Source organism: Ixodes scapularis, unplaced genomic scaffold (genome assembly GCF_016920785.2).
Source record: "Ixodes scapularis isolate PalLabHiFi unplaced genomic scaffold, ASM1692078v2 PGA_scaffold0__279_contigs__length_252992795, whole genome shotgun sequence".
Lineage (NCBI taxonomy): Eukaryota > Metazoa > Arthropoda > Arachnida > Ixodida > Ixodidae > Ixodes > Ixodes scapularis.
In genome coordinates, this window is record NW_024609835.1 from 82,474,229 (window position 1) to 82,546,317 (window position 72,089).

At 45.8% G+C, this 72,089-nt stretch overlaps 1 protein-coding gene, 1 long non-coding RNA gene and 1 pseudogene across 2 annotated transcripts; 1 reads left to right on the plus strand and 2 right to left on the minus strand.

Moving 5' to 3' along the window:
• Positions 1-10,271: 10,271 nt before the first annotated feature.
• Positions 10,272-12,520, plus strand: LOC120846397 (annotated as a pseudogene).
• Positions 12,521-27,328: 14,808 nt separating this feature from the next.
• LOC115310315 lies at positions 27,329-31,815 on the minus strand. The gene is made up of 6 exons (XM_040218133.3): positions 31,768-31,815; positions 31,007-31,193; positions 28,712-28,951; positions 28,470-28,641; positions 28,268-28,413; positions 27,329-27,619 (listed from the first exon to the last, which is right to left on the minus strand). The coding sequence occupies exons 1-6, from the start codon at positions 31,813-31,815 to the stop codon at positions 27,447-27,449; spliced, it is 966 nt and encodes a 321-aa protein (XP_040074067.1). The 3' UTR covers positions 27,329-27,446.
• A 2,376-nt stretch (positions 31,816-34,191) lies between these two features.
• Positions 34,192-34,890, minus strand: LOC120846411. Its single transcript, XR_005717014.3, has 3 exons — positions 34,860-34,890; positions 34,579-34,675; positions 34,192-34,266 (listed from the first exon to the last, which is right to left on the minus strand). It is a non-coding gene; the product is annotated as an uncharacterized LOC120846411 (long non-coding RNA).
• Positions 34,891-72,089: the final 37,199 nt, after the last annotated feature.

The window sequence follows — 72,089 nt, forward strand, 5'->3', positions numbered from 1 at the left end:
AGTGCTGCGCGTCTTGGTAGTCTCGGTTCTTTGTTGGTCTATACCAAAATGTAATCGACAAAAAAAAAAAAAAAAGCTGCTTGAAGCTTTGTACTTTTTTCACCTATTACGTCCAAGCTGATTATACTTTTTGTGATTATATTTTTATTGCGTTACTAGAGCCTCGCTCGCTAACTCCCGAGTGTGCGATGCAAAATTAAAATGAGATGCCTAGAAACCCGTTGCAGGTGCCCTGAAGTCGCTGACGCAAATTTTGAGGAATGCATTTGTAAAGTATTTGGAGGAGACCAAATACATTTGGTTGTATTTGTATCTTGTACTCAAAATGTTTTTTTGGAAATGTAATTAGATTTGTAATTAAATACATTTTTGACGAAGTATTTTGTATTTGTATTTCGATACATATTTGCATGTATTTTGTCCATCCCTGTTTAAAAGTATTCTACAGGTGAGAGGAGTCAACCTATATGCGTCACAGTAGTGGCCTGATTACAACAGCCACTAATGGGTCATGTGCTTACGAGGAACAATACTTTCCTTGGTTATTTCACTTAGTAAAAGAGTAAAGAGCGTATAAACTCGCTTTCAAACAATGTTGCAGTATGTTAATGCCTGTTTACTTCGGGAAGTGAACAAAAAGAATACAGAGTTTTTCAACGGTGTACATACCGCGACACACTCTCCACGAACAAATCAGGCACACCGAGTGGTCACACCAGTAACCATGCATTTAAACGCATAATCACTGTTCGCACCGCGCAGGCACTTCCTAGGTTATTTGCTTACTTGCTGTTTTGTTTTGTGCAGGGTCGAATCACTAAGCTTCTTTTTTGGTGCTTAACAATGATGTTTTGGACGTATCGACAGCCTTGGGCACATGTATGGTAACTCAGCTGGTTAGATTGTCGCTGGTGTCAGATGTCAATATGGTCCTCTGGAATACTAGGGAGGCGATAAAAATATTTTCTTCTTCGTTAAAATTACTTGCGCCGTCTTAATGGCTGTTGCATAGGGTTGAGTGCACCTCTGATAAAGTGGTTTCTCTCCAATGACGAGTACCCCATAACATACAGAGGTTTCCACAAACCTTTGAAATTCAAAATGTACTTTATTATTTCACATCCGCCCTTGCTTCGTCTATCTAAAAAAAAAAAAAAATTGTAGAACTTAATGTTCCCCCCTTCGGTCTGTTCTGATTACTCCTTTCCCAATTGTTTTTTCAATAGCTCAATTTGAAGTTCAGCCTGCAAAATTTGTAGCTTTAGCATTTCAGTGTGACACTGTTTAGCAGCATCTGCTGCCGCGATTTGCGCATTGGAGGCATCTGTGGCTTTTTGTTGCCTCCCTTTCCAACAGGCGGTTCTCCGTCTCCATCCGCTGCTGCTCCTCAGCTTGCTGCTGATACCTCTGCGCAGCTTCCCGGCACCAACGTCTCGTCTGCAAGACACGGGGAGCTGCTGCCCACTCTTCTGGTGTTGCCACCCTTTCGCCGCTTCCTGACGCCCGAGGCTGCGGCGCTGCCGTTTGCCTCAAACTATCGATGTGACAAATTGATATGCAGAAAGTCATTTGCTGTAGTTACTAGAAGTGTGCAGGCAACATACGTAGAACATACAGTGTTTCTAACCCCGGCATATTGCTGGCATTTTGCCACAGTGTACACAACTGTATAGCAGAAACTCTCTAATACTTCAAGCATCTCCGAGTGGACCACACACATGGTGCTTGCGCAGAAGTCCATGCTCACTGTAATATCCCGAGAAATTGCCCACCCAAAACTGAGAGCACATTAGGTAAAAATAAGGGGTAGGCTAACATTCGGTAGTTCAACTTGAGCCATTGAAAAATAGAAAGTCCTGCTACAAATCAGGATTGGCTATCTTTTTGGGATGGGTCGTCTCTCGGGATATTACGGTAATATTCGTTGTACCGGTTGCAACTTTCAGTATTTCATTACCTTTAGCTTTCTTATAAATTTCTTAACCTTGCCGCTTATTTGACCTAAGGATGTCGTGAAACCAAACATTCTAGTCTGGTTGTTTACAAAATCCACGATGCTACAAAAGACTCTTCGCTTGTCTATGTATCGAGTCAATCTCGCTATGGCTTTCGATCCTGCTGCTAAACCGATAACTGATGCCAGCAACGCTACCTCTTTCCTTTTTGCGTTCCGCACAAGTTCGTCTCAGCATAAACGATGAGTTTGTTGACTCATTAAACGACCCATCAAATATCATGCGTAACAACAGGGTTATACCTTTTTTTTTAAAGAAGCATATTTTCTTATATGTTGCACCTGTTAGTTAAGAGGTCAGAACTAAATATCACCACCTTGCATTCCTTCAACCATCAAAAAGTGTACTACAACTCTTCTTTGTTCGGATATCTGCCTTTGGTACAATGGTAGTTCTGTTGTCTGGATGTTAGTTAGGTTAGTCATAAACACATTTTGCTACATATTTTTCTTTGTCTGTGTTTTTTTGCAGGTTGTTTGTAGAGCAACTATGCAGCCGTATCAGTAAAATGAAGAGAAATTCATAATTACATGCTTGTCATAAGTGACCCAAAGGCAGTGCAGTACGTCCGCTAGCATGGGCTCCCTATCCCTAACTTGCATCACGCAATAGTGCGCTAATTTCCAGTTAAATATTCTGTGTATGGCACTATAACAATTTTTCCAATCTCCCTGTTCTCACATCAGTTTCTTAGGGTCCCGCCATTAATAACAGAGCTGTTCTGCATGCCCGGCACCCAGTGCTGTTGACTTGTCATACAGACTGATGTAGACGTAATCCACTAGCTCTTCCGTGTCGCCCTCAATGACGTCGAGCCCACACATGTTCGGCGAGTCGACGCCGATCACGTTAAGAACTGCCTGAATTAGGGGCGTCAGTTTTTTTGGCGTTTCGGGCGGGCACCTACCAAATGAATGCACGTTATTTTCATTCCGTTGTCATCCGGGCTCTAGAGGCATTGCAGGGTGGGGGGGTGGGCGGGGGGGGGGGGGGGGGGTATCAATAACTAACTACCAAACTAGAATATAAACATCAGAAATCCAACAAAGTAATGAAACATCAATTGAGAGCATAGTAATTTATACTGTGTGACACACATGTAACTTCTTAACATTGCAGCGGAGTGATCTCGCAACATTGACCTTCCAACATGCACTTGGCTGCGTGCAATTGTGCTGCAGTCAACTTCGTACATAGTGCTTTCTGTGTGCCTTGAGGATGCAGTAGTGTAGGGTATTCAGCAAAGTGTTCGATAAACAACTGTGCCCTTAGTTTCAGGACGTGTTTTGTGTTGAAAACAACAGAAAAGGCACAGTTCAGGTGCTGTGCTTTCAACATTTTGCTCTCCTCTGTCTCAGGTCTACCACACTTTGCGGTTTCATGTGTGTCTCGGATACTTCTAAAACACACTTAAAGCAAATTTCAATAAATTGTTTTGAGATGTTGCCTCATTTGCTTTTATTACTGTTTTAGCACAGGGGAGAAACGTAGTGGAAAGTTACACGTCAACACTCTCTTTTACATCTGTCATCAGTCATGCCATAAAAAAAAATTAAATGCTAACACGGCGTTATATTGCATGGCAGAAAAGGTTCTGTTTTTTTTCTGTGTACCTGTCCCCCCCCTCCCCCTCCTCTTTAAAGCAAACAATTGAAAACCAGTTTGTTTTCCGAAATATGTAAATTCCTCTGACTAACCTGTGCGTCCTTCATGCTTCTTATAGGCGCTGTACACTTTTCTACATTTTTTAAGGATGTTCTGCCACGCCTCCTTCAGTTGAACGGTCCTTTGAGCTCCCTGCTCATTCATTGCATCACTAATGTCGAGCCACGCCTGTTCTCCTCGGTGTGCAGCAACTGCAGGACCGAATTTTCCCATAATTTGTTCCCTTCTTGGCCGAAATTCCCGAATTAACTTCTACCTCTCGTTTAATGTCATACTTTTTTCCTCTGTTCGCCAACGCCCGATGCTGACGCTTGGTCCATTTTTAATCGACGTTTGCGGACAGGACACTATCGTCTGCTACCTTGGCTTCTCTACCTGCACACCTGTGTTTTGCTACATATCGCAATAAGACGCAAGATAATCGTAATATCACTTTTAAAAACGAAAAAAAAAAGCGAAAGGATGATCTCGTCAACTTTCTTTGTGGTAAGTATTTGTTTATTTCTCGTTTCTGCGACTTCTGCAGATGAGATCGGCAGGGTTGATTTGTATACCGCGCTTGTACCTTTCCCATTGGTGGATGCCTCAACCGACCGTCGTGGTCAGAACCAGACGCAGCGGCACTGCTTCAGCGTAAAGCTAAGCTTCTCGTCACCGTTGAATGGCTGGCCACCAGGGATATGTAGAAACCTCGATGCTGTCGGCATACTGTCGGCGCACTGCGAACAAAGACGAAGACTTTATCAAAGATAACCCGCCTTCTCCGCAAAGTAATCGCTGCTCACGAGTTGGCGTGCATAGTGCAACAAGTTAAACGTATTAGTATAAATATATACCACCATTTGTTCGCAAAACAATTTTTCACTCACCATAAAAACACTTGCAAGGCTTATGTACCGTGGTATGTCTTGGATCCCGGACTGCTGAAGAGTGATGCGTTCACGGAATGCTGCCGTCGGTTAGCTTAGTAGTCTCTCTGAACTACCGCTTTGCTCGACGTGCTACTAGGTTGATGGTGCGTCATTAATTTAACAGCCGGATCGAAAAAATATACAGCAGAACCAAGCAGAACTATTAGCCCTCATTAAGCGACGTCGCGGCCATTTTTCTTGTAGGCACTGCTCCTCCCTCAGCGCTCCTGCTCTCCCCCAGTCACATGACCTAGAATTCCCCCTTCTAGGGACAGTAGTTAACTTTGTGGGAACCGCTTCGCGTTCCTCACGGCCCTCTCCAGTCCTCCCTCCCCCGCCGCGCGGAATCCCCCTCGCTGCCACGACACGGCCTTGGGGCAAGTTGCAAAGCGAACACCCGAGTTGGCGACGGTGGCGCTGGGGAGAGAGGAGGGTCAGGACAAAGCGCGGACGGGACAGGTTTCGGGGGGCAAAGTGCGGGGACTCTGGAAGGACTGAGTAATAGGCGTCCCCGCTGACGCCGGCGATGCCGGCCGCGCGCTTGGGGCCCGACTCCCGACGTCCCGGATCGGGTGAGGGGCCACGGGGACGACGCCTCGCCTTGGCGGACGGATCACCTGAGCCATGGGGGAGCACGACCGGCCGCGTGGGTATCGGCGGCGCGGACCGCCACCAGCGACCCTACGGACCAGCCCGGGAGCGGCAACATCGGGGCAAGCTAACGCCAGCCGCAGCTCAGCGATTGATAGCATTCCCCGCATGGACGTGAGCTTCAAATAAACAGTTGCACCGAGAGTTGTGTAGCCTGGTCCATACGGAGACAGACGGCCGGGAATGGGAAACAACCCCAGAACTTTAACTAGGCATGCCGCGAACCACCCTAGGTTCGGATTCGAAAGGTGTCAATATTTTCGAACCGAACTGATGTCGATTTCAAGAAGTTTCGATATTTGCGACCGTAGGGAGGTTCAAATTCGAAAAATTCGCAACTTTCCAAAATTGTGGGGTTTCGAATTCCAAAAGGTCGAAGCTTTCACGGTTTTTAGAAGTTCGGGAGTCGATTATTTCGAATATTTCTTTACTTGCGGTTCGATAAATTCGAAGATTTCGAACTTTCCTGATTTGCAAATCGGCAGATTCGAATGTTTCGAATTTCTTTGGATCTAAAATGCGAACGTTTCGAATTTTTAAAGACGTAAAGTTCGATAAATTCGAAGATTTTGAATTTCTTTTTACATAAAGTTCGAAGGTTTCGATTCCCTTTCAAAACTAAATAAAAAAAAAACTTTGAAGGTTTATGATTTTTTTTTTTTAACTCCGAGTGCACAAAGTTCAAAGTCCGGTTTTCATGTTCCGCCACAGTTTCAGTTTCAAATAACGTTTTCACGCCTTACTGGTTTTCACGAAATCAGGCTTAGAAAAGTTCGGGTGTGATATTTAGACTGCGGGAAGTTGGTCAGGCAATTAAATGAGACGAAGAGTGCCCCGGATGTGCTGGAATATTTGCCAGTGCAGTGACGTGTACCAATAGATCAGTAACTGTGACCTCCAGCCCGGGGTGGTCAGTAACGTGTATTTTGAAGTAGTGTTCCTACGAACGCACCGTTTAACGATACTCATCCAGTTCGAAACGGTCAGGGGCAGGCAGGTGGTTGAGGTTCAGAAAAGGGTCATTCCACGTGAAACGTCCCAGACGTTGCGCTCGACCACCTCCGATTTCTAAAAAAATAAAATTCATGGGCTTCGGCCACAATGTCCTACTACCATACTTTAAAATAGTTTTGACGAAACAAAATTTGTGATGACGCGAGCGCGATTTTAATTTTTGAAAACAGCGTGAAACTAGGCATCATTCAATAATTCACGAAAAATCTGCTTTTTTATGAAACACCCAACAATATTTTTTTCTTAAATTTGCACGGTTGTCGGCTTATATTGTGGTTGAGTTTGCGCAGTTTTGTTTAATTTAAATATTTTTTTTATTAAATACATCATTTTATTCAAAAATAATTATTTTTGTCATTTTATTAAAAAATATATATTTGTTCCCGGGACCTAATATAACTTTTTACTGGTTGCCCTCTAGGTGTATAACCTATAAAAATATTTTAAACCGCTCAATTAAACATCTTGCAGTAAAAAAAAAAATATCCTGAATTTGCCAAAAAGCGCGTTTTGACGCATAAACAGCCGTTTATTCCACCCTGAGGTGGTCCAAGTGAAAATGCAAAATATGGTGGGTTTGGAAGAACAATTGATCGTCTTTTGATTCTGAAAGTTTAATCAGATTAATTTTTCTTAAAAGCGAGAAAACAATTTTTGAAGTTGAACTCTCGCACCACTACACGGCGTCGCTTCTTAACGCCTCTTCGCCGCACAGCACGCCACCTGCGAGAATAGCCGACGCGATTAGGTCCAAAGAAACAACGAAGTTTGCTGGCCGCTTCCCCTCGTGCCTCTTTTTTGGCTGTGAGGGAAGAAACGGCGGGTATCGTGTACTAATCGGGGGTGCCGCCAGCGCGTCGCCATAGCAGGCCCGTTGTGCCGATTGTACCCGAGGGCGGCTCCTCATACTCCTAAACGCGATGCCTAATCGAAGGGCGGCATCAGCTGACGTGGACTTCTTCATACCATGCCAAAGGTCCCACGGCGACCTCCGATTTCTAAAATAAAATCAATGGTTCTTCACCATAATGTTTGTGGTACTTCTCTCAAATATTTTTTGACGAGAAACAAATTTCATAGGGTGATGGCGGTTTGAACTCGAAAAAAGGAGTGAAACTATGAGTCATTTATTAACTGATGAAAATGAAGATATTTTTATAGAACAGTGGACTATTTTTTCCTAAAAACCACAGGGTATTTTGATTGTTGTGTAATAAGGATCATAGATATTCGCTTGAAGCAATTTAAAAAAAAGTGATATATGAGAATTTTAGCCTTTTTGATAGTTTGGTTACAAACTATTTCGTTGCTGCAGGTCATTAAAATTCTTATTGGAAACCCTGTGAATATACTGCACAAAAAAAGTTTCGGGCCGTACAACTAAATATCTTGCAGAAAAAACAACTTAATTTGTGCAAAATTTCGTGTTGCCGTTTAAAGAGCCGTCAATTCTGCCTTGAGGTGGTCGAAACAAAAATGCGAAACATGGTGACTATTACAGAAGAGTTTATTGCCTTTTGTTCTTGTAAGTTTAATTAAAATAATTTTGTTCTAAATACAAAAAAAACATTTTGAAGTTGAGCTTTTACGTCGCAACCTGGTGTCGTTTCTTGTGCCTCTTCTCTGCACAGCACGGCACCGTCGAGCCCGGCGAAGCGTGCGACTGTGTAACGGTGGGCCCACGCAGGTAGGGAGCAGGACCTTGAGCTGTCGGGTGCATTTCGGTTGAAAGGGGCTGTTTTTCGCTCTTGTTGCTTTATGACTTTTCCCATTTCGACCGTTTTACGCGGCGATGTCCTCCTGTGATCTTCCAGTGTCTTGATGTCAGGAGATGCTTAGCGCTGCCGGTTCAGAGCATCCATTAGTAAGCTAGCTGTTTCCTACATACAGAACCCGATCACTCTCTCTTGTTAACGTCAGGACAGATGTAAACAGCAGCACAAAAGACCCGTGAACGGGCAATCTCGAACGACGAGGTGATGTGGTGTTGACGAATGCGCGCCGTTGAAGGCTCACGCGTCGTTTGTGTTCAAATCGGCTTTGAAATGATAAATTCTTGCGTCGCAGAATAGGACGTAAGTCCAGCACGTAGCGTAGATGGTGACGCAGGCTTAAAGTGATGGTAATTTCTTGTCCCTTTGACGGGGACCCCTGAGTTAAATCTTGGATCGAGTTGAGCTCGTTTTTCTTCAACCATTTCTTTCGGCACCCAAAGTATTGTTATGCCCCCGATGTTATTTTTGGCCCAGGTAAAGAGCTGCTGGGGGGTCATGATTTGGTTCTCGAAGAACTTCGAAGACTGACCCTTGCTGCCAGACGCTTCACTGTACCCCCGACTCCGCCACAAGAACTCTTGCCGTGGGACGTTGCGAAAAAAATTCCATTCAGCGAAAATGCCGAAATCATTTTCGTGGTGACAGAGGTTTGCAAAGTTTTTTTTTATTCTTGTACTGAGAGGACGCACCATCTGAAAAGTAGTGAATTTTTCACATTTGCGGAAGGTCTCGCTTCAATAGCTTAATTACTTCACTCTGAAATACAGAAACAGCCACCGTGTCGTGTTCTAGGCAGTCAGAAATAAAACTGAATGATTTTATAGAAATCTCTGGGGTGGTGGCTTCTTGTTTGCGAAAGTAAATAACAACGGGGTGTGCCTGAGTATTCACCCAGTGATAGGACTGCGGGGCGTCCTGCACGATGAAACTATGATTTTCAGCGAAGTCCATGAGTACTATTGCCTCGTGTTTTCCTATGTTTGCTTTACGCTCCCGCAAGTATCGTGCCTGTTGTTTGCTCACAAAGTGGTGAGCCTTCAGTGCCTTCAGCATATCTAAGAATTTTTTGCGGAACTCGTCTGGTGTCAGAACAATGGTTTCCAGTTGGCAACGCATTCCGCTAACCCACTGTTGCACATGGACGTAATCCGTTTCTTCCGAGTCAAGAAGTGGAGCGCTGCAGAGCAAAGTATCAGCAAAATCTGTACTTGGGCATTTCGCACACCTGTCAAGCATGCACTCTTCATTGTGTAGATCACATACTGTAGTGGATAGAAGTTCTTCGGTGCTTTCGTCTAATCCTGTAGCGTGAAGCATGAGCTTAAAATTTTGGTGTTGCATGCACACGCAAACTGTGTGAGTGCCGCTCCCCCCTGCTAGGACACAATGTGAAGGCTGCAGACTTGCCAATGTTGAAAAACCGCACCTGAAATCGCAGCTTTTTTTCCATTCCTCGTGCATCTCTTTCAAGTTGAGCAACAACCGACGCTTTTGGCGACCACGTAGCACGTCCTTTTTTTACCGGTAGGCAGTACGAGACAGCGTCGTCCTGATAGAACTCCATGATGGAGGCCTTAAAGGGATACGGAATCGAAACTTGAAATATAGAGAAAACATCAAGAAATGAGTTCAATATGATCAGCTAAGCCTGTAATGAATAATCGCCCGGTCGTATTTTGAGCAGATGGCTATATTTTTGGCTCTAAATGCCGCGATTTTGGCGAGCGCTTCAAAATCAGCCATGGAGGAGCGCGATACATCTCGGCAGATCCGGCAGACGTCTTGACGTCATCATGCCTCGGACGACCAAGCGTACCGTAGTGACGAGTTTTGCCACTTGGAGGCGTCAACGCGTTACAATCTCGCTTTTTCGAAGTACCCAAGGGCTGTAGATATCGCGGGGCCAGCAGAGGCAGCAGAGGCGCGGAGGTGTCAGAGCTGCTTCAACTGCCTTGAGTGTACGATGGCGGGTCTACATGACGAGAGTGGTGGCAGCGGCAGTGGGTACGATGACATTAGCGAAGACGAAGACGTCAACAGATCGCTGATGGCTATGGTGGGCGAAAAGCGATTCGGCTAGGAGCCATATCTGTACGATCCTTCGGCATCGTCGTCCGCAACAGACGAGGAGTCGTCCGACTCTCCGGAAACGCCAGGCTGACCAGGCAGCCCACATCCACCAGCAGCCCGGCGCGTCGGCACGGCGAATTGGTGGGCCTAGTCACAGAAGAGTCCGCGAATGCATTCGCGCGCGCACGTGTAATAAAGCAGCGAGACGATTTAATGACAGCGCGCTAGCCGCGCTGTCATGAATGATGAAAGTACGCTGTCTAAACCAGGTCGTTGTATTAGCGTGTAACTTCTGTTGGTAAGCTTGCGAAACGTGGTTTTGTCGAAGGAGCGCTCGCGTTAACAAAGATCAGTAGCTAAAGTACGCTTGCAACGGCGGCTATCCAAAAGTGTACGTACGCACGAACACGGCAATGAATGTGCCGCGAAACGCTTTTATGGAAGGACTGAAAGATGTATAAAAACACAAGTTTCAAACAAAAAAGCGCCTGTGGCCTTCGAAAGAGCTTTCCCCGCGCGAGGCCTGGATCGTTCAGGCAACATCTTTAGCGAAATAATTTGTTGGCCTAGTTGGGTAAACATTACGAAAATAAAAAAGCGCGAAAGACAAGGAGAAGTGGAAGACTAGACAGGACAAACCCTTGTCCTGTGTAGTCTTCCACTTGTCCTCGTCTTTCGCGCTTTTTATTTTCGTGATGTAGCAACACAATCTGCCCGGGTGCTCCGTCGCAAGTGCGTACGTAACCAGTGCTACCATGCTACAAGCCCGAGGTGGTTTTGCACGACGTTTCCCCTTCGCGCGTGCGCAGCGGTCCCGCTCAAAGCATCGCGCTCGCTCTGGTAGCATCTTCGCTCACACTTATCGCTGAAGACTGCCTGCCGTAGTGCAGCAACAGTGCTTCACACTGTAGCCGAGACATTGCGTCAGTGCAATATGTCATGTAGTAACGGTACACGGCGGTACGATGCTCATCGAGATAGAACAGGAGAGGGATGGATGGACAGAGCCCAGCATCCCCAGCTGGTTCGGCGATTTCATGTTCCGTTCAACATGCTCGGCTACTAATCTTCCCTGAAGGAATGTAATCTACTGTGAGTGCTTGCAAACCAAAGATGTAAAGAACACACGTTGTGAAGGTTGTGCGAATTTAATACTTTTTCACGAACATATTTGTACATACCACACACTTTGTAGGTCTCGAGAATATTAAGGGTGAATAAATAGAAAAACAAATCTCTTTGTACTAACAGGTGCTCCTGTGGCAGCGTCTGCAGACCAATGCAGACAGTCGAGGAGTCGGTGTGCTGCAGGGAGTTGCACAATGTGTTGCGTATTGCAGTGACCAGGGTGTGCCTTGTGTAACAAAGCACCCCTTGTTCGAGCTGTATTGCCTAAACACCGACATCTTGGACCTAGAGTACCTCAAGCTCCGGTACTTTGCCCTCTTGATGCAGGAGACAGGGGCCCACAAGAGTATGTATATTGTATTTCTAACGGAAGTCATGATGTAAGCAAGATGATTTTCTCACTTGATACTGCCTCTCCTTCAGAAATCAACATTCCATGATTCCAGTTTTCTTATGCTCCATTTTTTTCTGGATTTGTAAGACAAAAGGATAAACCACCATAGAAGAGTTCTGTAACTTGTATTGCCTGCACTGTACTCGGCATCACCTGTTTTGTGCTGCATTGTCGAGGCAAATGTAGCTTCCACCGTGCTTCAGCTACGCACTGCTGCAAAAGCACATGGCTTTGTGTTCATTCTCAATCAAATGCTATCGCACGACTAGCTTTGACAGTTGAAGCACTATCGCAGCTACGCTGTCTTTTGCAACATGGCAGAAAATAGTTGTCACCAAATAAAGCACATGTGTAAACATGCACAATCTATGAAGAGTTTACTATTCAATAAAATTTGCTTTCAAGCTCGTCCATCGCTTTATTCATAGCATTTCAGATAATACAGATAGCAACTGGTACATATACAGGTCATCATTGCAGCATGTTTGGGTGCGATATCTCACCCAACCAAAAAAAAATAACAAAATTGCGTAACGAGAAGTAAATTTTTATAAATGCCAATGACTGATTGACCTCGGTGATGACAAGTAATAAAAAATACAAAGGTATGCTTCTTCCTGCATTATCGAAATCGCTACCATGTAACTAGATATTGAGAAAATTTTTGTAAACTGCAGTTAGGTTCTATTATATTCTCTTGAACTGGTAACTGACTGGTACTTCATGCAATCATCTCATTTTAGGAGGCACCGCTACACTGCCTACCGGCAATTCACTTGGTGGGTTCACCATAAGCTGGGGCGCGGTAACCGGGTGCCACTGCCCAGCTGCGCCGTGCAACGAATTCAACGGGAGTTCCCATTCACCGATGGAAGTTTTGTAGGTTTCAAGAAATAAAAGGTATCTGCCATATGAAGAACTCCTTTACATCATGCTATAACTGATGTGGCTAGACAAAAACGGCCTGGAATCAACACACATTTATTATGCAACACAAAACCGGAACAGGGTGATGTAGGTCGAATATACAAGATGGTCCGTTTCCATATTGTACTGAAAAATATACTTCTTGCAACACGTCTTGACCTTTCTCACTGAGTCTGGTTCTGCTGCAAGTCCTTCCATTAACTCGGTTCAAATGCGCTTCCCATGTCTGTTATCAACAAATACTTGATCACCAATTGTTGCAGAATTACTAATTGTCACGTTTTGCTCAGTCAGGAACAGAAAGGCACCTGGAAACACATTTGTACTAACTTCATGAAACGATTCACAGCAAAACTAAACTTTCTAAGAAAAAAATCATCACATGTGATAAGACCTCGATTTTCTAGTACAGTCTGGATACCGGACAACTTATGCACTGGAAGACTCCCATGTCACCGATAAGAAAAATGGCAATGCAGAATCTGCAGAAAAGGTAAAGGAAAAAACGACATCTCTGCTAGAGGGGTTGGCACATGGTAACCTGCAGCACTATTCTCAACAGGGGGAAAGTTGCATGTCACATTGTAATGATAGGGGGGGGGGCATGTTAAAGAGGGTAGTAGTGAAATTGCCAGACTAATAAATCATGCTTTTGTCACCAATCAATATTTAATATCCACAACTGGTAAAACTACCAGATGAGAAAGGTTTTCATAAAACCCTATACCGGGTGTTTTTGCAAAGACTCAAAAATCCTAAAAATTATAGGCATTTGAAAAAAAAAGACTGTTTTCGGGAACCAACTACCAGCCACGGTGCACGTCAGGAATTGCCAAAATCATACTAATTAGCCAACTAAGTAATTAAGATTTGTTAATTAACTTTTTAATTAGTGGAAATAGACGTAGGGTTTTAATTGGAAAGTTGCTGAGCGTTATCGAAAACCATTTAATCAGTCATTTTCACAAAGACTGAACGTGCGAGAACAAAAGTTGCCACTCATGGAGCAGGTACAAGGCTAGCGGTTGCGGTAAGCCGCCCAAACAATTTTTCCGCCTCTTATCTAGCCCCAGCCATGTACCTGCTCCACGAGTGGTAACTTTAGTGCGCTACTGCTCTTCTCACGCGCTCAGTCTTTCCGAAAATGGCTGATTTAGTGGTCTTCGATGACGCTCAGCCACTTTCTAATTGGAACCATATGTCTAATTCCACTAATTAAAAAGTTAATTAACAAATTTTTATTAGCTGGCTAATTAGTATGTTTTTGGCAATTCGCAACGTCCGCCGTGGCTGGTAGTTTGTTCTTGAAGACAGTTTATTTTATTTTTATTTTTTCAAACGCCCCATTTTTTAGGATTTTTGAAAGTCGTTGCAAAAACACCCTGTATATTACCACCCTATATGCTACACCACTTGTCATGATACGAGCACATCGACCTACAGACCCAGCCTACTCTTTAAACATGTGATGAGCTGCTGCAGCAAAATTTGTTTGCAGAAAGGCCACATTCCCAGCAGCCTTCGACATTGCATTCAAGGGCTGAAAGAGTGTCTAAACAACATAAAACCACGGACAAAGCGGAACTGTAAATCAACAAGAAACAAACCCTCGACACGCAAGGAAGCAACGTCACTAGCCTTGTACAGCGTAGTATAATCCGTAAGAGTACCATTTCTAAGACTGACTGAGCACACCCCAAGTGTAGACATACTTGCTTATATTGAAAGAATGAAGCCAAATAAACAACAGCAAATGTACAAATGTTCTTGATACCAAAGAATTGTTTTTTCGGACTGCGTAAATCAACTGCACCGCAGGAAGCTAAAACTGTGAGAATGCGACGTTAACGACTGGGCTAGAATGTGACGTTACTTGGATCCAAAGATTAAAAGTGAAAAACCAAATTGTTTTATGAGCTGCTGTTTACCTAAACCTAATATTGTGTGAACAAGAACTTGCACTGTCGACGGATGTGGGATTGATATCGGTGAGAAACACTTGACACTAAGAAACTTTTTCTTTGTTGCTGCCAAGAGTTTCTAACAATATAAATGTCAGTTCTTATTTTTACCATATGAGGCTTAGATGGATGCCTGCTTGGTTTTTCTTTTCCTTAATTTATTCAAGTAACGTCATGTTCTCAAACTTGCGTTCTACCCCAACCACTGTAGTTTCACTCTCCTGCGACGTGTAGCTTTTTAGCAGAGGTAAAAAGACTGTTCCTTTTTTTCTGAGGAACATTTGGTAGAATTTTGCTTAACCCAATTCTGGATGCTCGTTTCAAAGGCCTTTTCGCCCACCCTCGCATAGGTGCTGCCATCTTGGAATCGCATGATGCGGCCGCCATTAGGTTGCTTCAACTTGTCGCTCTGCTCTCCCCTCCGCACCTTGGCGGATGCATTGTATTGACGTTTTTCGTTGCATTTCACCGGATATTATTTTTTTACTTCGGAAATTGTCATTCAATATTTATATGTTACTACTCAATTGCATTACCACATTACACAGCCAAGTTCTGTAGCACGTTTTGACTATTTTCACCGTCTGACTCCCGGATACCTGTGAGGAGGCCAAATGAGGCACGGGAATCAACATTAGCACTGACGCACATTGAGTATATATATGATTCTAAGATAGCACAAAGGTTCAAAAGCCAACGTAACTCAGGTTTGCTTACTGATAGCGGCGCAACATTCACAATAAGACGCAAAAAAGGTGACAGAAACAATTAGCATAAACAGCCCTGTTTCATGACAGCATCATCATTTTCATTCATAACAGTTGCTTTACATTATAGCCTCCTATCTTTTCCAAGAGTCTTCCACTTGTGGAAAAGATAGGTAACAAACGTTTAATGTGCATCTTATCTGAATCTAGGCATCGCGGTGCGTCAGGATCAAGCAATTTGTTTCGTCACATTATTACACCTACATGTTTGATGTTCTTAATTGCATTTGCAACATAAACTAGCTTTATCAACTTAGAAAAAACTACACCGTGCTTTGTTCATATCTGAAGTTTTTTTAGTGCTCTATGATTTGCTTAAATGAGCCAGTTCAATTTAATTAATTTAAATATAAAACTTGGGACTTCACGCACAAAAAATTCACAGAAAGCGTGAGAGTGCCTAGGGGCCCGTAATATGCAACGCTGAGAAAAAAATGTCGGCTTGAAAATCGCCCGAACGTGACGCTGCCGATGGTGAAGAGATTTATTTTCAGTGGCTAGCATTGTGCTCAATGAGAAGTGCACTCGATGACCCACCGCAATAATGCAAGCCGAACTGTCCTGACAATCTGATTTCATTATTCGTGCTTGACTTTTTTTTAATGTTTTGAGGGGGCTAAACTTTAGACTAAAGAAAGAATATTTGCATATATCAAGCAGATTTATAAATTCCCTCGATTACGATAGCTGGGCGTCTTTTTTGATTAAGCTTTATGCCAAATCTGTCACAAGGTGGAAAGTTGGGCGAGTTGGTTGATGGTCATATTGAATGGGTTAAAACACCCATTCAATATGACACAGGAAATACGACACAGGAAATAAAAGGAAATACACAGACACAGCGCCGTGTCTGTGTTTCCTTTTACTGGTCCTTCGTCTTTTTTGCGCTGTTTTAACCCATTCAATATGGCCAAATCTGTCATTTCAAATCGAAGTAAAAGGCTTGGAGAGACTATTCAATATTCAATTAGAAAATCTTGAGTCAAAAACACTTTTCCCTTTGAACTTCACCAATGATTTATGTGCAGCTGCTTATAAGTAGGCCTGTGTATAGGAAAGTAAAAAAAAAATCTGCTTGGTATGTGCAGCTATTCCTATAACAAACTGCTACTTTGCCGCATCATATTTCGATGAATTTCTGATAATTTAGACTTCTGATATTTCAAACAGATCTGTGGCTTCCTGGAGTTTGATTTAATGATAGTTGACTGCATCAAGCACGTCTGTTCAAACAAGTGAACATTGATCTACACAGGTTCATGAAGTGGCATGTTGCCTTGTGTTCGACATTTGCCAAACTTTCTGATGTCTCTTCTATTGTGCCTTTTAATTTTATTTTACGGAAGCCAGCTATCAGGTATAACTTGACGAGTCTTTCACTTATATCATACCTCGAGTACACCCTAACCGAATTTGTATTTCCTAAGGCCAATATCCTGATATGCTGTTAATGAGTACTTTAGCAGGGCTGACAATGAAAGAAATGTCCGAAACAGACAGAAACAATATCACTTCCTTCTATAGATTACCTGCGTCACTATACGAGACTTTCCAGTCTGCGAAGTTTACAAACAGTTGATGTCCACGAAAACTAAATAGTGAGCAGTGAACTTGCAAGTGCGTCTGTTCTTCACAATTCAGTATATTGTTAAATGGGTTGTGGGCCTGCTTCTTCACTATGCAATGATGCATTGTTCTCTTCAGTAGTTCATTTTTCTGCAAGCTAGTGTCATTGAATACGACCATAGACTTGAATCCTCACTGTGCATCAGTTCAGTCGCTTCGCCACCGAACCTAGCCAAAATTAATGATGGAGATAATCAGATGTGTCAAAGGTGTTAGTAAAAATGCCTGCAATTGAGGCTAAAAACCACTTAGTGGTTGTCAAAGTGGCTCAGTACCACTGTTTCATTGGTTGTGGGCTGCAAGGGACAGATTTGTATCACAAAATTAAGAGAAAATGACATAAACAGAAACAAAATCACATGGAAACCGAAATCACACAGCCGCATGCACAGTGAAACCGAAATCAAACAAATTGAAGCAACCTAATTGCAACGAGTGCATCAACACCTTCTATCTGCCGGTTAGACTATCTGCCGGTCAGACAACTACCGAGATGAAAAGGTCTGTTAGACTAACAAACTAATGGCGACCAAACGTCCCAGTCTCAAAAAGCAATGTCTAATTGGTGGTAGGCTGCCACAGTTGGTGCTACCTGATGCTTACCTATTAGTCAGAAAACCCTTAGTAAAGCCTGGCACTGTAATTCCAATGCGGACTTTTGGTCAACGGCAGTTTGTGCGAGAGCCTGAATCAACATATATAAGCTAACCAAAATGATAGTGCATGCCAGGGTACAGAGACGCCTTGAAAGACAACGGCACTTTCCAATACTAAAGGCAAAAATGCATTCGACTGCCTTTTTGCCTTTTTCACAGCAATGGCGACGACTATTCTTGGGTCTACTTGGTTCTGTTTCTCCAACACGTCCGTGTGTCCGTGTAAACCGTTAGGAAGCTACCCTATGCCCCCAGGTGGGCCCTAAGGCCAGTCCGACTGTAGTGGAAAATGCAGTCGTCTTCAAGGCATCTCTACCCTGCCCTGATGTGACCTACGAGTGGGCGAAGTTCAACAGCCGAAAACAAGAGGCACGTGAAACCGTAACAAAGGCATTGCCTTTGTTACGGATCTCTATAAGATGGATGAAACGTGCGAATACGGGGAACTGAAAAAAGAATTGGTCAGGGATTGACTCGTCATTGGACTCATCGACGTCAAGCTGAGCGAAATACTTTAGCTGACCTCGGAACTGACATTAGAACCGCCATCTTGACGGGGCATAATTCCAAGGTGGTCAAGCAGCAACAAAAAGAGATACGCAGAAGCGAACAAGCGCCCCGGCGGCCGATGAAGTCAGGAAGAATGGACTTCTTCCAAAACCGACACGCCCCATCGCGGCGAAATACCACGCAGTGCACTCTGGGAACTAGTTGGCCACTCAGTTTCGATTTCGACTGAGCAGCTTCATCTCATGCTATCACGCCGGCACCAAACGCACTGCTTACGTTTTCGATTATCTGACTTTTCACGAACGTACAATACACTCATTCTCGAGCGATACAAAACGAAGACCGGGGCACTTTTCTTGGTTCCCGAAACACCAGATATTATGAGTGCGTATGCAAACGTATAGTAAGACGTGGCTTAGTCACCTCACCCCACGAGTGCATCTTTGAGTTCGATTTCAATAATCCCGTCTAGTACCAGTAAACTAGAACTGAAATTTGTTCATCTGGAGCCTTTCACCTATTTTGTTTGCCAAACGTCCGCTTCTTGTTACTTCACTAGGCAAAAAGCAAGCCGCATTCTCACAGGAGTATCAAAGTTGAGCCCAGCGTTGACGCACGAACTTTTAAGGAAACGCAATAAATTCGACCTCACTACTGTACGAAAGTTACTATGGTGTCTTACCCGTGTCATCATATATCTCCCACTCAAATTTTATGCTGATAGAAGATTAAGTTTTCGCAAACGCTGAGATCGGCTAGCTACGACGGAGGCCCCAACAAGCGACCCCTACTCCTCGCTAAGCCTTTTTGGACGAGCTTTTACTGACGCCCAAGATCTGTGCCTGAACGATGTTTCTGAAATTATCTCGACATACTCAGGCAGGAAGAAAGCAAACACATAACAAATATTATGGCCCTTAGCAATCGTCAAACGCGCTTTGAATAATTTCGCTCGTGTGGCGCACCGCATAGGGGTTCATGCCTGTCCGGCGCACTGCCGGCGAATGGTGCGACATTCTTCACACAAGTGCTCGACTTTTGCTTTCTAAAAACGGTCTGTATGTGCAAATGTGCCTATATGATTGGCAGAATAACTTTATGCGCATACGCCATGTTGAACATTAGTGGAATGCAAGCGGGTGGGGACCTCACTTCGTGCAATGCTGCGGGTCGGTACAGATAAGAGATAAGTGTGTTAAAATTGAGCTTTTCAATGGCGCCTCCGAGTTTTACCTCGCGTACTCAGGCGTATTAAGAAAAACAGTAATTGCAAAAAGGGATATTTCGTCTATGGACGCACGAAACAAACAAACTTCCTGATCAACAACACTAATGTAGAGGCGAGAGCTCGATGTACGCATACTTATTGGTTGCTAGAACTTGTTGATTCGTAAACAAGCAAGATCCCTGAGCTTCGCAGCGTCGAGATTTCCAGCAGTGGCTCGTCCACATACCTCGATTGGAACGCTAACAGAAAGGCTCAAGTACAAAAATACAACAAGCATAAGTTAAGACAAGCTATACGTCTCGGACTTGTCTAAAGCTTCGAGGTCTGGCCATTTAGATTAGTTTAGACACCACAAATGACGCTCTCGGGACCAGAAAACATGAGATAACGGCCGTTAATAGTCCACGCTCTGTGTATAATCTCTTGTCGACGTGTCGATCGAAACCGAAACCATGCCACCCTCCTCCTTGGCTGACCAACTAGTTCCCAGAGTGCAACGCGCGCCGTGTTGCATGTAGGGCTTTATGGAAGTAGTCTATTGCCACAAGCAAGAAAACCGCCCATGCGAGCATTACACCAGCACAAGAACAAGACCGAAGCAGGACACTGCAGGTGGTGCGGCGGCGCACGCGACCACACGATAGCGCATTGCCCGACTTCGAACAAGACATGCAACCACTGCAGGAAAACGGACCACTTCGCATCAGTGTGCCTGTCACAAAAAGGCTGGCATGAAACATCGACACGCTTCTCAGAGCGCAGCAAGGGTGTTGAGGAAGTTTACCTCGGTGAGGTCAAAACCAGGGACTCAAACCGAAAAATATAACGTTCCGGTTACGGTTACGGTTACCGCTTCCTGTTGATAACGGTTTCGTTTCGGTTTTTTACGGTTTTAATTTTTACGGTTTCGGTTACCAGTTACACGTTCATAAAAACCGGTTTATTTCGGTTTTTCCAATTATTTGTCTAATTGAAATGCTAGACAGCCATTTTAGAAAAAACTGTTTAAAGTAGTCTCAGATATCCAATAACGTGAAATACAAGGAACCTAGAAGCGTCTTAATACTTCTAATTGGTCAGAAGTTGCACACGTTCCCAGCTCCAACTCTTGTTCACTACATCTACTTACATTATTTAGTTTGATGCCCGAGCATACATGTTACTTCTAGTACTCGGGGATCATCGCGTTCTATATAATAAAAATTAAAATAAACACTGCTACTCTGTTGTTTGGCACCATTTATAAACAATTACCCTAAGAAAGTTCCCACTAGATGCTGGAAGAACCATTCGCACTTTCTCGTCGCTACAGTTGATTTCAACCTCATACATGCAGGCGAGTCTTCACTTCACTGAAGGAAGGAACAAAACTACAGCCATCCACTAGTAAAATACTGCTAAGTGGAATGAAGTAATAAAATTGAGAGCTGGGCTGGGCGGGCCGTGAGGCAAGAAGCCTTCGTGCAGCGAATGGAAAGTCCGCCGTAGTCGGGAGGCCCGTGAAAACTACTTGCCTCACTAAACACTGCCCAGTCGACTTCAGGTGCCTGCTGGGTCGAGTGGACTGGCGGTGTAGGTCCCGTCGCTTTTGACTTGTAGGCAGTGCTACCCAGGTCCGACTGAGAGTCTTCGACGACGCTTTGTTTGTCTGTAGTGTGTTCCTTTGTGTTGGTGTGGTTTTCCTCCTTGCCATCGTACATGTCGAAGGAGCCATCATCGGCGTGGGGCTCAATGACTGTCGGTCCTGCTGAGCCACTCCAGGATTCGTTCGGTGGCGGTGGTTGTCGAGTCGGGATCCATTGGGTCGTTTTCTTCGATCCAAGATCCAGCTCGGGCACGGTCGGCAGAGACGCCAGCCTCGCAAAGAGCATGGGCGAGAATGTCCTCAACAGGAAAAACGCACAGGAGCGTCGAGGAGACGACTGTGCCGTCGATGACGGCACTGGTGGGTTTCGAAGACTCAGCGTAGCTGCCGGACTCACGATTACGGGGCCTCTTCGACTTGGTGTCTGGGCGGTAGCTGGTGTGCGCGGGAGCACGAGGCGTGTGGCGTCCGCGTCGAGGCTGGTTGGGTAGCTGGTCGGGGAGCTCTCTGAAAACCTCGGACTCGAATCCTCGACGTCTGGGATAGGAGTGCCGTCCTACAGTTCCCTCTCGCGACTACGTGGAAGACTTCCAGTTTATCGAAAATGAGGTGCTGGTGTTCGGGGAGCATGTCATCCCAGTAGAACCGATGGCGGGGGAGATGCCTGATCTCATGGACATCTCTCGTGGAGAAACTTATGGTGTCCTGGACGAGGTCGCTCAGAATGTCGTAGGCATGACGGACCCTCGCTCCGGCATGGGTGGTGGGGGCTCTATCAGAGGTAGTTGGATTGCGCTGGTGGCTATGGTAGAAATGATTCTCGTAGAAGCCATACCTCCGGCGGTGGCAGGGGGAGGCCTCCGGCGATGCTGGAAGCGATCTCTCGGCGCGTCTGTGGATGTTCGAGCTTACCGTGCCGACGTTCGAACAGTTCGCGTTCACAGTTTTGCGAGAGAGACTGTTGAGACTGCTGGCCGTGTGGGGCGAGATTGGCCAGGCCATCGACGATTGGAAGCAGGGCAGCTCCCAAGGTTCAGGCGAAGGAGGCAGAAATTGCATCCCATGTCTGTTGGACGAGGGTGGCGCGTTGGCGCGTTTGACGAGGAGGCATCCTTCTCCCTGGCTTTTTCTTTTGTCATGTTGAGAAGCTGAGAGGCGTGGCAGTGCCGGCGACGGTAAAGCCCCTCTATCCTGGGAAAAGTGGCGCCGTTCATTGTTGTTAAATGCTCGAGGCACGTGCGACGCGCTACTTCTGGGAAATTCATGCCGTCTGGAATAGCTAAGTGTTGCGCTGTGCCGCCATGATCTTCCCAAGGGCTGCACGTTGCACGTGCCTTGTGCATCGACGAATATTGCGCTACTTTTGAAACATGAAGGGGCTTTAGGCGGCGGGTGCCACTCGGTTTGAAGAAGGGTCTCGGCGCGGGAAGGAAAAGAAAAAAACTCGGACACCCTTCTGACGTTTCCTCGCTCCTTCCACCACTCTCAGCCCGAGCATATATATATATATATATATATATATTGCATATATAATACAAAACGCCAATGTCAAACCCCTGACTTTTTTTTTTCTTTCTGTGTTGTTTCAAAATCGTCACTCGCGACACGTTTCACACTAAATGAACAACATAAACATTATTAATGAACAGCAGGGCCCATTAAAGCCCCTTCATGTTTCAAAAGTAGCGCAAAGTGCGTCGATGCACGAGGCACGTGCAACGTGCATCCCTTGGGAAGGTCAGGGCGGCACAGCGCAGCACTGAGCTAGATTTCAGACGCCATGTTCTTTCCAGAAGTGGCGCGCTGAACGTGTCTCGCGCGTTTCCACAACAATGAAGGCGCCACTTTTCCCAGGATACAGGGGCTTTAGGGCCCGTTTGCTCGAAGCGCTAACCGCGGCTAAAGTTAGCCGCAGTACCTAGGAGAGGGATTCTGAGATCATGTGACAGGGATCGGCAGGGATGCGGGAAAACATGGCGGTGCCCCGCAAAGTGAGCGCCGCTCGCTTCGGAACTAACATGTCGTTGTAGCTGCAATATCGCGCGCGTTAGTCAGTAACTAATGGTGCAGGAGGCTTTCGCTTTGCCTTACCTCACTTAAATCGCAAAGCATGAGCAATGACCTCGCCGCATTTTTTAGATAGTATTTCGATTCTGGCCATTCTTAAGCCTAAATGAACACGATAATTGTCAGCATGCATGGAAACGTCTTTGGAAAGTGGATTGCCTTGACTCAATCGGCCTTGTATTGATAGCACACGAATTTCCCAAGCACCGAGGTGCATGCTACGAGTGTAGTTGCAGGCATTGCGCGTGCTGGCGTATGCAGTAGTAATATACCCGTTGCTCTGGGCAGGGGGCGCGAGCGCGTCCGGAAGACTTACGCAAGACGCGACCAAGTTTTGCTGGCTGCATCATCCGTGTGGCGCTGTAACGTTCGATTTTGCACGTGCCACGTTCGAATACAAGCCGCTGTCAGCATCTGTAGATGTGCGGTAACAAAACGTCTAAAAAAAGTAAAAAAAAAGAACAGAATTATGCTGCTTGCGGCCGCAGCGTTCCATTAAACATTCCTTTCATATTTGCTTTCTTTCACAGCTTCCGCGAGCACGTATATTTCACTTTACGTGATAGTGAAGCCGAAGCTACTCGGAAAAGCGCGTCATCCTGAACGATGCTCGCACTGCACGAGCGCGCGTGCTTGGCAGGGACGCGGAAAGCTCGCAGCTCGCTCTTGTAGCCTCTGCTACGCTGGAATTTAGAATGGAACTGAGTAGAAAAAACTCTAGTGGGGAAGCGTATTGATGCATGTTCGAAACGCGAGCTAAATATTCTATTTTGCTCGCCTGCAGCGCTGCTCAAAACTTGTGAGCTACGGGCCTATTGTTCTAAAGGAAAAAGTCTAAAACAAATTTTGCCTTGCACGCACGTTCGTCCAAGTCTTATAATGATTATTTACTTCGAATCGTTTATAAGAGGAAGGACAGCGAGCGCGGACCATAGAATTACGCTTCCAACGTTCTTCTCGATGCTTGGGTAATTTAGAAAAAGGTCTGTTGGGGCGGGACGCTGGTCTTCTTTTGTGTACTATTAATATCCGGTCGATTGAGTCAAGGCAATCCGCTTTCCAAAGACGTTGCCATGCCGACAATTATCGCGTTCAATTAGGCTTAGAAAGGCCAGAATCAAAAGACTATGCAACAAATGCCGCGAAGTCATTGCTCGTGCTTTGCGATTTAAGCGAGGTAAGACAAAGCGAAAGCCTCCTGCACCATTCGTTGCTGACTAACGCGCCCGATAGTGCAGCTACAACGACATATTAGTTACAAAGCGAGCGGCGCTCACGCACCGGGGCGCCGCCATGCTTCCCGGCATCCCAGCCCCCAGTCACGTGATTTCAAACTCCCTCTCCTAGGTACTGCTGCTAACTTTAGCCGCGGTTAGCGCTTCGAGCAAACGGGCCCAGGTTTTCTTTTCCGCCAGCTCTGCATGATGGCCAATTTACCTCGTTTCTTTATACTGGCTACTGCATGTCAGGAACATCGGTGGTTTTGATAGAACCGAGTTGGATGGACATCTGAGAATTCGAACTTATTAGTTAATTCACTGAAAGCGACACGTACTGAATACATGTAGCGATGTAGGAGTGTGGCAGATTTAGAAATATAGAATTTTTTTAATTATAAGCTCGACCACTAATTCAATCTGAGTATTCTTATTCCTAAAGTCAGATTGAATGGAAATATGTAACCAGATACACCACTCGCTGACAGTAACTCTGTCAAATGGCCACAACAATTTAAGATCCCTCCTCCAGGTCATACTTCAGAAAAGCTAATAGTTTATTTTTCGGTTAATATTGGTTAAAACCGGTTACCGGTGAATAATTTACGGTTCCGGTTACGGTTACGGTTTTTATAAATATCAAATAACGGTTTCGTTCCGGTTACGGTTACAGAAAAAATTTCGTTCCTAAACGGTTTTCGTTTTCGGTTACAGTTACGGTTTGAGTCCCTGGTCAAAACCCGGTCAACCGCGGAACCATGGGGAGTCACTGTCGATGTCAACGGCTCGCCTGCACAAATCAAGGTCAACACCAGTGCAGACGTAACTGCCATTGCACTTCACGACTACAACAAGGAGACCATGGGACCCCTAAACACCTCAACACTGACACTGGCTGGCCAAACGCCAAAGGCGACAGTGGGGTACTTCAAAGCCACAATTGACCGGCGTGGTGCAAGCACACACGACAATGTCATCAAAGGCTGGAGAGAGGCATTGCTAAGCCGACCAGCAGTGGAGTCTCTTGGCATTATGCAGTGCCCACTCGAGCTTGGGGAGACGTGCGTGATCAAGCGATATCTCCGATCTTCTGGATCAGTATGCTAGGTTGACATCCGGACTCGGACTTATGAAGACTGAATACCGCATCAAAGTGAAGAACGATGCCAAGCCCTACGGCGTCGCATATCCAAGGCAAGTTCCTCTTCCACTGCTCCCACATGTAGAGAAGGAATTGGAAAGGATGCAAGACATAGGGGTCATCCAGAAGGTGGAAAAACCAACAGGGTGGTGCCTTTCTATAGTCCCCCTCCCCTCCCCAAGAAAAAGAGCAGTGAGCTGAGAGTTTGTGTCAACTATGGTCAACTGAACCAACAGGCGGTTCGTGAAGGAATGCTGATGCCAACAGTCGACAAGTGCCTCGCCAAACTAGCCGGTGCAAGTGTTCAGCTGCCTAGATGCTCGAGCCGGGTACTGGCAGGTGCCCCTCGCTGAACAATCTCGCAAGTACGCAACCTTTATCCAGAGACTGCCTTTCGGAATATCGACAGCACCAGAGCTGCACCAATGAGAGACGCTTCGAGTGCTCGAAGGACAGGACGGTCTGGCATGTTTACAAGCTGACGTCATCGTTTCCTGCGAACGATGGAGGAAGACAAGAATCTATATAAGGTGTTGAGCCAGCTGGAAGCAGCAGGAGTGACCCTCAACATCAACAAATGCACCTTTCGTCAAAGCAGGGTCAAGTTCCTAGGACATGTGGTATCTGCAGAAGGTTTCTGTGCTGATCCTAGCAAGGTGGAAGCCATCACTCAACTCGACCCACCATCAGACTTGTTCGAAGTGAGGTCCTCACTGGGCTCGACAAATCACCTAGCAAAGTTCCTTCCAGGTCTGGCGGACATGACAAAACCGCTGATGGACCTGATGCACCAAGATGCAGAGTGGCTTTGGGATCCAGCTCAGCAACAAAGCTTCAACTGGATCAAGCAGGCACTGAACGCAACACCAGTTCTCGTCCACTACGACTCCCAGCAGCCGCTTACTGTCTCAGTCGGTGCTTCATCTTACGTGCTAGGAGCTGTTCTGCTGCAGCAGGCAGGGACAGGCTGTCACCAGTGGCGTATGCATCACGTTCACTCTCCAAAACAGAACGATATGCCCAAATCGAAAAGGAGGTGTTAGCCATCACATGCACATGTGAACACCTCCGCAAGTTCCTCCTTGGATTCCATGTAGAAACGGATCGCAAGCCCCTCGTGCACGCTGCCCACGATCAAGCGGCTAGATGAGCCGAGTCCCCGGCTTCAACGCTTTCGGATGCGCATACGACTACCCTATGTCACACACTCCAGGAAACGAGTTGTACACTGCTGATTTGCTGTCCCGAAAGCCACAAAAAATCCAGTCAAGGATGACGGAAGAGACCTTGAGTGCGCAGTATAAAACTACAAGGAGTTGACACTTCAACAGCTGCCGGCGTAAGACCAAATGCTGGACAGAATCAGGGCAGGCATCCAAGCAGACCTAACACTTGCCAGAGTGGCTACCTTGTGCACCTCGTCATGGCCGACCTGAACTAAGGTGCTTCGCAGAGATTGCGAGTGAACTTTCCATGGTCGACGGTCTTCTCTTCAAGGGCGACAGACTTGACATCTCACCAAACCTGAGGCTTGAGGTGTTAGAAAGACTACATGCTGGCCACACCTTCATGGGGCACAAGCCGATGTCTCGCAAGAGCAAGACCATTGGTGTGGTAGCCCAGCATTGGAGCACTGGTACAAGACTTCGTTGAAAGATGCTGTGTCTGCCAATAACATCGAAAACCACCAATTGAGCCCCTGCTGTTGATGCCTTTGCCTGAAAACCCATGAGACACTATTGGCATCAACCCCTTCAAACTGGAAGGGAGAGACTACACAGTAGTTGTGGACTACTACTCCAGGTTCTTGAGGTGGAGCAACTAAAGGCCACTACAACAAAAGACATCGCTCAGGTCTTCGAACCAATCTTTGCACGGTTCGGAGTGCCAAGAACCGTACGCATGGACAACGGTCCTCAGTTTGCCTCAGCCAAATTCAAGCATCTAGTGGAATGTTTGGAAGCAAACCACATAACCTCAAGTCCGTACTACGCTCAGAGCAATGGCATGACACAGCATGCAGTCCAGAGAGCGAAACGACTCCTGAAGAACTCGAGGGACATAAACCTGGCTCTCCTATCACACAGAGCCACACCGAGAGTCAAGGGTTTTTCATCCACGGCTACGACACCAACCACCTAGGAATTGAACCTCGAATAGTGGTTCTCTGCCAGTGCTCGTTTGTCCGCACGCTCATAGGCACTGGAGAGAAAGGGAGGAGCGTCCCGGCAGTAGTGAGCTGCAGCGGCCTTGTACGAGGGCATGACGGTGGAGATGTCAAGCACAGCATCCATCAGCTCCCCCACATACTCTGCAATGAGATACCCAAAGATGTAAGATTTCGCACTAGTAATAAACAAATACATTGATCAGCAAAACATTTTGACCACCCTTACACTGTGTGACTGATTGTGCCTTGCTGAAGTGGCATCCGCATTATCTACCACCTGCTGACGCAGATGGTAGTTAATGGGTGCAGAGAGATATAGAGGGATAATTTTGGTGACAATGCGTGTATGTATAACGAAATGCTGCTGATGTAGCTTACTTCGACAAAGGGCAGATCGTGATGGTCTGGAAGCTTGGAACAAGTATCTCGGAAACTGCAAAAATCACCGCGTGTTCGCGAGCTGCTGCGGTTACTACAGATCAAGAGTGGAAGGTAAAACTGTTAGTAGATGCCAAGGCATTGCCTGTCCATGCATCACAAAATGTGGACGGTGAATACTATTTCCGCTTGTTGAACCAAAATAGGCCGTTACCTGTGGGTCTGCTGACAGCTAGATATGATGCAGGTCACAATGCAAGTGCTTCTGAGCCCAGTTTATCAGAATGTTCGATATGGGTGTCCGCCGCAGGCGATCCTTGCAACTATTTTGCATCCAAATGTGAATCAACACAGTTTTTGGTAGGTGGTCACAACGTTTTGACTGATCAGTGTATGAGCACTGCTATATACCATAGGTGCAGGGTCCCTTGAGCTTAGCAGCAACGGCCTCCTTCCTTGCTTTCGGATACTTCACCGCCCATCTTTTTTCGTCTTCTTTCGTTGTCGCCTGAAGCCTCGCTGCATTTTCATTGTAGTGCAAGGCTGCCAGGTAGGTCCTGGCAAGTAGATGCATTTAAGAAACCAAGAGAAAATGACTGACCTCCCTACACACCTTGCCGTCGTGCTCCGGAACCCAAAGTGCACCAGCTTTCGTGCGAAGTTCAACAAAGTGCTATGAAAGCACTCCGTGGCAAACGTTTGTGCTGATGGTGAGAGGCTGGGAATGTCCCGCAGAAGGTGCTTTGACAACACAATCTCCTTAAGTTTCTGGTGTGCGGGAGAACCTACAACAAAAATATGAGGCATGGTAATATGGGGCCACTGTATTATGAAGACTCACAAATATGTCCTTACCTTCCAGTAGCCACTTCTTGTTGAGCTCTTTGTGCTGGCACTCCGGAAAGAGAGGGTCCAGGTGTGTGTGGACATTTGCCACATGAGCCACCAGGGAGCACCACTTGGGCAGGATCAGGTCTTGGTCCTTAGCACTTGAGCCTGCAGACCAGTACAGGTGGTTCACCACCGACTTGGTCCAGCTGCTGAGGTCCTCGGAATGCCGCGACTTCCCAGCTGCAACCAGCTTCTTCTTGATGGCTGAAATTGGTCATTGTACACACAATAAAAATAAGTGTTCAGACTGACTATGAAAGAGCTGGTATGCTTTTTTCAAAAGCCAGTACCAGATGGCACCTGTCACACATATTTTAAGGTATTCTGTAATACAGTCGCTGATCAATTTTCAGACGCCGATAATTCGGACCTAAAGGAGGAACCATGGCCTACCCGATAGAAATAGAGCATGCTCATGATCAGTGTTTCGGACAGCTTGAAGTCCAAAAGTTATCATTGTGAGCGATCAGCGGGAAACACCACCTAGCAAAGTTTAGATTCTATGTTGGCTGTACATGGATTGGCTTTGGTTTGGCAGCACTACTTGAGTACTGCTAAGTCCTACCGCTAGGTGATGCTATACAACTTTTTTTTTCTCTAGCTGTGCTTCATTGTCATCATCATGGTTACCATTTCGCTTTGTTCGTTCGCCATTGCAGTCGTGGATTTACGCCTCTCATCTCGTCTCGGTGAATCATGCTTTTGGACTACGCTGGCTTGGACATCGTGGCCCCATCTGTTCTTTCGCCGCCGCAAAGTGTCGTTAAGAAGCGCGGAAAGTGTTCGACTATAATGCTAGAAAAGAAGGCAGCAATTCTCAAGCTAAAAGAAAGTGGCCGAAAGCAAACGCATAAACTGAGCAAGGCATGCTGGCGTAACCTGAAGCAAAGCATTCTTTATGGCTTTTTTTAACCAGCATAGACGTAACAAAGGCAAGATTTTTAATCTGCTGATTATTCAAACTGCTCTATTATTGGAACACTTTTTCGGTCCCTGAAAAGTCCGAAAAATCGGTCAGTGACTGTAATGACAGAAATATGCCATGAATGTGTCAAGGGTTGCATTGAAAATAGGGTCGGTCATTTGGAGTGAGTCATAAAAGCAAGCACGAGATCCGGCCAACTCGTTGACAACCAATTCATCAAATAGGCCAATTTGTAAGAGGGCAATTCTTCGAATGGGTCGAATGACCACCCGAAGTAAAAGTTTGTAGTTTCTATCTTTTTACCTCCATTCTTAGGGTACAAGACCGCAAAAAAGTCACAAGAAGGCAAAGACAGGACAGTACCTTGAGACAAGTTGAGAAATGTTCATTTTGGGGTCATATTTTTGTTACTTTTCTTTAATATTTTCGTAATGAACCGACGCAGACTGTCGCTGTGCGAACAGGTGAGCCGGGTAGGTTAACACCTGCCCCAGTGAGGCACGCGCGACGTGGTGATCGTCCTCCGCTGCACCATGAAAGCGGTAAGTTATCTTAAACGGGAAAGAGCACACTAATAGTCAAATTACCGTGCGGCGATGTTACGGACTGCTGTAGGGCAGGATTCGTTTTCAAATTTCAGGACATAATTTATATATTTTGCCTTTGAAACATTGCAAACCGGTTGGTCTCTTCAACGAGTTGCCCTATGACGAATTGGCCTCTTTGACGAATGGGCCGCCGACGAGTTGGCCTAGACCACCAAGCACTTCTGGCCATTACGACAACCGGAGCTTTTCAACACACATGCTTTCTCCAAACCAATTGGGCATTTGATTTCTTTTCTTCTCTACAGAGCTTTTGAACTGCCTCACATTCTAAACATCCTCAGCTGCCCCACCCCACCCTTCCCCCTAAAGACAATCTGTTGCATTCCCTGGAGTTTGAGAACTGCTGCGCAACCTTGTTTCATGGGATTCATAACAGGAGCCAGCTCCTTTGCAAAATACCTAACCATTCAAAGAAACAGGTTAGTAAGGGGTTTAACCAAGAGATCTAAGAAGCAGAAACTAACATCTATACTCTGTTTCATACTTAGCGTGCAACGCTGTTAAAGCTACTGGCGCGAGCGCGTGGCTTCATCTATGGTTTTGTTTGCGCGAGATCGCGTGCAAATGATTAACGATATCAAGCCCCACACTCGCGCCAGTAGCTTTGAAAGCGTTGCACGCTAAGTATGAAACAGACTATAGTGTTGATGGACATACTCATTCGCAGTGCAGGTATTCTAGTTTGCAATCCAAAGAAGCAGGAAGGTGTAACTTTTATAAAACTACCTTTTGTAACGAGCCAGCAGTCAAAGAGGTGGCAGATGTCCGGGTGATCCCTTTCCAAGCAAGCACTCAGCTGGGGGTGCCTGTCTGTCACAAGCACTGCCACTACGAGAGAGTGGGCCTCGAAAATGTCTAGAGACCTTCTAAGGCCCTCCAACTCCATGTGGTAGCTGCCACCCGTTTCATTGCTCTGAAAAGAAACGGGGAGAACATTATAATGTACAAATGAAGTAAACATGAGACTCATGTTAGTATAAAAAGTTAACTTTTGGGCTAGCTGGATAAACATCGCCAGAACAATTAGAAAAAGGACAAGACAAAAATATGAACAGGACGAAAGCTTGTGCTGTTCTTATCTTCGTCTTGTCCTTAGTGCAATATTTTTTTATGAAGTTGATATATTGAAATTATTTGTGCATCCCTCTAGAAGCAGGGATGGGCACGACACCTTTCTTCATTAGGCAGCAAAAATGTGCTTCAGGAACGGCAATATGATCTCGCACAGAGGCGTTCAGGATGCAGTAGTCTGAATGCATGCTGAGGCACTTCACGCAGCATTTTACCCCCTTTGGCTGGCAGTAAGCTGTGCCAGCTCATATTGCCGCCAAAAGTGCACACTGGAGCTTGAATTTGTTGGTGCAACGATTACGACAAAATATGCAAATAAATCTCACACTGCATGTTAATTAAGCAGCCCTGCATTACTTTATTAAGCGGCAAACACTACAGTGTGTGCTTCAGGCACTCAGGATTTCAGTACAAACCTGGACGGTTTCAACATGGAGAACCTTGTTGTCCTCGACGTCAAGCATTGTGTATGTACCATACTTGGCGGAGTGGCCAGGCGAGTCCGCTCTCTCATCCCCAGCGATGACCAGCTGACTTCCTGCTGCGGCCGAGACCAGCTCCAGCTGGTGCTTGTTACACACCTGGTTATGTAAAATGAAGGATTCCTACAATGAAACTGGGTTGGCAAAAAAGGCATGAAGACATAAACCAATGTCTTTTTTTGTCCCATTTGTTGGCACGACCGCAATTTTGAATTATGGCCAGGTTATTTTCGTTGCTGTACCCAAACAAACACAGATGAACAGTACAAATGCAATTTCTGTTAATACTTGCTCTACAAGAGGGGTCAAATGAAATGAAATAGACATTTGATTAATCACTCAGCTCTTCACATTTTGAGCATGCCACTAAAATACCCCAAAGAAGAAAAGAGGGCCACCCTACCGACTGCCCTCGTGATTGAAAAGGATCAGCATATAAAGGCAGCCTAGTTTGGAAATGACACTTTCCACAGCTGTTTGAGCGAAGGTATTGACTCTTTTTTTCTGATATAAATAAATTCTCAGTTCTAAAGTACATACTGCCGTCATAATATTTTGTGTTGTGTTTTAGCTTTATAGCTCTGCATGGCCTGAATACTCTTCCTTAATTATACCTTCTCGATTGCCGGGAGCAGAAAGGCCTTCTGAATAATAAAGAAGGTCTTGTAGCAGAAACAGGCGATGCCCATGCTACAGAGCATCCGCAGGGCCTTCTTGATACTGCAGCCCGTGAAGAGAATTGCAGCAGCCACCAGGATGTTGCCAACTGGCTTCCGCCTGATGACAGGTTGGCTGCACCACGTCTCTGTATGGCCGCTCCGACAGAGCGTAGACACCTGAAGGCTTGAGCCCTGGACGGTCTTGTCGATGTGAGTGTTGGGGGCAGCACAGGAGCGACATGTCTCCAGTAGCTGGTCCAGGCATGACTCGAAGACGATGAACTTCCGCTCATGCACCAAAGACGGAGCTTCATTCTCGGGGCTATGTTGCAAAAACAAACATCATCTCAACAAGTGGCTCAGTCAAGAATGAAGATGCGGTCAGTTATAGCTCAAGAGCATACAAACCTAGCAAAGCTGTCCTCTGACAGACAGTAGCTGGAATCCGCTTCTGCTCTTGGTGGACACAGATCTGAGAGATCCAGATCAGTGTCGAGCGCATCGTCTCCGTGAGACGGTGAAGAACACCAGACCATCGTCCCCAAAACATCCGTCTGCACGAACCGGGTCCTTGACGGCGGTTTGATGCATGCCTGGGTAACTGGTGAACAGTGTGCAGCTCTAGAAACATGCCTTTACACTTTAAAATGCACATATTTGAATTTAATATTGGATTGGCGGCTACTTGGAACACTTCAGAAATTGTGCCAAAGCTTCTAATAAAGAAACCCTCATGACATCCCATGAATTCTAGAAGTACATCTCTAGAATTGCTCAAGTAATATCTTCATGTATAAGTCAACAGGTATCTTGGCTTCCGCCAATCTATATAACTTTCATGGTAAATATTTTTTGATATGCATTTAAAAATCATCTGGCTTAGACATTCCATCAAAAGCAGTAAGGGTGTGACAACACTTGACGGAGTGTTTAACAAACAGCACTTTCTATCTGAAGTTTGTGAAAAAAATAAACTCGGTAAATTGTGACCGTCGCACTGAGGCGTCACATGACACCATGTTGTCATGTGAAAATGATGTCACGTGGCATTCTGACATCATGCAATGCCATAAACACAAACATAAGGTTCCCATATAAAGTAATCTCCTTTAAGGCATTCTCATACCAACCAAAACAAGTTCCAGCATATGACCCCACCTTTATCTTTGTAGATGCCCGTCGTCTGTGTCAGTGCACACCGTGTCTTGCAACACGCTGCTGCTGATGCCAAAGACGGCCTTGTGCTAGTTGCCGCACTGGAGTTCCCTAAAGAGAAAAGAAAGAAGGAACTATAAAATCACCTGGGAACCGTTAATACCATCAAAGCATTGTATGGGTGTTCACGGTGGCATCAAGGCACGCAATTTGGGCACATGTTTAAACAGTTGTTCTAGGACAGATATTGCAATATGGCAGAGGTTCAGTTAGTGGCCCATACATACCGGAGGGCGTACGGGGGCTGTCGGTCAGGGCCGTAGCGTTCAGGGACCCCACGGCAGCAAGCTGTCCTCTGGCCGAGGCAGCTGAAGGAAGGTGAGAGAACGGAGAAGAATGCTATTGCTGAAGAAACTATGAAGATTAAAAGAAAAAACACCAATGGTCCATGCACACCTAGCACGCAGTTCATGATCCCATTAGATTCCCTCACTCATTATATGGCACTCGATTTGTGGCCCATACATACCGGAGGGCGTGTGAGGGCTGTCGGTCAGGGCCGTAGCGGCTGGGGACGCTGCGGCAGCCAGCTGTCCACCAGCTGCAGCATCCAGGGTAACTGCAGTGGTTAGGGAGAGAGCAGAGAGCAAAAGTACTCAGGAAATATGCTTCGACTTTTGTTCCAAATATTGTGTGCTAACAATACTGGTGTGCAGGCATGTAGTCAGGATTTTGATTCAGGGGGGGAGGGGCGATGACAAAATGCTCTAGGGGGGGGGGGGGGCACAGCAAAATGGTAGATTTCGGGGGGGGGGGGGGAGAGGGGGGGGGGAAGAGGCCGGGCCCCATGCCCTCCCGCCTTGATATGTGCCTGTTGGTGTGGCATGAACAGGTGTTTATCGAAAGACAAGAAATTTCTGCGAATTCCTACCTGATTTAGCAGATGACTGCTCCACCACTTCGAACTCAGTATTTCCCCAGGTATCATCCTCCTCTTCCAGGCTGCGAGCGGCATCGCACGGAGGCGTCTGATGCAAATAATAGTATATCAAATGACGACTCGTTACTTCATTTCACATTAGCAAAACTACAAGCAATGTTTAGTCGCACGCGAATAAATCATGCGTAAAATTAATTAATACCCCCAACACTTCTGAATAAAACTACGATTCGCAAACACGGGGATGTTTTATAAAGAGAATTCTCACTTACCACTTTGCGTCGCTTCTCGATGTGTTCGGCGAGGTCTTCCGGTTTGCGCTTTTTCGAAAACACACTCGGAAGAGCTCCTGGATTCAACCGATTCTGTTTGGTCGGCAAATGCACACTCTTCAGTGCACTGGGGCTCCTGATGTAGTCCTCATCCCGAAAATGCTCGCTGCATAGACGATCACTTTTCGAGGGAAACCACGTTGGAAATGACGGGCGAGCGAGACGACTCCACAGGTAACAGAGCTTCTCGTCCTTTGGAAACGTGTGTGCCGACGTCTCACAACCAACACTGTTCCCACAACCCTCTGCCGCACAATATTTTGGCATCCCGTCGTAAAGTCGCCGAAAAACCTCGCAGAAGAATGATGCGTGTTAAACTTCACGACAAAGACACGCGCACCAAACCTGAGAACAACCGAAGCACGCGTTTGCACGTCGCGCGAGAGCTGAAACCAAGGTGGCTCACTTCGTTTTGGCTCTTTCCACCAAGACGCCTCGGTATTGCGTTCAGGCCTAGGCAATCTATACCAGTGAGCGGACATACCGCTGTGGCGCTGCTTTCAGAGGCATGTTGTCGTCACGACATTCCATTGAAGCTTCATAACCAACTACCAGGTGGTTTTTGATTATCGTTTAATTCACTTTAAAATATGTTTTCTTGCGTTTTATAGCGCAATATTTATGTTTCTGTGGTTGTGCTGCTACCTGCGTCGTGTTGAAACAAAGAAATGAGCTCCAGAATTTGGTTTCCGTACCCCTTTAACTTCTTCGCTGACCGGGCGGCCTCTTCTTTTTGGCACGGTGCCCAATATTCCTGATTCTGACCTGACCTTTACGGCTTGACGCGCTTGTCGTTCTGAGGCTCCAAGGAAGTTCATAATCTTTGCGCGAGACCAAGAGGGTGGGGCCAATGTTAGAAGTTGTAATTTTTTCTCTCTATTTTTCTCCAGATCAAACTTGTTTTTTACATCTTGCATGAGTGACACGTAGTCACTCAAGACAAAATCTTCATCCTGGTTCGGATGAGAAGTTCGTTTCTGCTGTACACCCAAAGATGTATAAATTCTTCTTTCGGCAGAGATTTTAAGTTGTCTAACCTTCTTTTGGGCGTATGTCTAGCGGCTTATTCGCCCTCGTTTTCGTTGGAGGGCTCTCTCCAACGGCTGCGAGGGCCTCGTTCACGCTCTCAAGTGCTACCTCGGGGTCATCATGCTCAGAAGGGGCATCACGAGCCGGAGGTGGTGCTGGTGCTTGAAAAGTAGGTCTCTTCTTCAATTCGAAACAATTTCGCCGGCATGCTTGACAAACTCGGTTTCCAGGAATAAGGTTTAAATTGGGGTGCGCATCAGCCAAGGCTATTGTAACGACAGCTCATCCACGGCGGTTTTTGACGTGTTCATAGAAAGGGTTAGAACACCACTTGGATGCAATCAGTGATGTGTACTTTTTAAGGTATACTTGATAATGATGTGAACACACTGTACGGATGTCACCTTGTGGGCGCCCGGAACGGAGCGAAAGGAGCCGCCGATCCGTGTGCGTCAGGTCTTGAGCGTCGATGAGGGACCGCGTCTTGGTCTGTCTGGTCACATGGCAACCCCTTGCACCCAGGGAGCACGGAGGAAGTTCGGCTTTTGCAATGAAAAAGAAATTTAAATGCAACATGACTGCTCCTTCATTCATGTGAGCCATATCTGCGTGCTGCGTATAAATGACATCTCGGGCACATATGCGCCTTACGTGCAGAAGCTAGCCTTGCACGCAAAATGCCATTCGGCTTTGAACTTTTATAACGCACATTGGTTTGTGACAGGTATAAGGCGAACCATGTGTATTTAATATAAGCCAACGCATCCTTCCCTAAAGCTTGGGCTTGTACATGTCTAACGTAACACATACTAGATGTACGACAAACGGCCAGCTTTAAAAAAAATAGCAAGTCCATCTGGTTTGAAAAAGTCATGAATTGAGCGGCCCCAACTATACATATACTGTGATAGGGTAGGCACGAGTAAACACGAAACAACTATCATTGTATTGTAGAAAATAAAGCCGGCTTTCCTACGTACCCCGATCAGCTTCCACAGGAACCGTAGATTGACTTCTTTCTCCAGAGGGACCAGCTTCATCCATCGTTACACCACCGTACAACGTACTTGACGAAAAATGAAGTTCTTTCTTCGACAGATTTCTGATTTCAAATGGTCGTTCAAAAGCCAACTTCTCGCTTGTCAGCCCTTTCTTAGCTTACTAGCGCAGAAGCGGGTTCCTCAAAAGGCAAGGAATGAGACTCGATACCCAGTGTCAATAGTGCGGACACGTGCCTTCGTTTATTCAATATTTCCAATGGGTCATGTAAAGGTTCCCGCACTGATAATATGAACCGAAAATAATGCTAGAAGCGCACTTTTGGCTTGTGACGATGCTTCAAGCGTCCGAGTTAACATACTGAATCAGCGCGTTTCAGACTTTGATCACGCGCCTGTAGCCTTCACTGTGCTCCAACTAAGCGCGAACCGGATCATAGTTCCGCTTTTCACCGCAGCATGCGTGACGGCTAGATTTCGCAGCGATATTATCGCGTTTCAGACGTCCAAGTCAGCTGATGCCGCCCGTCGATTAGGCATAGGGTTTCGGAGTGTGAGGAGCCGCCCTCGGGTACAAAGGGCAAAGCCGGCCTGTTATGGCGACGCGCTGGCGGCACCCGATACCCGCCGTTTCTTCCCTTGCAGCCAGAAAAGAGGTACGAGGGGAAGCGGGCAGCAAACTCCGTTGTTTCTTTGGACCTAATCGCTTCGGCTATCGTCGCAGGTGGCGTGCTGTGTGGCGAAGAGGCGTTAAGAAGCGACGCCGGGTAGTGGTGCGAGAGTTCAACTTCAAAAACTGTTTTCTCGCGTTAAACAAAAATTAATCTGATTAAACTTTCAGAATCAAAACACGATCAATCGTTCTTCCAAACCCACCATATTTTGTATTTTTACTTGGACCACCTCAGGGTGGAATGAACGGCTCTTTATGCGTCAAAACGCACTTTTTGGCAACTTTTTTTTTTACTGCAAGATGTTTAATTGAGCGGTTTAAAATATTTTTATAGGTTATATACATAAAGGGCAGCCAGTAAAAGGTTATTTTGGGTCCCGGGAGCAATTATATTTTTTTTAATAAATTGACAAATATGTTTATTTTTGAGTAAAATTATGTATTTGTAAAAAATATTTAAATTAAACAAAACTGCACAAACTGAACCACATTATAAGCCGACAACCGTGCAAATTGAAGAAAAAATATTGTTGGGTGTTTCATAAAAAAGCTGATTTTTCGTAAATTATTGACTGATGCCTAGTTTCACGCTGTTTTCAAAACTAAAATCGCGCTCACGTAATCAAAATATTTTTTTCGTCAAAACTATTTTAGGGTATGGCTACTGACATTGTGGCCGAAGCTCATGAATATTTTTTTTAGAAATCGGAGGTGGTTGAGCGCAACGTCTGGGACGTTTCAGATGGAATGACCCAAAAACCTTTAAGTGATCTGGCAAACTGCCCCCCTACCCCCTTGCATGCTGGTAGGAATCCGATCGAACGCCGCCCGAGTGACCCTGGCAAATAGTAAGTTTAGTTTGTACATGATGCAAAATCCTGAGACTGGGAATGATATTTGAAAAAAAAAAGTGTAAGAAACAGAAAAAAAAAGGACAGGACAACGTCTCGAACTCAACTCAGCTGAAAACTCAGCTCAGGACAACGTCTCAAACTCAACTCAGCTGAGTTTGAGACGTTGTCCTGTCCCCTTTTTCCTTTCCTCTTACACTATTTCTTGCGAATTTCATTCCCAGTCTCGGGATTTCGCATCATGATCAACATACACCAGCTCGCCTGCACCTTGATAATTTTTTTTGTTTGTAATTGCTGTGGAGGTTTATTTTTTGGGGCGGAAGAAACGCCGAGCAAAAAGCAAAGAAGCTGACGCAACTTGAGGTCGAGGAGCGTCCTACCATACCAGTGGCGTCGGAAGAGGAAACACGGGGGGGGGGGGGGGGAGCTTCAGTGTCTCCCCTTCCCCCCTCCCAGATAATTCGGACTGTTAAAAAAAACAATTCGGGGAAAGAGGGCATGGTCGAGCTTATTTTAATCTGAAATTATTTATGCATATGCATAGCTACTGTCGCTCTTCACTGCATAAAGAATCGCGTAGATGGTCATCGCAGCGAAGCGCTGATGTAACGCTGCTCACGTGCCGTCAGGTACTTATCGTATGCCATGAGCCAGAATTTCGACGGTGCGATACAAAGCTGGTGAACGCTCCCGTCGGCACCTGCTTAGCACGAGGTCAGCGATATGCTTGTTGCGCTCCGCTGCATGTGTGAACAGGCCTTTAGAAACTCTTCGTCAGGGGGCACTGATCGTCACATGCTCGGTGGCTCGAAAGTTCAAAGCTATGTCTTTTCGACACAAATAACTGTGTCATTGGTAAAAAATAATCAACAAAAAAACATAACAGTAATTGCAAAAATAAAAAGCTGGAGAGAAAAAAAAAACTATCAAGAACCCGCCGGAAGTGTTGTATTCTTGCATATTCAGAGGCCCAGAACTATCAAACAAGTTTCCCCTACCGAAATGTGTACAGGCCAAAAGAAACACGTTCCAAAAACGTAAAATGAGAAAAAAAAATTATGACGCGCTGAACTTGAGCAATTCTAGAAATCTTCCCCCACGAGTTAATTTATTCCTCAACGTGAAAAAAAAAAAACAACAATGAACACATTATTTTGTATTCTGAAGATGGTAATGATACGTACTGTCTCTGGTGTTAATTTAAATTCGATACCCCAAACAATCTAGGCGAAAAAAATTACCAAGTTTAGGGCATAATTGTCCGTAGGTACATGTTTGGATATTTATTCGAAACTCGTCTTGAACACCAATAATCATATCTTAAGACGACACTCACCTAGGCTATATATAGATCATTCTTAAAAAAGTTTAACATCTCTACCATAAATAGCTTCGGCTATAGCGCGCTTCAAATATGGCGCAAACGACAATTGTCAAAAACCCGTCGTGCTTCCTCGCTCCTTCGGGAATCCATCTTTCTAAAACCAAGCATGCCGGATAATTGAAATAAACGGCATTGTCTTTCGCAAGGAATGCGGCACCCCTAGTAAAATTGCGAAAAAAAATTACGAATTTACCTCACTGCTTGAATCCAAATGAAACCGCCCACCGGTCTTTCGAAGTTCGACGAACTTCGAACTTTTACCCTAAAAGTTCGAAGTTCGTAGAACTTCTGACTTTTCAGGAATCGAGAGTTCAACAATTTTCGAATTATATAGATTAATAAAGTTGAAAATTCGAAAATTATCGAATTTCTTAGCGTAGGAAGTTCGAAAGTTCGAAAAGCTTCGAACTTTTTAGTGCAAGAAAATCGAAAGTTTCGAAATTCATCGAATTTTTCGGTTTATCAAGTTCGAAAGATCGACAAGCATCACATTTCGCAGAGTAATAAGTTCGAAAATTCGAAAAGCATGGAACTTTTAGGTTTAATAAGTTCGAAAATTTGACTTCCGTCGAATTTCTCGATATGGAAAAATCGAAAATTCGAAATCTTTCGAACCTTTCGAACCGCTTGATTCTACCATCAAAACTTCGATTCGAAAAAAGTTCGCGGCATCCCTAACTTTAACCCACGGTTTGCGTTCGAGAAAACGGCCCCAGGTGGAGCATCCTGTGTTAATTAATGGTCACACGTTCCGGCGTTCGGGTTTCGTTCCGTTCTGACAGTACATATGGGACAAGGGGAGTACCCCTGTACACCCCGTACTTCTTAGCAGGTGTTCGGTCTCGAGGAATGAGAATGGAGCAAGGGAACTGAACTTTGGACAATTTAGTTAATGTCTGTTTGGCCAATAAATGTAGCGAGAAAACTGAATGGGCGCATAAGTCCTTAGACGTCAAATTTTTTTTATACATTTTGCGAGGAAAAATATATTTGTAATTTTTCTTGGTAACTTTGGCGGGAACACTTTTCTGCAAACTTTAGCGGGCAACGTATTCCGGGACAGATTCACGCTAGACAGATATCTGTGGTGAGTAGCTTACTAATGCTATAGCATTAAATAATAAAATCTACGCACAAAGTATAATCTTGAATATGAGAAGAAAGAAAAGGGCGTCCAACGAAATTCACATTTTTTCATACTTTCATAATCATTTATTGATCAACTTCCAATTGTAACGCTCCTTTTCACGAAGGTAAATTTGCTAAATAAAGAAGTAGGATGAAACAAAGGTGTCGCGGATCAAAAAGGCGCCCTGCTCCACTTCAGGGATGCCACGGAGACTCGCCCACAATAAAACAATTTTCAAAGGCGTCCTGATTATCACGCGATCCCTCGAAATATCTATTCAGAAGAAACGAAAGCTCATCACAAAGAAACATGTAACCTAAATGTACAATAGTGTGTTAATTTACAAGAGTTACTTGAAAGATTAGGCATTAGTGCGATCGGGAAACCATGATACATTCCTATGTAGACTGTCTCAATCACTCCAAACGCGTATTCGTGGAACTCAGTTTCGAGCGCTCTTTTGTTTTCTTTTGAAATAAGCGAATCGCGCTGGAGCCAACGCGATTGTTTCCTCCACCTCGGCGTGACCAGCAAGAAATAAGCATTAATTAGAATTGACAAACTCTCTCGAGATAGTAAGGACGCAACTCGAAGAATTGAACCAAGGAGTATTTTTGGCTTTCATCAATACCGAATTTTCAAAACGTTCCTGGTAAGACTTCTTTTGCGCTATAGACAATGCACGCTTCGTTCCTTCAAATATACCGATATCACCATGCTGGTACTATCTTACTGATGTCATTCTAGATCCAGCAGGCAAAGGTGAGCCATCTAGTATTGTCGTGTCGGAACCATACCTAGCTTATGTGAAAAAAATATCGGGAGAGGAAAAAAAACATATACCTCAGGTTGAAAGTTCCAATACAAATTTTTTTTCAAAGAGAGACAATTTTAAGCATATACACCCTGGTACTGGAAGGGGGGTCCATGTCTTAGGCATGTGTTTTTATATTTGGGGAAGGAAAGGGAAATGCCTCTCATTCTTTCCGTCTCCAGGGTATTGCAGTGTACATTTTTAAGAATTCACGCTCAATCATTCTGGAATAAAAGTTTAAGTAAAAAGTGACCAAATGCAGAAGTTGCTACACCTTTGTGGATATCACTATTAGTCTACTAGCTCTTTGGCACATCACTGACGCCTCGGGTAGTAACTGTGTTTATTACCAGGTAAAAAAAAATAAATAATTATAATTACAACCCAAAGCAGTCGAGCAGGTGATTATTACCGTATATACTCCAGTAACAGCCGCACTATTTATGAACAAGGCCCTTGAGTCTGCTTTTCTGCAAAACACATATACACTCAATCATCGCATTGCGCATAAATTACATAGCAAATAACAAGATCGCGAACACGATTCTCCATACAGATCCAATCTTCACAGATGGTATCTTCACGTGAAGACGTTATCTCCTTCCTGTAAGCCGCTGGAATCATGCTGTCGAATGCGGTGATTGGCAAATCGCGTGCTCCGCGAAAAACGAAACTTCTGTTTTTTTTTTATAAACAGTGCAGCTGTTACTCGAGTAAATACGGTACTACAGTAAAAGCGTAGATATGAGGAAAAGTAAACAAATGGCCGCTAAGAAACGCAGAGGAGCAGGTTGTTATATCCAGTGACCTAAATAGTCACAACGGGAACATTTCATTTCGAGTAAGATATTCATTACTTCGACCATAAAAAAAAAGAAATCAGTTTTGAGGTGCGACAGTAGTGAAAACAAAGCAACATTCATGCAAAATTATAAATTACTTGGGTGATGCCTGAGGAAAGGTGCGCCTAAAAAACGGCGGGCATAAAAGGCGGAAGAGCAGCCAATTCTGCCAGTAGTGGGCATTTGGCGTGAAAGTGTTCCATCTGCGATGTATTTTAGAAAAATAAATAACGCGTACAATTTGTGTGAAACATTAGGTGTGCGAGATGCAATGGCTGAAACATTCAACCGTGCGAGTAAAAAAATAATATTTCGCAATCCGATTTTCGCGGTAGCTATGGCCACATATACAGCTTCTTGAGGTGCAGGTGGCTCTACCTCAAGGTGCAAAAAAGAGCGGTTAATAACTTCCTTAGTTAGCAACTGTTACAAACACTCCCGTTACTCACTTCAGTCAATAAAATAAGAAAGTTAGTAACATATGTTAAAAGCAGTTAATAAATTTAGTAAGTAATACGAGCTTTTGTCTAAAGGTTGATTCACACACTTGTGTTATTCTCGAAAAGGGTAACTGCAGCGGCTTGCGAAGTACGGATTGTTACGACAGCAGCTGGGGTCGGCTGCAACAAAACAGGGTAAAGAGCACTTATCTTTATTCTAGTAGGCTGGATACCCGATCGAGGCATGTCTTGTTGGAGTCGAGTGGCACCACTGGCAACTATCATTTGACACGAGGTAATGCATGGGACACTATGGGAAAAACGAGAAAAGGCGGAGATTCCCTAATTCTATGCTGCTGTCGACACTGAAACTTTTGGCTGCTTTTCGGGAAGCCTGTCAGATAGCTCGCGCACAAACAATCAAACTGACGCCCGTCGCAGTTCTTCCCGATAAATGTTTTGTGGTCAAGAGTAACTGCGCAGGGCGAAAAATGTAGTGCGGCTCAATGGTATAAGAGTTACCTAGTAACCGCGTTATCGGTTTCGTCGAGTTGGTTTTAACAGACGACAAGCTTTTGAATGCGTCGTTACTTAGAAGTGGCTGACTCCCGGAAAGCTGATGTCAAGATGGAACTTTTTCAACATTTATCAGCTTGTTTTACTTCTCAAGAGCGGTCTTAATGACGGCAAGTTCATTTGTTTACTTAACTACGAGAGCAAGCTTGTCAGCTCAGGCGTGGGTGCTCTGGCACTTGCGTTCGAAAGCTTGACAAATACTGATTCGATCTCCGAATACCCGAAATAGTGATCGCAGCACATTAAAAAAGATACCCGCCTTTCAGCACAACTTACCAGCTTCAATATTTCTACTTTTGCATGTTTTTGTCAAAGACTCGCGTGTATTGCCTTGTGTCAAGAAAAGGCCGCCGGTGGTGCAACCGACGGGCTCCCGATACAGCCAAGTATAAAAGAATGATAAAAAGTCGACAGCCGACGCAACTGTTGCCATAGCAACGAATGCGTCGTAAACCGTTGCACTCAGGTAGGACTCGACGCCACTGTGTGAACCGCCATTGAGATGTTTCAATCTGATGAGCCAATGAGCCAATCAAAAGCGTCGAGGGTTTGCTTTTGCCGGTTCAACCAATCACGCAGAGACGAACGTCTTTTGCCGTTAACTTCACTAACGATAAGCGATAGTCCGCCTTTGGGCATGCATCGTATCTTTATCGGGGGAGGTATTGGAACGATCTGCTAGAACCCTCCACTGGCTCCATCGGAAGGTTGCGACGGCCGAGGTCGGATATAACGTGGAACGGAAAAATCAAGTAATTTTGTCAATTAATGGCATTTCAATCAGTGCTGGCGGTAATGGCGTTACCGGTAATACGTTACTTTTTTCGCTAACGTTACTTTTTCCAAACAGTATTGTACTTAAGTTACTTATTTGGAGTAGCGAGGTTACGTTACCAGTTATTTCAGAGCGCAGCTCTTCAGCGCCTGTTTCCGGGTTGAGCGGCATCGCCGTCGGCGTAACCGCGCGTTGCATTATCGAACATTTCTCATAGTGACGACATACGTGGCGTCACGTGTGACATCTTGAGGGTAAACGTTTCTCGCTAACTTTGGCGGGAACTTTTTTTCTCTAAATTCAGTGGAACAGTTTTCTGCTAATTTTCCGTCTTACCGTAATTTAACGGGGAAATATTCGCACATAATTTAGCGGGCAACTTTTTCCGTTAAATCTACAAAAAAACTTTTACCCTCGTGACGTCACACGTGACCCTCCCCTCCGAACCCTCCCCTTCTCCTCAAGAGCTGCGCTCTAAATCGGCATTACACAGAATCGCAAATGTCTTTTTTTTTCTTCCCAATATATAAACAAAATTACACTTCAATTTTAGTAGTGCTGCCCATCCATGAGGATTCTTTAATCTCTTTTTTTTTGCGTTTTTCATTGTATTATTTGTGAGTATTTAGGTGAAGGCGTAAAAAGTTTAAAGTAGGTATGTTCAATTTCTAAGTGGACATAACGAAAAAACATTAAAACGTGGTAAAATCATATCTAACAAAGCCGTGGAAATATAACGTGCGTTACTTTTTAGCGGTAATACGTTCCTTTTATTTTCGCTTAACGTAGGACGGTAACGCGTTACGTTTGTTTGCAAGTAGCGAATAACTTATCTCATTAGTTTTTTGGTAACGCCTACACCTGGTGCAATCACGGTGTTTTATTAATATATCATGACATATCAACGAGAAGAAGAAACTGTAGTTGTAGTGGCAATAAGTGGTGAAGTGATCACCGGCACTACGATTTCAATAAACATTAGCGCGATGTCTCGGCAGCTGCTCGCACCATCAGAGGCACAGAGTCATCGTTGACACTTCACAGACCCGATCGCCGGCCTTAGTGCGGACCCGATTCTCTCAGCGAAGCGTTCGTCCCGTGTTCTTTTTTTTTTTTTCAGGTATATGAAAGGTGTCAGCCGTTCAAGAATTAATTACGAATATCATCAAGCTCAACTGTCTTGTTTGAGATATCACGTAAATTTCTTTGAAAGCATGAAATGCTTGTTAACGGAGCCCCCAAATCCCAACACTGTGTTTGTGCGTCCATCCGTCCGTGCATTACCCGTTAAATTTTGCTGAAATATTTACGTCACGTGACCAAAACGTTAATCCTGTTTCTGCTATAAATGTAGCGGAAAATTTAAATCTTCTATCTTCAACACAATTTGTGTTTCCCCGCTAGATTTAGCTTGGAAATCGACGTCCCGTGACCTCAGCACAAATTCAGTTTCGCCGTTAAATCTAGCGGGAAAATATACCTCCCGCGACACGCCAATTGCCTCTCCCCATTCAACCCCTTACTTCCTCTTCCCTTCCTCTCCCCCTACCTCCCCTCTAGGATTTTCTCAACATCTGCCTCCTTTACCCTTGCTCCCGCCATCTGCCTTCAATTACATTCTATTCCCCTCCCCCTCTCTTTTTTTCAACATCCCTCCCCTCTTTTGCTGCGATACCTACCTCCCCCACCCTTTTTCCTCCTCCCCCTCATTGGTCGTGTGACACACGATATCAGTTTCCCCTCTAAATATAGCGGATAAATACGAGTCACGTTACACACCGGCTCCCTCTTCCCATTTCTCTCTCCTTCTTCCTTCCTCGCAATACCTCTCCTCAACCTCGTGCAGTTTCTCTCCTCATCCCCATCTGCCTTACTTCCCCTCCCTCCCCTTCTAATTTCACTCCCCATACCCCTCCTACAGTGCACTTCCTCCCTTCCATGTCCCCCTTCCTGCTGTTGTGACAAAAAAAAATTCAATTTCCCTAAATTTATAAAAAAAAAAAAAAAAAAATTCGAGCATGCCTAAGCTTCGCCTTTAAAAGGGCTCTGACATGTCAAACTATTTTTTTTTTATTTTGCGAAACAATTGTAAACAATGCCTGGATATTACCCTCGAAACTTGAGAACTCAGTATTTGTGAAATAAAAAAAAATGAAAGAACTATAGAAATCTTTGTAATTCGAAAGTACAGCGCAGCTCTTGGGGAAGAGGGAGGGGACAGAGGGGAGGGTATGCCCTCCCCTACCTCTGTACCTTGCCCTCCTCCTCCTCCGTACCCTCCTTTCCTATTCCTCCTCTCGCCTCCTCCTAGCTCCCCCTCCTCCTCTCCGTCATTCCTCACTCTCCTTCTCCCCTCCTTCTCCTTCCCCCTCCTCCTCCCCTCCCCATCCTCCGTACCCTCCCTCCTCGAGCCTCGTACTTTCCTTCCCCCCTCCTCTTCCTGCGTACCCTCTCATCCTCCTCCTGCGTACCACCCTCTTCTCCTCCTCGATACAATCACCGCCTCCCGCAGTTTCCCCGCTAAAATTAGGTGGAAAATTGACGCCACGTGACCTCAACACTAATTGTTTCCCCGCTGAATTTAGCGGGAAAAATAACTTCACATGAGTCCGTGTGACGTCACCAATAAACTAATTCAGTTTCTCCGCTATATTTATCGGGAACATTGACGTCATGTGACCTCAACACCAATTCAATTTCCCGCTAAATTTAGCGGGGCGGTTACGACGCGGCGACGGCGGCGCTAACGGCGACGCCACGAAACACGGGAGGGGGCGCCTAAGAGCTGTGCTCTTTAAAAGAATTTCTAAAAGCCTAATTTGCCGCTCATTCACACTGGAAGCGGATCCGCGTTCGCAACGCGGTTGCGAACGCGGTTGTATAAAGATGCAGTACAATTGAACGCGCACTTGATGTCATCGTGTGCGCGTGCAATTGTACTGGATCTTTATACAACCGCGTTCGCAACCGCCTTGCAAACGCGGATCCGCTTCCAGTGTAAATGCGCGGTTAAAGTTCTCGCAAGATCCGCGCCAGTGCAGTGACGTAAAAGATTGAGACGTCCTGCAATTCAAGCTTCTCTCATGCCTCCGTTTCATCTGCGCCCGCGGCCCCGCAATAAGCTGTTCCATGCGGCCGCTTATCGGTGTGAGCAGGCGACGCTGCACTTTCAAGTTGGAAGTTCCTTTAGGGCTCTTTTAACGATCTCAAATTCTTTGAAACGTTGTGAGGTCGCAGAGAACGCGCAGTGGACTTTTGTGAGCGACGTGAGGGTCCATGTCGCGTCGGTTCTTTCGTGATATGCTGCCCGGCGGAGTCACAACCGAAACTATGGTACGCAGACACCAAACCTAGCGGTCTTGACCGTTTGAAGATTTCCCTTCCAAAGTCTGAGACGTCATCAGGCACCTAAAGAAGAGAACTTCGTCCGATTCCTCGGCTCACCAATCATCCTCAGTGCCACATGCGTCGAGCGCCGCCATCTTTTCCAAGGGAGCATCGAAAGCCAAGAGGCGACATCACTCCGGACTCCGATTTTCGGTATTTCAAAAAGAAGGGCCGTAGTGCGTTCGCAATCGCGTTAAAAAACATTTTTTTACGAATGCCGTTATTAAATATGATAAGAATGTCGGTTACAACGCTTCTAAATTTTATATTCAATTACGTCCAAAATAAAAAGAGGCGAGGATGTGTGGTGAAGTGGGAGGGAAAAACGCCAAAAATAAAAAGGCGTGCGCGCGCGCGCAAGAATATATTTTTGCTTGTTGGTATTTTTTGCGTGTTTATTACTACAAATTGTATCGTTTTGGACAACAAAAACAAATATGACCCTTGGGGTGTCAGTGCCCCTTTAAGCGTTTAACGCGATAGCGTTATCAGGCCCCGTTCGTAGAGCCGTTTCAAAGAAACCCGCACTCGTGTCCCAGCTGTGCAAGAGTGTGTGCATCCTCTAGTCGGTAGCTTCAAGAGTCACGTGATGCGGTGCCAAATTTAGTAGGTGGATAGGGTCATGACATCACAGTCACGTCATACTTGGGTAGTAATTCAATTACAGTAATTAAATTACTGTAATTTAATTACTTTTCCTGGTAATTTGTAATTGTAATAATTACTTTTGGTTAAAAGGAATCGTAATTGTAATTTAATTACTCTCTAGCGTCAGTAATTGCTAAATTTCAGGCACAACTACAATTACTTTTGCAAGATTTTGTGGCGGCGGCGCTTTTCCCCCCTGGCCACGGAGACGACAACACAGCCAAGGCGACAGGGGAGAGAGCGTCTCCCAACCTGCTAAAAAAAAAGGGAAAAGAGCGATGGGAAAGAGAGGCTGGGATAGAACGGAATGAAGGATTTTGTAGACTGCAAAACGATTTAATGAAGAATTTGAAAAATAATTTGATAAATGAGGGCTACATTCGCGTCCGTTTTCGTTCCTGTCGTAGTTGAATCTGACTCTTCGTCTCGTTTGCTTCCTGTTGCTCCTGCTTCTAGGGTCTTTCCCCTAGAAGCAGGAGCTTTTCCGGAGGTCGAAGTCGAGCTGGTTGGCTCCGATCACATCATCCGGTCGAGGCGGGGAGGTTCGAGGTTCTCCTTACGCATCTTCGCCGCTAGCATATTCGCTTGCATATTTCAGTGAAGTTTGGAACCTTTTTGTTCATGAAATTATTCTCTTTTCTTTATGAGTTTTTCACGTCCTTCTCCTCTATCTCGTATGTTGATACCGCTAACAGTAAGTCGTGCTACTCTAACATCGAGGCGAAGAAGCAAAGATGCAGCAGGTCTCATTAACACGACTCACCCTGCCTTACTTCCAACTGTTGTTGCTACACTGCTCTTCCTCCTACCAATCCTCGTCTAACTTTTTGTATAAATCTTCATTATTTAGTGTTCGCTCTTCCTAACCCTTTCAACCGTTTGTCAGCCTGATTGGACGAGATTCCAAAACTTACAAACCGCGGCTTTAGCTGTAGGGAGCTTGTTTTTGCATTTGTTGTTCGTTGAAGGCTTCTTTTGTTATAGAGGGCTTGGCTTGCACTTTGTTTTTACACCTCTATCGTGACACTCCACGCGTTGTCCTCTCGTCTTGGCCTGTGGAACCGCCCCGAGGCGCGCAGTGCTGCTTTGCATTGAGAAGCTGCAACAGTCTTATCTACAATGGAAAAGGAAAGGCTGCCGGGGCCTTGTTGCGAAAAATTCTGTAAACAGATTAGCACCAATGTAAAAAACTATAATCGTGAGGAGCAAACTCTCCGGACCGTTTCTGAAAACAAATTCAATAAACCGAAAGGCGACCTCCAATTTGCGGAAACACTTGCAGGTAGGCAACTTTCTTGTTACTTTGAATAATACTTACAGTTATAAAAAAATAATAATAATAGCTCATCTATATCTTCCAGCTGAAACACGCTCAAGTAAATCGTGAAATCGAGGCGTCCAAGAGGCCGCAGTTTTGGAATAATTCGCGGATTCTAATTTTCGCGACGCGGTGCAATCGCGATATAGATTCCAATGTGTTTACATTTTTTTTCGCGAATTGTAGGCGATTCGCGAAATTCGCGAAAATAAAGTCGTTTGCAGTGTATCATGAATTTTCGAGGTTGTTCTTGCCACGCTAAATTCAAATCGGTCTTCTTTATGAGACGCATAACATCGATACAATCATTGCTATCCTAATGATTAGCTACATGACGATCCTAAATTTATTATTTATCTCGGGAGCTTTTTGGGTGTTACCGTGCACTGAATTAACCCAGAATCCCTGGCCGTAGCACACGAACCACAGTTCGTGTGCTACGGTTACCCACATCCGGCATGTTACAAGTTCACAGACAGGGAGAGGCAGCGAATCATCGTGGCTGCAATGTTTTCATAAGTTGTCGTATCCTTTAAATGTTTGACGTCGTTTACAAGTTTCTCTTATTAGCCATTTTTACGCGAGTTTTATGATACCAGTACTGTCGCATATTTGTTTCCTTGTATTATTTTTAAGTTTATTTTTTCTTGGTTTGACTTGGATACCATTTGCATAAGCTCTAAGGAGATTCACCTCGCACCTGTGAATTTTGTCGCCATCTTTTATGTTTTGAGAATATATGAACGCAGGAGTTCATTACTCCAAACTATTAAGTTCTATGATCCATTTAACAAATTTAATAAAAGGAAAGTACAGTGCGTGACATTTATACAGCGGCCATATAACTCGTTTACAGTTATATGGCCCAATGTGGGGGGTAACTCTCAGAAATAATTAATTGTAAAGTAATTGCATTACTTTTAAAAAATAATTTGTAATTGCAATGAACTTCTTTTGCGTAGTAGTAATTGTAATTGTAGTTAAACTACTTTTGGAGCTAAGTAATTGTAATTGTAATTAAATTACATTTTGAAAGTAATTTACTCATGTATGAGTCACGTGCGACTTCACACGTGACTGTGACGTCGTGGCTCTGTCACCCAATCAGGATTTTCCAGTCCCACCGACCCTGACGCCGATGCCGAATTTTCTGCGACACGAGCTGCCGGAAGAATCGCTCCTAGAATCTGCACTTCATTTCCTATCGACCAACACACTGTTTACAAAAAGCCCACGTATGCCCACGTCAGGTGTGGGAAACGCGCGTGTACAGAGACAAGATTCGCGCGAGGTAAAGCATCTGCACATGCTCAGTACAGACAACAGCGCCACCGTAGTGGCGTGACGTCAGAGAGTTAAATTGGTCTATAGAACTGAAAGTAAAGCTCGCTGTGGCTGTTTTGAATAAAAATTAACTTTATTCTATAGTTTTTCACTCCTAAACAGACAGGCCAGTGGAAAATATACTATGCCTGCTCGTTAGACGAATACGACGTCAATACACGTGATGACGCCCATACCCACGCGTAGAGAGCCCAGAGATCGAGTGTCCAACTGCTCAGCCAGGGTCGCCTGGTCTATGGGCCGCGTTTGTAGTACGAGCTGCGAGGAGGTGACGGATGCGTTGGTCGTCTGCAAGCGGCCTTTCCTATTGACTACGCGACAAGGCAGCGCATGCGCACTTGCGACCAACCTCCGCAGGAGGCGTCCGCCATTACATTGCAATTCATGGGGTAAAATGGACAATCTTCTCAATCTAGGCTCTCTACCCGCGCGCAGGGGGCGGATGGTAAAAGGGAGGCAAAGGGTACATTTTTCTGAAGCTAAATCTGATAAACAACTTGCGTTTTTCTGTGTGTGTTTTTGTTTTGTTTTTACCATGCTGGGGGTGACTGGGCTTGGGTAGCCCAATGTGTTTTTGTTATTTGCTGGTTCATTCTAAGAATATAAAAATTAGGTCACTGTTTTACGCGACGGTATTCACCCTCTCTCCAGCAATAATGTGGCTGGCGCTGCGGGGTAATCTGGAAGAAATAAATATTACGGAGTACTTAAATAAGCGTGCCCCCCCCCCCTTCCCGTCGTTAACAATTTAGAATTTAACAACCCTTGTTTAGAGACATGCAAAATCCACTCGTCCTTTTTCACAATTGCAGTCAGATTATTGCACTTTCTGATTCATCATGGAGGCATCTGTAATCTCCATGTTGCTTCTAACTGGTATGTTACACACAAACCTTGCAATCGTCTTAAGCAACACAGCCGCCGGAAGAGAAAATGAAAATGCACGACTTCCAATTTTGCAGGATCTATATGCCACTATGCAATGAAAACATTGAAGATACAACCCAGGCAACACACCATTGTTGGACCCCCGTTGGCCCAATGTTGGCGAAAAATGTTTAAAATATTGGTCTGACGTTGGCATTTTCGAAAACGCCACCCAAACCAATAGTGGTTCAACATTGGTGCCAATGTTGGGCCACTGGTTTCCCAACGTTCTAGCCCACGTTGGACCAACGTGATTTGCGGTTTTTTTATCGAATATTGGCTTAGAGGTTTCACCGTTGGCTGAACCAACCTTGGCATCCAGCGCCTTACGCACTGGCGCTTCCAACATTGGCATAAATATTCACTATTCCAATATTGGCATCCATTCTAATACACTCGCTATTTTTTGCACCCATTGTCTATGCCATTATTGGATGCCAGTTTTCTGCCAGTGTTTCTACCAGCGTCACAAAAACAGTGCCGAGAACCAAGCAAGTCCCTTGCCCTATTTCCTCTAGCACTGATTTCTTTGCGATACTAAAATCAAATAAATGCCGGAATTTCACCACATTTGTGCACTTTAGAAATCCTTAAAACATGCAAATGAATGGTTCATAACGTTTGATATTGCCACGCGCTAGACACACCGGCGGATGGCACAGGCTATCGCATTAAGATAAGCACGTGACATTGGGCAGTGCCGCACACCAGACGCACGGGTCGGTCGCACGAGCGTCTTGCGCTGGTGCCATCGCGTGACTGTGAGCTTTGTTTTTTTGGGACATTCTTTTCATCTACTCCGCTGGGACTTGACACTGAAGTGAAGAAGTTAAAGTTCTTGTTTTTCCACCAAGCCGAACTCTTTTTGTGTTGCACATAAAGTCGTGACATTAAAGGCCCGTTCACACGATGCATTTTTCTCGCGCATCTAGTGTCGCGAAACGTAGTTTCGCGAATTGGTTGCGCCGTCTAAACGACTCCGAAAAGGATGCGCGCATCTAAAAAAAGTTGCGCGCACACCTCGCTTCTGGAGCGAGCTTTTACTGAAACTTTGCCGAGTCCTGTCAATCACTCTGAGGGCGGCGCCAATGGCCGCTCAGAAACGCTCTCACGTGGCCTCTGAGGGAGGAGCGAGCTATTTGAGAAGACCACTTCACTGCCGGTGTTGTAGCCGAGCCAATTTCGAAAAAAAACGAAACCACGAACGATGGATACTGCCGGCGCTTCCGCAAGCACGTCAAGCACCACTGAATGAAAAGGGCGTAGCATATCGGAAAACAATCCAGCGATGGACGAAGACGTAATTGGTGATGACGATAATTCGCGTCTGTTTTTAGTCATACTTAACAAATAAAACCTTGAGACAAGGAAACAAAAAAGGACGTACACAGTACCGTGTCAAAACTACCACAGCGTACAGCTCTCATTTACTTCCACAACAGTCTTCTTCTTTGTCAACCTCCATCCAAATTATATATATTCAAAGTAAATGGCAGTAAATGACAATTCAACAACTAGTAGATGACAATTTAAGAGTAAATTAAGTAAATTGAAGTAACTGACAGCTGTATGCTGTGCTCGTTTTAAGACGGTGGCGTGTATGTCCCTTTTTGTTTCCTTGTCTTAAGGTTTTATTTCTTAACTATGATTGTTCACCAGCTCGCCTGCGTTTTGGCTCTTAGAATGTGGCGGGAGATGGAGAACACGACGCTGAATGGCTAATGGTGATGATGATGATGTTGGCTTTCAACTGAAGCGCCACTTTATGGTCAACTCCCAAACCATTTTCGCGAGTCTAAACGTCATCGTTGTTGCACGTGAAGCGGTACGTGTGAACGAGCACATTTCGCGAAACTTGAGTGTCGCGAAACTGTTGCGCGCCTAAAAGATGCATCGTGTGAACAGACCTTAAGTGGTGGAGGTGCGGGGTAATGTCCTCCACATGCTCACGTCTAGTACATCCTCGAACACCCGTGACCCCACCCCAGCTAGGGATGCCCACATCGAAGGAAGCACGTCGTTAAGCACCGACGTTCGCTTAAGCCGACGACAGCAAGGCCTACCAGCGGAGTTCGGGCTTCTTTCGGACAAGGCTTCAGCAAGAACCGAGTCCTCAGGCACCGGGATCATGTCTTCCCCTGCTGCCCCGAGTCAAATAGTCTTGCAGGTTCCACGAACACCGAGGGCTTTCCACGGGGACCTTTACGAAGACGCGGAAGACTGGGTCGAGCATTTTGATCGGGTAGCGATACTAAACGGCTGGGACGATTCGTTGAAGTTACGGAACGTTTACTTCTCGCTTGAGGACGCAGCCCGCGTTTGGTTTGAAAACCGAGAAACAAGCTTTACGTCATGGGACGAATTCAAGTCCCAGCTTCTGCGGACCTTCGCCAATGCACAGCGCAAGGAGAGGGCTGAGCAGTTGCTTCAGGCAAGAACGCAGCACCCCAATGAGGGCGTCGTCGCGTACGTAGAAGAGATGATTCGCCTCTTCCGTCGTGCCAACCCGATCATGACCGAAGAAAAGAAATTGCGGCACCTGATGAAAGGCGTCAAGCAAGACCTTTTCGGAGGCCTCGTGAGGAATCCTCCTTCGACGGTGGCTGAGTTTGTCGCAGAGGCATCTACAATCGAGAAAACGCTACAGATGCGCTCCCGGCTGTACGAACGCCAGTTGCCGACTGCCTCGCAAGACCATCTAGTAACGGCTTTCGGTAGCACCAGCGACGTCCTTCGTGAGCTCATTCGAGGTGTCGTCCGTGAGGAACTTCAAAAGTTACAGACGCCGGTACTTCAACCCACCGTCGCCCCTGTGTCAGCAATCATCCGGGAAGAAGTTCGAAACGACCTTGGCATAACACCAGTACAGGAGGAAGCCTCGGAACAGCGCACTCTGTCATACGCTGCCGCCGTGAGGAATTCCGCACCTCCACCACTTAATTGGCTGTACTGCAAGCCATAAGGACCGCTGGCCTCACACTTAAGCCGGAAAAGTGCCATTTCGCATTCAAAGAGCTCAAATTCCTAGGCCACGTCGTGAGCGCAGAAGGCGTTCTGCCCGACCCTGAGAAGACTTCTGCCGTCGCATTGTTCCCTGCTCCCACCGACAAGAAGACCGTACAACAGTTTCTGGGACTGTGCGCCTATTATAGACGCTTTGTGGAGCAAGTTTCCAAAATAGCCGAACCGCTCACTCGGCTCACGCGTGACGATGTCCCGTTTACGTGGACGGAAGAGCAGCAGTGTGCTTTTGAAGAGCTTCAAGGTCGCCTGCAGTCGGCACCAGTTCTCGCACACTTCGACGAGCTCGCAGAGACCGAGATCCACACTGATGCTAGCAACGTTGGCCTCGGAGCTGTTTTAGTCCAGTGGCAAGATGGAGTCGAACGGGTGATTGCGTATGCCAGCCGCTCACTGTCCAAAGCAGAGACTAACTATTCGACCACGGAAAAAGAGTGTCTCACAATCATTTGGGCCACCATCAAGTTTCGCCCCTACCTTTATGGGAGGCCTTTCAAGGTGGTCACCGACCACCAATCTCTATGCTGGTTGGCCACCCTCAAAGACCCTTCCGGGCGTCTCGCGCGCTGGAGCCTGAGTCTTCAGGAATTCAAAATCACCGTCGTGCACAAGACGGGGCGAAAACACAACGACGCGGATTGTCTCTCGTGCTCCTTTTGACCCTGCTCCGCAAACCGATGAAATGGACGACGCATTTCTCGGAGCTATTGACACTGCGATCATGGCCCAACAGCAACGAACAGACCCCGAGCTTCGTGCTTTTATTGAGCACCTGGACGGCCGTGATACACCTGTATCAACCGCATTTTCTCGAAGTCAAGGTTCTTTCTGCTTAAAAGACGGTGTTCTGTACAAGAAAAATTTCCAGCCCATCGCGGCTTCATACGTTCTTGTCATTCCGACCGCCCTTCGCGACGAAATTCTTTACGCCAGCCACGACGAGCCAACGTCGGGACACCTTGGTTTTGCCCACACACTCGCGAGAGTCCGTAAGAAGTACTACTGGCCTCGAATGTACGCTGCTGTACACCATTACGTAAGGACATGCCGCGAGTGCCAGCGGCGTAAGACGCCGCCTGTGAAACCCGCAGGCCTTCTTCAACCAATTGACCCGCCGTCAGCACCATTTGAACAAATCGGAATGGACTTGTTGGGCCCTTTCCCAAACTCGTCCTTAGGTAACAAATGGATCATCGTTGCGACGGACTACCTGACGCGGTACGCCGAGACACGCGCACTCCCCCAAGGAACCGCATTAGAGGTGGCAAAGTTCTTCGTCGACACCGCCGTCTTGCGTCGTGGCGCCCCAAAAGTGGTTATAACAGATCGTGGTACCGCATTCACAGCTCAGCTCACGCAAGACGTCATGAGCCTAAGTCAGACGACTCACAGGAAAACTACAGCATATCACCCGCAAACTAACGGCCTCACAGAGCGCCTTAACAAGACAATCGCCGATATGCTGTGCATGTACGTGGACGTCCAACAGAGGACATGGGATGAGATTCTTTGCTACATCACGTTCGCGTATAATACGGCCCCACAGGAAACAACGGGTTTCACGCCATTTCGACTAGTGTACGGACGCGAGGCAACGACTACGTTGGACGCCATGCTGCCTCACTTTCCGGACATGATGAATGCCGACGCTGATATCTTCGCGCAACGTGCAGAAGAAGCTCCTCAACTGGCGAGAGTACGAATCCGCCGACAGCAGCTCGTCGACGCCCGCCGCTACAACCTGAGCCGCCGTGACGTCCGATTTCGACCGGGGGATCAAGTATCGGTTTGTACACCTATCCAGCGTCGAGGACTCAGTGAAAAACTTTTGCGAAAGTACTTCGGCCCCTACAAGGTTCTTCGTCGCCTGAGTGACCTCCCATACGAAGTCATTCCGGATAGTGGACATCTTTCCTTCCGACGCTCCGCACGCCCTGAGGTCGTCCACGTGGTCCGGCTAAAGCCCTACTACGCCAGACAATAGACACTTCTCACCCTGCATTTATTTTTGTTTAAGCATCGGGACGATGCTTCATCGGAAGGGGAGGGCAGTGCCACGCGCTAGACACACCGGCGGATGGCACAGGCTATCGCATTAAGATAAGCACGTGACATTGGGCAGTGCCGCACTCCAGACGCACGGGTCGGTCGCACGAGCGTCTTGCGCTCGTGCCTTCGCGTAACTGTGAGCTTTGTTTTTTTGGGACATTCTTTTCATCTACTCCGCTGGGACTTGACACTGAAGTGAAGAAGTTAAAGTTCTTGTTTTTCCACCAAGCCGAACTCTTTTTGTGTTGCACATAAAGTCGTGACAATATTATATAATTTATGTAAATCGAATAAAAGTATTAAAAAAATTGTGCAGCTAGGGTGGCCTAGGCAGACTCGCCGGCAGGGTCTGCGGCAGGCTCGGTAGTGGACAGGGCAGAGGGCTGGGAGAAGGGCTGGGCAAAGGGATTCCACGCAGGGGCCTGGCCACAGGATTCTGAAAGAGGCAGAAGCGGGGGTTTGAATTCAGGTGAAGGGTTTCATAGGCTCTCAGTCCTCTCTTACGCTTGTCAATAATGAATATCAAAATAAAACAGCTTCATTATTTTCCACCCTTTAATTAACTATTCGATTAATCGACTCAGTTGCTCCTCAAGTATAAAATCTCGGAAAAGCGTACCGACTTTATGTTTACTTTTCCATATTATAAACTTTCTTTTCCTGTGAATTATTTTTCGTTATTTTGTATTTAAAAAAAAACTTAGTACTACCTTCTATAATAAATTGATGCGCAGGTAAGACACCGGAGCCGGCTTGATGGAATCAGTGTCTCAGCTGAGACTGGGTGAAAGAAAGCACTGTAAAGGCTGGGAAGCGCGAGCGTTTTGAGTCGAGGTTTGAGTCCCGTTCAGCTCGTACGCTGGCTTTTACAGTGTTGTCTTTCCCCCCGTCTCAGCTGAGACGCTGTTTCTAGCAAGAAGGCCCAGGCGTTTACTACTGTTATGTTCGTCCGACTTGTCCTAACTCAGAGCTCGATCGATCTAGATTTAAATATTTATAGTGATTTAAAAAAATTAATCAAATGGTACGAAGGTTATTTAAGAAATTGCTTAGCTCTATTCTTGCAACATTATAGGCGTCCCTCAACCTTTCATCAAGCTTTAAAAATCTTAACAGTTACAATCTCACCATTTAAGTTCACACCGACATTTCTACGTTACTCTGAAAAAAAAAAAACTTTTTTTAAGATTTACGGTATTTGTGGCACGGGAATATGTAGTTATAAATGTATCCATATTGCCTTCATAATATTTACAGTTCATAAATCCAACTGCTGGCATCCCTCTTCAGCTCACCAGTGCCAAACGCACTACTAAATAAACAGTTCAATAAATACCCCATTATACGTAAGAACATGACAGTTGAACAGAACTTAATGCTTGAGTCAATCAAGAATTTAAAATAAATCACGCATATAATACAGCCTGTCGTGTAAACGCAATTACTGGCAATTACACTAGCAGAGCGCGGTGACATAATTGACACTCCACTTGCACCCAACAAGCCGAACCTTGGCAAATAAGGACTACTGAACGCTCTGTGGTATTCGGCTTTGGACATACCGGGAGGACTTTTTACTACAGGACGGGTGTAGGACAAATTGGTCCCGGTCAGATGTGTCCCGAATAAAATGGTCCGGACAAAATGGTCCCGGACAAAAAGGTCCCAAGTGCCAACCCGGACAAAATGGTCCCAGGTGAATTTATCAATACTTTGATACTGTGAGCGCTCTTAATAGGACAAAATGGTTCGGTACTCCTATTTTGACACACGTTCAAGGATAATATCGACATTTTCATTATAATCATTTAAAACAAATTTTAAATCCCTTTTATCTATACCGTGTAGCTCTATTTCTCAAAGGTTCTTGATTTCTACCGATATATTCCACGTGTATAATCGATATCTCGCTATCGCCGAGAACCTGTTTTCAAATTAGCGCTATCGAGCCTCAAGACGATTTTGTAAATGAAAATCATTATCATACACGTACTACATGTTCTTGACGTGATTTTTTTAAATGAACCTGTCGTACCACCGTGTTGTATTTTTCAGAAACAGCATCGCTCTGTGTGAGCATTGTGTATTAAAGAAATCAAGAATTGATTTCGAAATTATGAGCGTATTTATTACATAGACAACTTAAGAGACAAGAAGTCGACGTGGCTGAAGCGAAGGCCTAATACGAAAATGTATTCATATGACCCATACCCCTCAAAAAGTCGTTCAAGGGAGGGGCCCTTGCACATACTGTGTGCACAGAGTTACAAGCTGCTGCTAATATCCATCAAGAGTAGAAAATACAAAAAAAAACTGCCAACAGCAAATAAACAATGCCACGCAGGAACCATTTTGTCCGGAATGGCAGTTGGGACCATTCTGTCCGGGACCATTTTGTCCGGGACCATTTTGTCCGGGACCATTTTGACCGGGACCATTTTGACCGGATCTCCTACAGCACACATCTACCGCCAAGAAGACAGCCATATTTTAACAAGAAAAATTAAATAAAAATTACTTCGAACGCAGAAATAACCAATCAGAACGCCTCTCACGGTCTATTAGAATACGAAACACTTACAAATAGCGCTGTACAGGGCCTTTCGGGCCGATCGCTGTGGATTACACGTTGAACACGTCGGAGATTCCTGGCACAGAGTTTGACACGGTTCAAGCTCATCGGATAGTGACAAAACGTACATTGCGTAGAAAGAATACCTATCCCCAATGGTCAGGAGGACCTCGCCTTGTCACTCACATGGAAGAGAAGGTGGTGCGTCGTGTCTTCGGTCCGTCGAAGCTAGTGGTCACACGTATGCCCACAACAAAGCAAGATCACCGGTGTGTAGGCGCTGCCGAAAGAATATCCATGGTCTTGGCAATCCGCATGTTGAAGATCGCACTTTGCACTAAGACGAAATGCGCTGCTGCTGATCGAACTCTAGAACCACCATTCTTTCAGGTTTCAGTATAGGGTTACCTGGATGGTAAAGATGCCGAACCGCTTTGCCCGATAAAAACAGTCTGCTAAGCAATCAAATGCACACAGACAACTTAGAAACGGACACCACAGTGTCCTGATATCCGCATGATTTCTCTTGTCATTCTTGTTCCTTGGAGAAAAGAGCTATTTCTGCCACAAAAACAAACAAACAAAAAACATGCATAAATTGCGAAGCGCATCTGCCCACTTGCAGTTCGCGGATGCGCATGTTGGAAATTGAGGAGACCGTCCCCACCGTCTTTCAGTCAATACCTTATCGTGTGGCCTTGGTGCACGCGATCCCATTTTCTATGTGCGTGTGTGTGCGCGTGTGCGTGTGTTTCGCGGGCTGAACCCGATCGCCCCTAAGCCGTTAGTGTAGAGCAGGGATGGGCAAAATAAATACAAATATGTACCGAAATACAAATACAAAATACTTCGTCAAAAATGTATTTAATAACAAATCTAATTACATTTTGAAAAAAGCATTTAAATACAAGATACAAATACAACCAAATGTATTTGGTTTCCTCCAAATACTTTCCAAATACATTCCTCAAAATTTGCGTCAGCGACTTCACGGCACCTGCAACGGGTTTCTGGGTATCTCATTTTAATTTTGCATCGCACACTCGGGAGTTAGTGTGCGAGGCTCTAGTAACGAAATAGAAATATAATCACAAAAAAAAGTAATCATCTTTGACGTAATAGGTGACAAATGTACAGAGCTTCGAGCAGCTTCTTTTGTCGATTACATTTTGGTATAAACCAACAAAGAACCGAGACGACCAAGACGCGCAGCACTAGCTAGGTAATTTTTTATTGTTGCAACTCGCACCAGTTACGAAAATCTGGACAACCCGCGCATTTCGAATGTTTTAGCCAAAAGTATGGATGGAAATCAGGCTGGAAAACATCACAGTTATCACAGGCACTTATTTAGCCAGTCTGCCTGCGAACGTCGATTACGTCACTATTCTTACCCTGGACTAGCACCGTAATCACAAAGTCACTAAACGCTTCTGCTTGATTGAGAGACACTGCATTCGGTGCAGAACGTAGTTTTCTTCCTGCTCTGGACAGTGCCCTTAACATAAAGCCGGAGGAGAATAAGAAAAAAAGCGCCATGCCCGAATGAAAAATGGAGACTATATCTTACAACCGCATGCATAAAAACAAGATGTATTTTCACCCCAAAAATTGTATTTAATTACTATTGTATTTGAAATACCCGCATTGTAGTATTTAAATACTCACGTCAAATACATTACCTAATTCGTAAGTAAATACATATGCAAAATACACAAAGTATTTGAAATACGTATTTCAAATACTTGTAGTTGAAATACTGCCCATCCCTGGTGTAGAGGAAGCTAAGAAGTTCGGTGAACCAATCGCAGGTCTATTTTTAATTACGTGATCACGCTCTCTCCCGTAACTACGCGCAAAAAGCGGCGCAGGTGATGACTGGTCCGACCGGCGCGTAGCTACCCCGGAGCTGTCAGCTTAAGAATACGCAGCCCTCCTCCCTCAATTACGCCGAGTCCTCTTAGCTCACAAAGGAGAGCTTTGGAGAGATTAGTGACAGCGTGGGGAAAATGGGAGGGGAACTGTTCTCTCATCATTCTCTCTCACCCTTTCCGAACCCGTTCCGAGGCAATCGGCGCGACCCCCCCGCCCCCCCCCCCCCCCCCCCTGTTCACTTCTCTCTCTCTGTCTCTCGAATGTCTCGTTTGTCTCTGCTGGTATTTGCTGTCCGGGTTTCCAAAAACCAATGTAGTGGAGATTGCTTAGACATGATAACTCTACAGAAAGAGAACGAAAAGGGACTGACAGACGCGAAGCTCCGAAATCAGCTCGGAGCCTAATGTTAAAATTAAAAACAAACAATGATAAATCAAATGCGGAAAAATGGGGCTAGACTGTAAATCAAGACCAATATCCGGCTAGACTTTAAATCAAGACCAACAAGGTCGTCTGCTATCAGTGCCTTGCCGCCATATAGGATGCATTAGGGCTCTTAGTGTCGCACCAGTAGTGCTGGAAAGTCATAGAGCCGTTATTGCATAACCACATTTCAGAATAGTGTCTTGTTCGAGTCAAACGCAAAGAGGTTCTTCACCTGACACGAGGTGCAATCCACAAGCCCGTAGTTAGGGTACGAATCTTATCTTTCGAGATCATAGAGTCAACGAAATAATTATTATGTTGACTCTATAACGCGGACATCGTTTTTCTTCTTTTTTTTTCTGTTGGCGGTTTTGATGAGTCCATATTACTGGCGACTCCTTAATATGCACAATGAAAGAGCAAAACATCGCCATTAAGTTCTGTACCTTGTTATTTTCTTGTTTTCTTTGCAAAAAAGCACATGAATCGCGCTTTGACAAAATTACAAAATTGACAAGCGCTCGAGCAATTTCAATTTGTTGAGTTGAAACGTACACGCCTAAACCAGCCTTTTCCAATATAATAATAATAATAATAATTTTATTTTCCTTTATATGCAAAGCAGGGAGATAGGGCAAAAAGCTGCATGGCTTGCAGCTTGACGAGGCCCTACTCCGTGTAGCAAAGCAGCAGAGACATTTCAAACAGGACAAGCAAAAAAACAAAGTACCACACCTCATTGCATCGATTATCTACAAAAGAAGTCGTTATAACTGTTTTCCAATAGCATGTCGCGGAGCATGCCCTTTGGTTTTTTAGTAATGTCAATATTTTCACCTTCGAGCTCATTTAAAAGTGACGGTAGTCTATGTTTTAAAGAAGTTAGTCTACAGTTCGTGCGGGAAGTAGTAACACACCAGGCCCTCGCTGTGTCTAGTTTCATACGTCTGGGTTGTTCCCTCCAAGCCCGACAGTACAGAAAGGAAAACGTTGTTATTTTGTTTCACTGCTGTATTGCAGGCTCCCATCAGACGATAGTTGTACAAATGAATAATTTTCACAGCCTTATGTTTACGAAATAGCTCCTCAGAAGAATGCAAAAAAGAATCATTTTCAATTAGAAACACTTTCTTCTGTGTCAGTAGCAGTGTTGTTACGTTTTGTTTCGTTGTGGTTCCCCACACCAGGTGACAGTAAACGTAATGTGTGTAGATCAGGGAGTAATACAGGAGCAACTTCACTCCCGCGGGAAACATAAAACGAGTTTTAGATATTAATCCTATGGCTTTGCAAACTTTCCGGTGGATATACTCAACGTGTTCAGTCCAAGAGAGTGATTCGGTAAAAATGACACCAATAATTTTAACAGATTTTGCAATCTCTAAAAAAGATGAATTCATCGTGATATCCCAGGTAGCACACCAGAGGAATGCCCAACTTGGGCAAATGTCTGGCAAACATAAGGGCCCAACTTTGGCGCAGTTAGTGTTTGCATCATGGCACTCATCAGTGCCAAAGTACGATGCCTAACTATAGCCTTAGTTGGGCGATCCTAGGGCATGCCAAAGTTTGGCTCTTCTCTGGTACGCCAGAGGAGTGCCAAAGTTTGGTGCAATACTTGAGCCATAACTGCCATAGTAAATCCTAATGTGGGAATTCGGGGCATGCCAAGGTTTGGCGTTTCTCTGGTCCGCCAGAGGAGCGCCAAAGTCGGTGGCATACTTTAGCCATAACTGCCAGAGCAACGCCTGATTTCGGTATTTGGGACGTGCCAAAGTTTTGCTTTTCTCCGGTTTTGGCCCAAAGATTCCAGATGAGAGCCGAACTATCAGAAAATTAGGCCTAACTTTGGCACTTGTTTGGCGAATTTGACCCAAAAATGCCAGATCTCAGCTGAACTACAAGGAAGTAAGCCTAACTCTTGCACATATGTGGCAATTTTGTTCCAAAGGTGCCAGATGACTGTCGAACTATGGGAAAGTGAAGCCTAACTTTGGCACTTGTTTGGCGATTTTGGCCCTAAGATGCCAGATGTTAGCCAAACTACAAGCACTAAGCCTAACTCTGGCACATCTGTGGCGATTTGGGCCCGAAGGTGCCAGATGATAGCCGAACTATCAAAAAGTGAAGCCTAACTTTGGCATCTGTTTGGTAGTTTTGACCCAAAAATGCCAAATATCAGCCGAACTACCGGGCAGTAAGCCTAACTCTGGCATTTGTTAGGCGATTTAGGCCCAAATATGCCAGATGACAGACCAACTACCAGGCAGTGAAGCCTCAATTTGGCACTTGTTTGGCGAATTAGGGCCAAAATACCCAGACTCTTGCCAAGGAAGGTCAGGTTTGGCTCTACTTTGGCTTTTTCGGGCTTTTTAATGCCCTAAACTCCCAGACAAAAGCCAAATTTTGGCCCAGAACTCAATGCTACCTGGGATTTAAAGGCAACGATTACATTTCCGTGGTCTAAACAGTACGCATTTATTTTGCCTGTGTTTTTTTTTTATTTCATTAACTAGCGTCCATAAGTATAAATTTTCAAGAACAATTGCCGGCATACTGTCGATCTCAGAAGTTGTTTGACCTTTAATAAAAAAAGAGTGGTATCCTCTGCATATGAAAAGAACCTGAGGCGAGACTCCCGAAACTTTCTTACGACAAAAAAGTTCGTAAATTTATCTTACGACAAATTTACGAACTTTTGAGTATTCCCGAGGCAAAATGTTCGTAAGTTTTGCGTAAGTTAAGACGAAATCCTACGACAGGGGTCCGATCGATCTTACGAACGTTTTGGCGACTTTTAACCAAAATGGCTGCCGCGTACGTCGTCTACCTGCTTCAGCAGCAGCGCGACGCGGAGCGGAATCTACGGCAGCAACGTGTGTTCCGCACTCCTCGGACACTCGACACCATCGCCGATAACCATCTGGCGAGGTACTACCGTCTCCCGAGACCTGCCATGAAGATACTCTGCGAGGCGCTCGCACCTGCGCTCCGCCGTCCGACGGCTCGGAACTGTGCGCTCCCCGTGGACGCCCAAGTACTACTGGCGCTTCGCTTCTATGCGAGCGGCAGTTTTCAGTCGGTCGTGGGCAACGAGGTAGAGGGGCTTAGAGCGATAAACCGGGGTTCCGGTCTGCACTCGAAAGTGACCCCCATAAGGAGGCTGCCATTGTACGCAAATTTGACCACACGTCACATGACCAAACCAAATACGTGACGTCACAGGAAAGATGGCAGCGCCCATGCAGCGGCTGGCCCCAGCTGGGCCGGAGCTTGTCGGATACTTTGTTGGTTGTCGTTCGTCTCGGCGAGTTGATTTCAGACGCGGAAGCCGTCATATGAGGCCGGTCGAAAGCGAGTTCAGACTTCAACGTGGTGTTTGACGTAGGTATAACGTGAAAATACGGAGGAACGGTGTGCATTTCGCTGGTGACCGACCGGGATATTGCCACGGAAGAGACAATCTGACCTACGTTGCTCGGACCTCGGATTGATTCGGATACCGCTAGGATAAAATTTAAGGCGACGTTTCTGTGCTCTCGTTGACCATCGGAATCTTCGAGGTTTTCAGTGAAGCGTGTGCAATATATTTGGATACACAGTTTAGCGACGGAAATTGCGTGAGTAGTGCTTGGCGGTGTGCAATCGTGGTGCAGCTTCGATCAAATGACCGAGGGCTTACTTCGGTTGTGCGGCGCACCGGAAGGCTGCCTTGAAGCTGGTAGTTCCCGTGCCGTGCTGAATGATGCTGTGCTGCTTACAAATTGTTCCGGCGTAGAAGTGCACTTTCACGGAGCACAGGTGTGCGGCGCACCGAAGAGCTGCCTTCAAGCTGGTAGTTCCTGTGCCATGCTTTAGGTGATGCTGTGCTGCTTCCGAAATTGTTCCGGCGTAGACGTGCACTTTTACGGAGCACAGGTGTTGCAGTTGGTATTGATCCCGCTGGTCTGTCGCACGTTTCGTCAACACAAACGTTTCATCCACACTCGTTACGCGAATTGCAAGCTGTCCGGACATTGCATCGAGCGAGTTACGTACCCAGCTCACGCCGCTTTGTGGCAACAGTCTGCAGTGGCTCATTACCAGAAAAGTGGTCCCACATCCATTTCAGTTCAGTTCGTCCACGGCAGTCGCCAAACCCCGAAGGAGAGGATTTATTCGGACAGAATGCCACTAAAGCAATGCAGCTTCTTCAGTGGTCAGGTTAGAGTTTTGTTATACTGTCACGAATCCTTGTTCCAGTCCTAGCTTCTATCAATATTCACTATTCTGGGACACTGCAGGTCATGCTCAGCAGTAATCGTATGTTCTGGTGGAGGTGCTGGGCACCCATAGCCCTTCACTCTGTGTGAACCCGGCGGCTCTTCAGTCGAGTTACTCGATAATGGGACACGGCTGGCGGACTATCCTGCGTCTTACACCCCCGTCGAGCCGTGAGCAAAGTCCTGACCCGATCCTGGCAGAACAACCGCAAGACGACCGAATACCACAAAAAGTAACCTCGGAAATACACCACGAAGCACCTGAAATCCGAGCCAGTTGCTGCTACCAGGAAAAACCACCAGAATTCGGTCTCCTGTCAGAAAATCCGAAGCTGACTAAGCCAACAATGACAAACCTGTAGCAGCAAACCGTGTCCCCTCCCACCATTGTTTGCATGCCCGTCGCAAATCACACTCCGACGCTTTTTCACGCAAGGTGTATGAAGACGTCAAGGACTGGATTGAACAATATGACAGTGTCGCCCGCCACATTGGGTGGACAGACAACCAGCTCCTGCAGAACCTATACTTCTCGTGGAAGAAACTGCCGGCGCTGGTCTGAGAACCATGGATCCTCCTTAACGTCATGGGAAGTTTGCAAGATCGAGCTGAAGCGCGCATTTGTCAGCCAACATCAACGAGAGAGAGCCGCATTCTTGATTCTGTCCAGGACACTGCCCCAACGAGAGCGCCACCGCACTCGTGGAGGATGTTTTGCGCTTGATCGAGCGCCCACGCCCACGCCGACCTTGATGCTACAGAAGACAAGAACCTAAGAATCCCATTCCCCTCACGGGAGGGACAACACCTTCAGCAGCCTTGTCCGCAACCCCCAACAACAGTCGAAGTGTTCATATCACCGAGGCTTCCAACATGGAATGTGCACTGCATGCCCGAGCCTGCCACTATGAACAACTTCCCGGCGTCTCGACACTCGAGTTGTCCAGCTACTACTTCGACGCCAGCCTCCCAGGCATCCACGACATCATCCACGACGTTGTCTGGGAGGAGATCAGGAAGCTACTTCCTGCCATCAGTTGCCTGGCTTTTATTTTGATTGCCGAGATTGTTTCGGAACAGGTTTGACAGGTATTTCAACCGAGACTTCTGCGAGCGAAGCGGCATCTGACAAACCAAGGGCAACTTACGCCACAATGGCACGACGACCGCCACCGGCTGCCTCTTAGTATTCAATGCCAATTCAATGAGACACTCTAATGCCGAAGCATTCCCGACATCGTTTGTAGGTTTGTGCTCAACAAAGTACACCGAGGAAAACGTAGGTGATGCGAATGTGCGACCGAAAACCGCTTTGCCTCCACTGCATGAAGCCGACCATGTCTACCAAAGCAGCCCGTACCAATGAATTGGTCTGCGATGGTTCGTGCCAAACGACCCTCGATTACGTCTCGAGGAGCGACCACGGGAGATTAAGGATTACTTTCGGTGACCCTTGTCCCTGATGCCGAAGGTGCTGAATCGAAGATTCTGAATCCCTGATTACCCCGAAGCTCCTCATGTCCATCACCTCAACAAGAGGTAAGCACGACAAAGCAGGTGAGCGGCGATGCAGTGACAGTGGATTTGGTGTTGGTTGTCGTCCAAGGACAATACCTAAAAATTTGCTGACATCAATTTTCTGTGTCCACTCCACGAAGCACACAATTTCCAACTTTGAGGGAGAATGCCCCTGAGTGACTTGAAGGAATAGAATGGTTGGTTGCTCTCAAAAGTGAACTGCAAGCATCACCAGACTTGGATAGCAAACAAAAATTGTTGCCAGCTATCAAGTCAACGGTACAGCAAAAGGCACAGCCACGTAAGCAATACATGCCCGAGCTTGCTGCATTGATGCCGAAAACTACCAGGAAAATTTTCGGATTAGAAGCCAGCCCTGCAGCTTCAGTGCATCAGACGTCGGTGGCCGCACATGACGTATGATTACAAGACAGCATCAGTCGGTCAAACTTGCCACTCAACCAAACTGAACACCGACGTGCCAGGAGCGTCATCCGACAACAAGGTCCACAGGTACTACGACTGAACGCCTGACACGAGACTGTCGCAGAAAGAACTCGTTATGGAACCATTTCCTAAGAATCAATAATTATGTAATCAAGTGGAAATAAACATATTTGATACACTAACCAGATAAACATATTTCCGCTTGCCTTCATGCCTTGAGAGTCTACACACCGAAAATTGTGTCCACTGCACGCTCTGGACCTTACGAGGACACTCACATCTCTGACCCTTCAATATTAATTAAGGGGTCATACCAGACTGGCAGACTTCTTGCAAGGGGCTGCACTCGTTCAACCTTTCCTGAACATGTGGTGCATCCGAAAACCAACTCCAGAGATGTGAAAGTGTTATTTATTAATTTATTCCTTCCAGGGGCCTTCATAGGCATTGCAGAGAGGATACTTAAAACTGCACACATGATAATAGCATTAAAGCACACTGCTGTAACTTGTTAAATGGAGAAACAAACACACCTCTGAGCATATGGTTTAATAGTACGTGTTGATGCATTGTTATATAGCATGACACTTCCTATATGTATGACACAATAGACCCTTTGCAGAACCTTATCAAGCAACACAACTGTCACCATTTTTTTCGGCGTAAAGCACACGAATGGGCCCCAGTTCACGTCGAACGATAATGCAGCATTTGAGTCCAATACGTGCTGAGCCGAATTCACAGGGATGGCGGACATAACATTCTTGTCGAACAAATGCCCAAAGTCTGAAAGCTTGGGGTAATTACAATAGTAGCTACTGTAACTTGTTTCATCAGAATTTGGCAGACGGCAAAGGCTACCGTCTCGGTGAGTCAATACACACATTGGAGAGAGGCACATGACAGCATATCACCAGAGTGCTTGTCTGCACAGATTTGTCACACACCTTCGCTCCGTCTCTCTGATTGGCTAGAGGGGGCTGTGGCGGTTGTCCTTTTCCAAGTAACGGTGATGCGAAGTATAGACAGCCCACACTTTTAAAAAGAGTCTATTGAAGAGACCGAAAGGAATGGTAGTCAACATTTTTCAACAAGACTGCTCTCCAGGCAAGGGATGAACACAAATATGAATCATCTTACCCAGGTAATTAGAACAATTAAATAATTGACCGACTAATACAATGCACTCTTGATGGAAAAGAGTATAGCTGCCATAAATCCTACAAAACAGAAAAAATGCGCAGTTAATCTATGCATGCACCAAAACAGTTGTTCTTATAGCAAGTCGAATAGCTTTGAAGTAGGTGCCTGCAACGATTTATTCTTCCCCATACTCAGTAAAACGCCATCCTCGTAGCTGAAAATAAGGGTGCACTTCGCACTCACACACACACAAAAAAAGAGGAAGAAAAGCGATCGAATGTAGAATCGTGGATTAGCACAAAAGAATCGCAGGAGCTTCCTCGCTAAAAGTTGCTATGGTTGTTCGGTGACGGAGGGCTGAACCAACTTCCCTTAGGCCCTAACGCGACGTATACATTTCGCGTAGATTCTCAGATTTCAACGTTCAAACAAAGCTAAGAGAATGCGAAAATTTCATGTTAAAAGCACTCAAAGTTCTATCGGTCCTCGGACACATCCCGGAATCCGAGCACCGGTACGGCGATGCTGTCTCACAGGCGTTAATATCCAGATGATCCAGAGCGATCTTGCGCAAAAACGGTATAAAGTCTCATTCCTTCATATTTTCACATTATACCTGCGTCAGCGAGCACGAAGAAGCCCGAAGTCGTCGGAAAGCAGCTGCACATCACGGCTACCGCGCACCGAACCAACTCGCATCCGCCAGCTCTGGGCGCTGCCATCTTACCTGTGACGTCTCGGCTCTTGGGAGGTCACGTGACGAGTGGTCACATTTGCGTAAAGTATGGCGGCAACCGGGGGGGTGCCACTTCCGAACTTCCGGTTTATCACTCTAAGCCCCTCTACCTCGTTGGTCGTGGGCGACGTGGGGAATATGAGCCAGACGAGTGCTTCGCGCATCATAAACTCGGTGAGTAGCGCGCTCTGCAACTTTGCCGAGAGAGGGATCAAGTTCCCCGTGACCCCGCAGGCAGCAATGCGTAGTGCAAGCGGTAAGTGTTTCCCCAATGTCGTGCTCGTTAGTTACCCCTGTTATTTTATTTCAGAGCGAATTGTTAGCGCGTTTACTCAGCCTGATCAGCTTTGATCGGGGGGAACGTGGGCGTTCGCTAAAACGTCATTCGATCAATTCAGTGCCTCCCGCATGACCCTAATGAGTGTAACTTTCATTGACGCGAACCAAGTTGTATAGATTGACGTGAGCAAGGGCATTGTGTGGAATGGTCGCCGAGACTCTCAGTCAGCAATGCATTGTTCATGCAATGCCCATGACAACTAACAAAAGCACTCTTTGCCCCCCCCCCCCCCCCCCCAAAACCCTTCTTTTTTTTGGTAATAGTGTTTAAATAGGTGCGATAGTGCTTTAATTGAGGTATGAGTATTTAGAGGTCATCTCTTTGATAGACCAATTTTTGTATATATTTTAATGTGGTAAATAATATATCCAAAATGTCCACTGCTTCACAGAATGTTGAACACTTCGTTGTTTTAATCTATAGGCTTTGCGGAAATCAATGGATTCCCCAAGGTGCTGGGATGCATCGACGGCACGCACATCGCCCTCAAGATTGCGAAGAAGGACCAGAACATCTACCGAAACAGGACAGGATACGACTCCCTGAATGTGCAAGCGGTCTGCAATGCGTCGAACGAAATCACACAACTCACTGTGAGGCGGCCGGGGAGCACGCCTGACAGTTTTATGTAGCGCAACTGCGACCTGTCGGCGAAGTTCGAGGCTGGGGGCATGCCCGATGGCTGGTTGCTGGGTAGGTATATTTTAATTTGGATTTCATACGAGTATTTAATAGTTGACAGGCTGAACGACCATATGCTTTGTAGCCTCTTGGTATCCAGCCTTTTTTGCATTTGGATCTTGTGGGATTCGACTTGGCTTACTGCACCACGAGGTCGATCCCAATCCGTAGCTCGATGTAGAGGACTGCTACGGCCGGGTCCGTCCGGAGGCTGCCGTGGACTTCAAGGAGAGGATTCACTCCAAAACACACAGATACTGGAGAAGCGGGTTTATTTGGCTCCTGTGCCACCACGCTGTGCCCGTCGGCCAAACTAATAAAAGAGAAGAACGGAAAAGGGTCGGCGCTGTCGCATTAGAAAGATTCACCAGGAGGGGGCCCACGCTGCCGCATTAGGCAGGTTCGTGGAATGGGGAAAGCTCCAAAAAGAACGAGGCTCCGTGGCCCAGAGCATTCCCCGGACGAGAGCCAGGGCCGCCGTTCGAGGCCGCTTATCTAGCCAGCGGAAAGTGGACGCGCCCGGGATAGGTAGTGTGGCTTATCCCGCAGATGGGCCGCGTCCACAATCATTTCCGAAGGGTGCGCCGGAGGCACTTTCACCCAAAAGGGCGAGGGTAGACACGCCCTCTTCGAGGAATGCGGCCTTACCCTCGTATCCGGGATGACGTCGCCATAACGCTCCCACGGCCTGCTTGTGCTAGGTTTAGATAGGGAGACGGGAAACACGTGTTTCCCACAATCTTGGCAAAGGTTTGAGCCAGCTTGCAAATTTCAGTGTAACTCCTAGATAGGTACTTAGTTAAATATATAAGTTAAACCAGGACAAAGCGAGCCAGTCATTTCCTTTGTGCTACTTGCGTGGCCACTAACAAGTTAGGAAGGAATTAAGCTTAAACCGATACAGCTTTCTTCTATGAATCTCTTCTCGTTATCTACTGTAGTGAGCTTCCGTCTGTTCAAGT

Bases quoted from the DNA above. Each gene is read 5' to 3' on its own strand.
- LOC115310315 (XM_040218133.3), bottom strand. From the start codon at position 31,815: ATGCTTGACGTCGAGGACAACAAGGTTCTCCATGTTGAAACCGTCCAG. The intron at 31,194-31,767 runs GTTTGTACTGAA...GTTTCTTTTCAG, and splicing joins TCCATGTTGAAACCGTCCAG to AGCAATGAAACGGGTGGCAG. The intron at 28,414-28,469 runs GTGTGTAGGGAG...TCTACTTGCCAG, and splicing joins TTCCGGAGCACGACGGCAAG to GACCTACCTGGCAGCCTTGC.